The 60,948-nt window shown below is 45.0% G+C and overlaps 3 protein-coding genes across 3 annotated transcripts; all 3 read right to left on the reverse strand.

Annotated features, from left to right (window-relative positions):
* Positions 1–33,510: 33,510 nt before the first annotated feature.
* On the reverse strand, positions 33,511–50,221 carry cenpi (centromere protein I). Its single transcript, XM_076292957.1, has 20 exons — positions 49,963–50,221; positions 48,514–48,651; positions 47,814–47,932; positions 47,466–47,573; positions 46,647–46,695; positions 46,206–46,252; positions 45,685–45,774; positions 45,313–45,441; positions 44,398–44,529; positions 42,525–42,645; positions 40,880–40,974; positions 40,285–40,402; positions 39,938–40,002; positions 39,403–39,512; positions 37,626–37,761; positions 37,058–37,182; positions 36,114–36,165; positions 35,408–35,626; positions 34,173–34,214; positions 33,511–34,022 (listed from the first exon to the last, which is right to left on the reverse strand). Exons 1-20 carry the CDS (start codon positions 50,135–50,137, stop codon positions 33,822–33,824), a joined length of 2,271 nt encoding a protein of 756 aa, XP_076149072.1. The 5' UTR covers positions 50,138–50,221; the 3' UTR covers positions 33,511–33,821.
* Positions 50,222–50,903: 682 nt separating this feature from the next.
* Positions 50,904–53,537, reverse strand: tmem35 (transmembrane protein 35). Its single transcript, XM_076292959.1, has 2 exons — positions 53,334–53,537; positions 50,904–52,241 (listed from the first exon to the last, which is right to left on the reverse strand). The coding sequence occupies exons 1-2, from the start codon at positions 53,451–53,453 to the stop codon at positions 51,879–51,881; spliced, it is 483 nt and encodes a 160-aa protein (XP_076149074.1). The 5' UTR covers positions 53,454–53,537; the 3' UTR covers positions 50,904–51,878.
* A 1,313-nt stretch (positions 53,538–54,850) lies between these two features.
* Positions 54,851–59,880, reverse strand: arl13a (ADP-ribosylation factor-like 13A). The gene is made up of 10 exons (XM_076292768.1): positions 59,861–59,880; positions 58,308–58,415; positions 57,916–57,986; positions 57,392–57,641; positions 57,010–57,115; positions 56,361–56,560; positions 56,142–56,235; positions 55,700–55,976; positions 55,270–55,386; positions 54,851–54,948 (listed from the first exon to the last, which is right to left on the reverse strand). Exons 1-10 carry the CDS (start codon positions 59,878–59,880, stop codon positions 54,851–54,853), a joined length of 1,341 nt encoding a protein of 446 aa, XP_076148883.1.
* Between the last annotated feature and the right edge of the window lie 1,068 nt (positions 59,881–60,948).

Here is a 60,948-nt window from a genome sequence, read left to right on the forward strand (position 1 = left end):
TTTATTTACATCGAGATGAAAAACAGAAAGAAATAGTAAGTATATATACTCTTTTGATCCCGTGAGGGAAATTTGGCCTCTGCATTTATCCCAATCCGTGAATTAGTGAAACACACTCAGCACACAGTGAGGTGAAGCACACACTAATCCCGGCGCAGTGAGCTGCCTGCAACAACAGCGGCGCTCGGGGAGCAGTGAGGGGTTAGGTGCCTTGCTCAAGGGCACTTCAGCCGTGCCTACTGGTCAGGGTTCGAACTGGCAACCCTCCAGTTACAAGTCCGAAGCGCTAACCAGTAGGCCACGGCTGCCCCTCAATGGGCGAGCGAGTGTAAGTGCGGTGCGCGGTGACAGCTGAAGCGTGGTGGGCAGGCTGCTGCTGCTGCAGCACCATACATCACATCACACGGCTGACCCGCCGCCTCCCGCGGCCATGGCTCAGTGCACGCCTGTTAGCCGTTCACCAATACCAATCAAACTCCCCAACAACGCCGCCCAGGTTTGCACTCCACTTCACATCAAGTGCACCCTCCAGAGGGCCCAAGCACGCACGCAATGCCACAATCCACTTGAGCTACTCTACTGTAGGTCTTCATATTCAGGAGGAATTCATGCTTAGTGTTAGGTGATGTATGACTGTAAGAGTTTACCTGAGAAGTAAAATGAATGTATTTTAGAGAAATATACCTGAGGATACTTAAAATAGAGTGGGGTATGAGTAATAATGAATTTTATATGAAGTTATAAGCATACTCGCTGTTGCATGTGGCCTCCCATGCCTATTCCATCAAATTCCTCTTTCTCATCTAGCTTGTTTGCTTATAAAAAAAAAACAAAAAAACAAAAAAAAAAAACATGGTGTGTATTCCACAAACCCATCTATGAGTCACTACCCTGGGTCTCCTATCGGAATGCTTGATTAGAGTGCTAATAATATGCATGTTTGGCTCGGTGGCTGTCCGTGGTGCTGAAATGCCTGTAGTGGAGATTGCTGACACCCCTGTGGATATGGGGCAATATGAGCTTAGAGCTACTGGTGAGAATAGGAAGAAGGCAAGATGCGTTGCAATGCCTGAGTGAGTGACATATTGGACAAGTCAAGTAAGCAGGTTCTAGAAGGCGCAGGTGTGGTGGGTGAGAGCTATCAATCATGGGCTCCATCATAACTTTGTTTAGAAAAAAAATTATTACTACCGTGTGAAGAATAAAAGGGAAGCCAAAGAGAATCATAAGAAACAAGATAAAATGTTAGAAAGTCAAAAAATTAGCAATCTGACTCCATAAAGGTTCAGGCTGTCCATCGCAGGCACAGGAAATCAATGACTAAAAGTACCTCTCTGAACTCCAGGTGAACATGCTGGCTGGTGGATGATGTTTCTTCTCCCCTCACTGTCATGTGATGAGCCCTCACTCTCTCTGCTGGAAATCTCGCCGTGAGCCACAGGAAGGCAATGAAACGCATCCACAAAACTTTATGGACATTCATGAATAATTATGATGACACACCGTGTTACTGCTGGCTCTGGAGGCCCCATCGTTGATTCCAGAGACCATAAAGATGGCCATTAAATCTGGCATTAACTGCATTAAACACGGCTGAGTGCCACCAACGGTCCCCACGACATTTTCTTGTTTTTAAAAAAACAGGGTCGGCTGCATTACACCCTCAAACAAACAACGACGTCAGGAGAGAAGATCAAACAAACAGGAAAGATAAGCAAACAAAAATTGGTCAACCTTGGCATTTTTTAAATGCATTTCGTCCTTGGTGATTCAGTGCCAACAATTCCCAAAGAATACAAGCAAATTCATTCCGCCAAATTCTGGCCTCAATTCTACAACTGAACAAATACACATACTTGTCTATTTTTATATATGCAATGTTTGTATGAATGTTTATATGTATACAATATACATATATACTGAGTGTGTGGTGTCATACATACACAGAAGAGAATTAGAAAAGAAGAGAGAGGGGGGGGTCACAGGCATGATTCTAAAATTCCTTGTAATGTTTTCCTTTCTCTCCAACTCTTATCTAAAAAATGGCCTGCTTCACACATTCCTTACAGCAACAACAAAGGGGAAAACACAAAAAGACACACTCACACACACACACACACACACACACACACACACACACAATACTGTATTCTCTCACACCATTTCTAATGAAGTCCAGCTCTGAATTTGAAATTCTCTCTTTGAAGCTATCTCTCTAGCAGAAGAGCAGGGCTGGAGATGCTCTGGGCAGTACCTGAAGCTGATATCACTCCATCTCTCCATTCCCCAGAGGGAGAGTCTGGCTGTGTCCAGACAGCTCAGTGACCCCCACGGCCCCCCTAGTATCTCCAGCACCTGCCTGGTAAACAAGCTGTGTGCTCCGTTTATAGGGGAGCTATAGTGGAGTGGGATTGTTTTCGGTGCTCCCTCAGCTCACTAGTAAATGCATACGCAACATCTCAGGGAAATTATTGAATATCGCCTATCAACACTGTGGACTAAGGAGACAAAAAACCAAACACTTTTCGTCACATTCAGCAATGATCTCCTTACGACCCGCTAGCTGCCAATTCTGTGAGTACACTGTAAGACAGCCAAGGCTCCGAGAACTGGAAACAAACAAAGTGGGGGGCAGGCTGTCCCCCAAACAAAAATGAAACCCTGTGTGGAGTTTCTCTGGGAATACGGAAGGGAGGGATGCTGATACATTTATATATAAACATAAACAAACGCGTCTTCCTGCGCAATCGCTGACAGCACCTTTAAGGAAACGTGATGCCGTGTTCAGTCATCTCATCCAACTTACATTAGTGGCCGTTCTCTCAAAGTAGTGCTGATAGCACGAAGGACAAAAGGGTAATTTTTTGGTGGTGAGATATTAGGGAGTCCTTATTAGTCCTAAATAGTTCTTGTCAAACTATCGGGCTCCAGCAGGGAGCTCTGTTGGGCGTTAGTAACAAGCTTGTTTTGTTCCTGTAAATGGCCCCTAAGTATCACTGAGAATACTTTCGTCTCTATGAGACTGGCGTTAGAACAATAGTTCTGGAAATAGCCATGTATGTTTTAGAAAGAAACATATTCAGTCCTATGGACACAATCTGGAGCTTATAGGATTAAGCTTTTCAGGGTAGCCGGGGTTTTGGCCATTCCCCACTTTACGGCTACATTTGGGGGGACTGCTTGCCTAAGAATCTCTCACCTGAAAATGAAATTGCATAAGAGTGTTGCTGGTCATAACAGATGTATGAAACCATCTTTAGATTGCGTAACTAAGATCACAGTTTGAAGTAGCCTATAAAGATGTTGAACTGAAAGCGTAATATTAATAGTTGGGCGTCGAATTACGTTTTCCACCGTTTAAAGTGAAGACATTGGAGTTGGTATATGATACTGTGTTCTTCAAATTGATAAAAGTACAACTAGTTAGAAATTGGATTGATAATGTAACTTTAAATATGGTTTCTGTATAGTCAGAGAAGTCAGAGAATACTGAGAATCTGGTGAAATCCATGAAACATGTACAAACATGTACTTCTCTCCCTTGAGGGCCACTGGCCCCTCATTGAAAAGAATAAATGCCTGGATCCTGATCTTGCATCGTCCTGATTGAGTCTTAAGAGAAATATGGTAGTAAAAATATACTATCACTTACAAGCAGATCTGGCAGTGAAAAAAAACACTCTTCATGGTAAATAATGAAGTCCCTTTTAACATAGCCTACTCTACATCTATTTTTTACCACCAAGGATTAATTAGGGCTGCTGCTTCATGGAGATAGATAGTGAGGTCCATGTCTTCACTTCTCATCAGGCATATGACTGAGTTTATTAACTATTCCTCACACATGGTCATAGGATACAGTATAAGTGGATGGCCATTTAAGTTTCAACCAAGGCTTGTTCGATTCAGAGCATGGACAATCTTGCACCAGTGCTAGCTAGTTCATACAACCACTACTGGATGATATCAAAAGCTCTGATCCATCAATCTGAACTGAAAAGCCAAGATGTGTGGACTTGATCAATAGAAAAATAAAAGTTTCATATAACACACATTAATCCATTAATCCATACCAAATAAAACATATAACTGAATACTTTAAGTTTAATACTTTATCTGAGCATTTGTCAAATCATCCAAACATCTCACACAAAACTAAAAAAAAATCACTCTTCCTCAAAACACCTCACAACATGGGAGCACACATGGCATTCTGTGCCATTTTCTTCCCGACATAAATCATTTGTAATAATCACTGGCAGGGAGCAGAAATCTCTCGGCCATGTTCATTCTGACACGCATCTGTGCTGATGATTGGCTGTGCAAACACACACACGCGCACATCCCAGAATAATAACCTCGCACACGGTCTGCCGTGGTGACGGCTGGCAGCTGCATTCCTCACTTGGCCGGCGTCAGGGCCAGTAAGAGCGATGGCCTGTCAGCCTTCTATCTGAGCCCGCAGTGCAGGACTATTAGTGGGACTGAAGGGCCGCGTCCCAGGAAGACATAAATAATGGTACAAATGGAGCAGCAACATCCTTACATCCTCAAAGACACATTCGCCGCACCAGCAGCCAAAAAGGAGGGCAAAATAAATGTATAAAATGCGCATGTTCGAGGAAAAGATGACACACACAAAAACACACACTCTTCTAGGCTGCTGCAGACAAGATCCTCACACACACACACACTCACACACACACAAAACAGCGGTGTTGTATGTTTATGTGATCTTTTTATGATGAATGAGATCTCACTTAGATATGCTATGGTAGTCTCAGGTCAAGAAACGATTTGTGATAGACAGTTACACTCTAATAAAATCACTGTGGGGAAAAAAAAGATTACAGTAAAAGATCGATAACATTCCAAACATGACAAAGGTCAATTTGTTAACAGCAAAAGCAAGAGTTGTGTCTTGGTAATTCCTTATCCTTCACACACTCAGACTGCAGACTGATATCTGTTTCTGCCTTGGATGTCCTCCCTCATCAACCAGCCAAGTCTTCCTCTGTGTCTCTCATACACACACACACACACACACACAGACACACACACACACGCGCCTCAAAGCAAATTTGTCAGCCACTGTCTGTCTGAGCACCAAATGGATTCACCCAGCGCTTTGAAACAGTTGGAGAATCTTGTCAGCAGATGAGAGGGAGAGAGCGAAGCGACCTTGTCCTTGACGACCAAGAGAGAGAAAAAAGGCATAACTGATTAGGTGTTCAGCTGAAGCTTAATGCTCAGGCCAAAAAATCACCCTGCACATCACGGTTAAGATCAGCGCCTCCGACCATTTCATGTTAGCAGTGCCCAGACATGGGGGAAGTGGGGGATGTGTGGGTCCTTGAAAAATCCATGTTCTGTGCGGGGTTATGCTAGTGAGCAGGCTAGCTGTCACTTCAGTCTGCCCATCAAACACACACACACACACACACACACAAATGCTTACGCATGCTGATTCTCAGATAATAAGTGATACCCACATCATACCAACTGAACTACACATACAGAGTACAATCACAAACATACCCACACAAAACACATATCCATCCCACCCAAGTCCAACCAAACCCTCACACACATACACACAAAACACACCCATAACCACACAAAACACTTGCAGGCTCAGGCACACACACACACACACACACACACACATACACACACAGGTGCAAGCCCACGATGCCCTCAATCCGAGTTGCGAGTGACATTTCACAATGAATGATCTTTGGGTGGGGGACGGATGGAATTTAATTTGAGCAATGAAATTACCCAAGGTTAAAGGAAGAAAAACAAACCCAATCAGGCCATTGATTTTCAGACAAAAAGCTGCCTGGTGGTGATCCATTGAGGGCCATAACCAGAGCTCATAAATAAAGGGGCTCACACAGTGGCGAGGGGTCGGCCCCGTGATGCTCTCCCGCTAACGGTGAGAGGCTAACAGCAATTCTTCTGCCGTCTTCACCCCCATCAGCTAATATCTTTTCATGTGTTGAATGGGCGCTCTCATGAGTGCACTCATTACCAGGTTAACTTAAAGCTGCTACTGCAGCCTGCTAAATCACACATGTGGCAGAGTTAGATATTTTTTCCAGTTATTTTTTCCCCCTCTGCGCTCTAATTGGTCATTGAGAGTGACATGGGGGCTGGTGATATCGTGGTTTCAGTGCTGGTATCGGATGCTTATAACCGTAATGGGGTTGTGACAGCTGATTTAAAAAGGTAAATTGGAGTGTTTCTGGTGACTCAGGTACTTCTGATTGCAGTCCTTTCTCTCTCTCTCTCTCTCTCTCTCTCGCTCTCTCTCTCTTTCCCTCGACTGCTTAAGTCATCATTCTCTCTCCCAAGGCCTCGGCCTGCCGGTGCAGCGTGAGCCGTCAAACGCTACCTGCTTCAGAGTTAAATCTCCGCACACGATCACAAGCTCTCTCATAAGACATCCACTTCAGCAGTGCTGCCGCTACACATCGCAGCACCTGCAATCAAAAGAGACAGACGTACAAAGACATTTGAGCACCACCGACGTCTGATGACGCCACCAGCATGCTTGAGTGAGCAAGTGAGCGAGCATGGGCGCAAAGTTTCAGGTGAGACTGAGGGAAAAGGCAGACACCCATGTTTTTTTTTTTTTCCAGGGGAGACTGCATGAGAATAGCACTGCTCCAGCAGCATATCCCATAGAATAGCATATCCCTACAGCCCATTGGCACTAATGTGCCAAAATGGAAATTAGCCTACTTGAATTAAAACATGACTGAAGACATCACAATGTGGCACATAAAATTGTGTGTTTTTTAAAAAAAACTCCTGGGTATTGTTTCAAAGCCCCCTTTTATGTCAGTCAAGACACAGCATATGACAAATCTATGACTACCTGGAGTTAAAATGCTTCTTTTGTCCAAAGCCCATAAGATTCCCATGAATAGCTTCTCCTCCCCACCCCAACCACCCTTCTGAGTTCACCGCGCAACGTGCACAGCATGCAAACGAGGGAAGAGCGAAGAGCTACCTCAAAAAATTCTGCGCCCCCTGAGCGAGACGTTCCTGAGAAGAATGAGAAAGTTTCTCGGGGGCTGCTTGAATCCTGTATAGCGTTCGCCGAAAGAAATTTCACACGTCTGCTTCGCAGCCTTGCTGATAATTCTGTTTGAAAAAGCCCCCAGAATGCTGCTGCTGCTAAACAATGCCTTCAGATGAAGAGACGCAGAACATCACCCCTTGCTGAGCCTGTTAACCACACCAGCACCGCCATTACCATCCTTCTCACACACTCCCACCACAACCTCCACAAAGAACCACGTTTCTCATTTCAAAACCCAGAGCTACTCCTAAATCTCAAACGAACTAGGCAAAACAAAAATCCATTTACACTTTAAATTTTCAAAAGATTGTTATTTTCCCAGTGGGGGACCTCAAACCACAACTTGCCTGTGTGCTCGCATCCGAAAGAGAACAGTAGCTTCACTTTCAACCACAACAACAGCAACATGTAATAACATAGTAGTAGAACGTTAATAAGGTAGTAACAAAGCAACCATGGCACTGACTAACTGCAGGTCTCTACACTTGCTAGTCACAGGAGCTCAAAGCCAGGTGGATTCTTAACGACCACAAACTGCTTGGCTGCCTGTGCGCAGGCACTTTTAAAACCTAATGTGAAGGAAAATGAGATTGATCACCAAAACCATCTCGCTGCAAGACCAAGTGGCATCTGGCTTTTGGCTCATCGGCTTAATTCATCTCTGGAGATGGTGAGGCGAGCCGGGAGAAAGGCGCTCCACTAATGAAGACTTTTAGAATTCTCACTCCCGATGAAGCCTCCAATCTGTCTGAGGCAGCCCCCTCCACACGCCTCAGCAGAGCCTTCTCTCCACGAGCGAAAGCACCCCCCCCCCACCCCCCCACCCATGACCGAACAGCGGGATGCGGGGAAGGGGAGGCAGGGGGTCGACCTCTGGTCAAAGCCCAGATATAGGGAGGCTCCAGGGCAGGTCATTCAATTATAGAGCTGATCTCTCCCTGGAGGCTGGCCCTTGCTAGCCGGCTGCTTCCCATCCGAGGATGTAGGGATGCGTTTATAAGGGGGGGAAGCAATAACAAAAGGGAAAGCCTGCAGGAGTAAAAGCAGTAAATGAAGACCACGGCCTCATTCCAGTCTTTTTCTAGCACTTCTGTTTTTTTTGTTTTTTTTGGGATGTGATGGTGGTGGTGGTGGTGGGGGGGGGGGGGGGTGGGGGGTGGGCGAGTGTATTCTCTCTCAGTTTCTCTTTGAACCTAGGAGCCTCTGTGCTGAGCTCTCCTCATCTCACTCTCCCCGGCCTCAATAACCACCGTACAACAACAACCACAAAAAAAAAAAGCAGAATGGGACGACGCTCCCCAGGGCGCGCTCTATCTTTCTTCCTCTCTCTCCCTCTCATTTCCTCCATTTCTTTTTCTCTCCACAGCCCTCCTCCTCCTCCTCCTCTCCTTTCAAATAATCATCCCACAGTGCTTATCTCGTCCATTTTACACAGTCGCAGGCACCGCACTCCCTGTCATGTGTTATCAGCCGACCGGGGGCAGACGTATATGTTAGCGTGCGTTAGTGAACTAGCGCATTTATGCACCGAGCCATCAGTCCAGACATTCCGGCTAGGCCCAAAGTAGAGCCCTCCCTTTCTCCCTCTCTCTCTCTCTCTATCTATCTCTCCCTCACTCCTTCTCTTTCCATCTCTCTTCCTCCTCACCACTGAGGGAGGTGAGTAATACAGCAGGCTGGCAGCCCAGGAGGCCTCACTTAGTATGCTGCCCACATCTCACGGCAAACCAGCTTGGGTGTTTAAAGTCTGGACTCAGTGCATGCAGCGTGCATGTGTGTGTGTGTGTGGAGTTTGTGTGTGAATGTGAAAGTATTTAATTCCGTTTATGTGTGGGTGTATAATGACTGTGAGTGAATGGTGTGCATGTGGACAAAGATGATGGTGACAATCAGACCACAGCTTTGCTCTAATGCACTGCACGTGTCTGGATTTCCCTTCACCCCCCCCCTCTCTCTTTCCCTCTTTCTCCCCCCTTGAGGCAGCAGGGTCCCTCCAGGCAGCCATGACCATTCAAACACTTCTACGGCCCATTACAGCACCCGGCGGTCACTCACTTGACCACCTACAACGCCTCTGTTCTTACACAGAAAATAGCGTGTGCAAGCTCTTAACCAGCGAGAGAGCGAAGAAGAAGGAGGCGCACAGCACCGAGTCATGATCTGAGTGGACATCATGAGGAAAGCACAGTCCAGTGCCCCGGCCGGCGCCAGCGCCCGAGGGCCTCGGCATGTGGTGTGAGGAGCCAAAGTCGGAGGGGTCAGGGAGGTCGCAGCACTTCATTTTGGAACGCGGACGATTTATCACGGACGAGTGAGCGAATCAGGACTAGTGATCGGGAGGAGCAGGAAGAGGAGGAGAAGATAGAGGAGGAGGAGGAGGAGGAGGAGGAGAAGATGGAGAAGCAGGAAGAAGAGAAGATAGAGGAGGAGGAGGAGGAGGAGGAGGAGGGGAAGATGGAGAAGCAGGAAGAAGAGGAGAAGATAGAGGAGGAGGAGGAGGAGGAGGAGGGGGAGCATGGCGGTGAGGATGATGACAAGCCATCAGGCGCTCGGGGGTTTCCACTGATGCCCACTGATGGGCCGGACAGGGAGCCCATATTGCCTGATGGAGTCGGGGTCAAGCAGGTCAAGTGTGAGGGCATCGCGGCTGTCGAGCGTACGGCATGGCAGGGGAGTTTTACAACAGCAAGACAAAAGGATGAGAGAGAGAGAGAGCGAGGGAAGAAAGACAGAAAAGAAAGAAAAGAAAGAAAGGCAAAAAGAAAAAAGGAAGTAAGAAGAGGTGAAAAAGGAAGAGTGAGGAAGGAGTTAGAAAGAACATGAGATTAGAGCAGGCAAGAGAAGATATGAGACAGAAGCATGGAGGGCATGGGTGGAGTAAAGAGGGAAAGGCAGAGTGGATGGAAAAGATGTACAAAGACCAAAGAAGGCTGCACATATCCCTTCAAAACAGACTATCGTTTCAGACTGGCATTTAATAAACAAAGACACAGTGATCAGTGAGAAGATGTCATTCTTCTACAAATGTCTGACTGCATTTTCCACTCAAGCAAACATCCCAATACAGGAATTCAAACCACATAATTCATGGCCGACTGCACCCATCTGAAAAAGAAAGTCTACCACATATTGTGAAAAATCTCTCTATGTGATACTATAGTAAATAGGGCATAAAAAAAAATTCTTGGGTTCCGGTTTCCGACCGACCCTGTCAATTTATGTGCGACCCAAATTTATTTTATGAGCTTGGGGAAGAAATAACACTAAATATATTAAATAAATCCACAAATAAAAGGCGAACTATAATTACATTAATTACCCCTTGCGTTATGTATAGGGATGAGCGTATTCTCTCTTTTACAAAGTAGCCTATGCACAGCTGTTCACGAAGACGATTGTTTTCGTCACTTACCAAGGCACTCGCAATTTTGTCCAAACACCGCAACTTTTTCGCAAATTTGACCAATCATCGTAGTTTCACGTGAAATTTCACCTACCACAACAGTCCCTTGCGCAGAATATTGAGCCAGATGGCACACTTACTTCTGCACCTTTTGCATATGACACCAAAGACTGCCCTAACGTGTTCGTTCCTCTACAGTTTTGATGACAATAAATAGAAGGCTAACGTTAATGATCTGCTTACTTGCATCTCTCAACCTGGTGTTGCTAACCTACCTAGGCTATGCAAGTAAGTTAATTAAGGCCTACTTGGTTTTTGAGTAGGCTATGCCAGGGGTCCCCAACCTTTTATGTACCATGGACCGGTTTGATTCCTATTTTTTTTTCACGGACGGGGGGGGGTTCGGGGGTTCCATGTTCCATATGTGTTGTGTATGCATAACTTGAAAAGAACTAGCTCCAGTTATGTAGAAACAGTGAAGGTAAAGCTCTCTTGTGAAAAACGTGAACTTGAAGAAGTGAAAATTGAACAATATGAACTATGAATATTGAACAACTTGAAGCTACTTGAAGCATGTGAACATGCTTAACAAAATATGGGAACAAAACATGGGCTATGTGCGCCGCGGTGGGCTTTGCCGCGATTATGGACACGTACCAAACGAGTCATGTGAAACGCCTGTGGGCGCATTGGAGAAAGCCATGAGCGTCCCTCTCGCACGATAAAGGTGTTGAAAACGGCCAATAAACTCCTCTAAGCAGGCAATAGATGGCATGGGCATGTCACATATTATTGTCTTTTTGATTAGGCCTACCAAGCACATATTCACGTTTAAATGAAGGTGGATAATTTAAAACAAAAGCAAATTGTCCTGAAAGCATCTGATATGTCGCCCTTGGATTGAAAGTCAAAACTTTGAATGCGTCTTATGAAGCATTGGAGAAAGCCATGAGCGTCTCTCTCGCAAAATAAGTATAGGTATAAGTATATATGCTCTTTTGATCCCGTGAGGGAAATTTGGTCTCTGCATTTATCCCAATCCGTGAATTAGTGAAACACACTCAGCACATAGTGAGGTGAAGCACACACTACCTGCAACAACAGCGGGAAAAAGATGGGGACTAAACGTGCATTATGAATATAATCAGTGGGAGCCCTGTGCTTGTTTCCCTGCAACAAGAAGCTTCCATCTGGGGTGATAGAAGACAGTGACACCCTCAGTGTGTTTGAAATGTCCAGTCGATTGCGCAATTTGGTCTTAGTTGCAGTCATTGCCGAAAACCCGGCCTCGCATAGTGGTGGGAAACGTTTTCAGCGCTTTTACGGCTATCTCGGGATATTCTGCTTTGGTTTTGATCCAAAAACCCGCCAGAGAGGTTTCCTTATACACACTCTTAAGACCACCGTCATTTGCAATTTCGATCAACTGCTCTTCCTCCTGCGCTGCAAGTTAGGACTATTCGGGATATTGACATGGGTTGCGGACCCACTCATTGGTTTGACAAAACCCCCACTACTGTTTGGAACATATCAAATACACCCCGGTCCACTCGTCATCCCCACAAATCAAGCTTAACTTTAAATGCAGCGACTTTATCTGCCAGTTTAAAGACAGTCGTCATTTTCCCCTGGAGTGACAGGTTGAGGTCATTAAGCAACCCGAATATGTCACACAGGTAATCCTCATCACTAAAATGTGCAGCTAACGGTGACTTTTTTCTGTAAGAAATCTCTGCAGCGGCTCTCACAACTCTGGCCAGTGACCTGCTAAAGATGCTTGTTTTTTGTTGTTCATTCTAGCAGTTTAGCTAACTTCGTGTGACACTACCGTTCGCCAAGAACTGATCAAGTGAAGTGAGCTGACCTGAGGCTGCGCAGCGCTGAAGACAATTACTGTATGTAAAAGTGTTGAAGGCGGGACAGACAGACGTAAGAAAATAGATCTTGCATAATGCAAACATGCGTGCAATCAAACAACTGCATATAGGCCTATGCCATGTAAAAACGTGACATTATTGCATATGCCGCGGCCCGGTGGTTGGGGACCGCTGGGCTATGCAACCCATTGGCAAACGTTTACCTGGATATGTCCTTTTAGCTTATGTCATGTTTGCTACCTTGTGGGCTTAGTTTGAGTAGTGCTACCAAAATCATAGAAATTAATAAAATTGCGACATTTACCTCTTCTATGATCCAAGAATGATTTCATTCGAGTTGTTTTTTTAACATTTATTTTAACTAATGACATAGAAGACATTCCCAATTGCATCCACATATCGTAATGCACTATGCAAAAAGTGATTTACACTCGTAGCCGAACACAGTGAGATGCAAGCCTTCCAATCCACTCAGAAATGTACTTAGGCTACTCTCACGTCCTTAAAGGGGCAGGCAGTCAATTAGACGTACACCACCAATGTAATGACATTAAACAGAAGTGTAGTCAAATAGTTTAAATCAATATGAAATTACTAGATACTTACTTGTCTATTAGTAATTATGCAGGCCACAGACTATGAATTATTAAAAAGATATGAACTTAATATGAATTACAAAATATATGAATGTATTGAAACATATGACATGATGCCATCTCTTTAGGTGACTGTCTTTTTTGGACAGTTCTACTATAATGCTTTGTGAATGACCTCAGTCAAAGCATTTTCACAAATAAAGTAGGCCTACTTTGATTTTCTGTAATCCTTACTGTTTACCTTTGATTATCCTTTTTAATAAGCATCAAGATTATCAGTGTGATTTTGGTCTTACTAACCTTAATTGCCCTAAATGTAAACTATTTTTGCAATTTTCACTTCCTCCCGCAATTTCTCCACAAGAAACAGCTAAAATCACCGCAACTTCCATCCAGGCATTTTAGGTCGCAACAGTCTCAAAAAACCTCGCGAAATCCTGGTGGGATTGATTTTCTACCTATCCCTTACTGCCACTGGAAAAAAAAAAAAAAAAAAAAAAAAATTCCCTACCGACCCATGGTCTCAACTGACAACCAACAGGAACCAAAACTTTTTTTTTTTATGCCTAGTCTTAGAAATGTATAAACGTATAAATCCATGAATGAAGTCAGTCAGTAAGTTATTCAGTCAGTCGGTTATTTAGAGATGTTTAAGTTGAACGTTATGGCCCAGTGCACCTGGGTAACATACTGTATGAACCTGAAATAGAGTCAAATAAAAGAAAAATCCCAAGTGTTGCTCCAATTGTAGTTCGGTCAAACAACTAAGCACACTAGATAAGTGTTAGCTTTGCCACTGCATTCAAATATCACATATTTATACCCACATAGACTCCAAAGTAATTTCATGCTGTCAGTGTATTTGAAAGCAGTGTTACATTTAAACCTTGCCAATCAAATGAACACAAGCTGTGAACATATTGAGTTAATCGATTCTGAATTGTTCTTAAGACAAATCCTAATTGATTCCAGCATGAGACTCCGGTGCCCCCTCTAAAGATTAAAGCCATTTCTTTGAAGCTTGTTTGCTTTTCTGAACATGTGAAAAAGGCACAAAGGGAATGTATTTAAAATGCAGCAGATACACATGCTACCATTACATGGGAGGGAGGGAGGGAGGGGCAACTTGACATTGACACAATGACAGTCTAAGAAGCTGGCCACTCCAAAGGAAATGCAATAATTCTCTGAGTGGGAAGACTTAAAATGAAATCCTGCTCTGGTGTTTGTCCATTAATCATATCTGACCAAACATTGGAGTGTGTACGGCACGATGTGATCTGATATAGCAACAATACATTCTGGCCCATTGAGATGTAACGTTAATGGTCCAAGTTGTTACCAAACTATTTGATGTTCTATTCCACAAGCTGTCACTTGCACTGGACTATGAAAGCCAACAGCTTTGCACCATTTGTCGGCAGCAATTTGTTTTTGTCAAGAAATACTTATCACCAGCACAATAAACTGGCCTTAGGGCTGTAATCATGACTGACACTATAACCATGCCACAGCCACCTGAACCGTAATGAATTAATTGTAATCTTTGTCTGCCTAATTGCACTATGTGAGGCAGCAGTGGTGCTGAAAGAGTGGAGGAAGAAAACGTACATGTAAAGAAAAAAAGGCAAATGCAAGGTGAAAGAACAGGGAAACAAAGTCAAGCTAAAAATGACAAATGAACATCCATTATCTCACACTTGTGGAAATCTTGCTTTGGCCATCTTGCATAAAAACAGCTGCCTCATTCCCAGGATGAAAAAAAGGTAATACTGCCACGGAAGAATAAAACTAATTGGCACAGTAATGAGGTATAAATTTACTGCGCCGAGACCCACAGAGACACGGCGAGCACGAAAGAGCAACGCTCTGAGTTAATTACAGAACAATAACGCAGCGAGAAGCGACTCCTCTTACCTCTGTCTGCTCTGGCCTCTCACTATCCCTGCCAATTAATTCAGCCTCCAGATCAGTGGGCCCCCAATCACCGCTAACAGGAACTCTCTCTCTCTCTCTCTATCTATCTGCCTCTCTCTCTCTCTCTCTCTATCTTTAATGTCACTTTCAGGAGAGAAAATGAGCGGCTGTAAATTTGCTGCACATTCCCAATCACCATCCCCTCCTTGCGGCAGCATGGGGCTGTATTCATATTTGATGAGCAGCTATAGCTCAAATCAAAGACTAAAGCTACTAAGGCTGGCAATGAGCTTAGATCACAGTAGTACACAGGGAATGGGGTGGGGGAGGGGGGAGGGGGGAGCTGGGTTAGACAGGAGAGTTAATCAAATTGAAGGTAGAAAAAAAGGCTGTTTCGTGATAAGAGAAAGAGAAGAGGGAGAAAACGACGGAATGATAGATAAGAGACAAGCGGATGTGAAGAGGAGAAGAGGAGAGGATGAGAGGATGAGAGGCTAAAGCCAGGCAGAAAGAGGTAAAGGAAGATAGTGAAGCGCCTGAGAGTGGCTGGTGGCCACCACCACCACCACCACCACCACCACGCCCTCCATCCCGCCAGCCCCCTGCTTCATTCACATATCCGTGAAATGTCAGCCTTTTCAGCGGCAGCCGAAAATTGAGCAGCAAACTCGTCTTGACCTCAGGCTAGGAGCGAGCGACTCGGAGAGAGAAAAAGAGAGGGTGGGAGAGCGAGAAAGAGGGAGGAAGCGAGAGAACGGAGGAAAAAAGCCTTGTCATTTCCACACTGCAGAGAGCAAACTAATCTGAGAGGCTTGGCTGAGGTGGGGGTGGATAGGGTGTGTGGGTGTGTGTGTGTGTGTGTGTGTGTGTGTGGTGGCAGGGGGGTGCAGAGGCAGCAGCTGCCACAGATGAGCAGCTCCTCCTTATTATTTAAAAAAAAAAGGAAACGTCTCCAACATTTATTTCCGAACGTTAATTTCAGCGCGCTATCGGCCCTGTTTCAGGGGTGAGGGATGAAGGCAGCGCGGGAACAAATTGCTTTTATGTTCGGGAGCGCCTTTCCCACCGGACACCGCTGGAGCGGGGAGCGGCATCCGCTCTAATTAAATTCCCCTGTCGTATTTAAAATGATAAGATGTAATTAGAACATTTTAGTTCCATTTATATATATAAAAAAGACGCACCACTCTTGGGTTCCCCCCCCCCCCACCACCCGGTTCTTGCCATTGTGCTCTTTCCTGAGTTGCGTTTTTTTTTTTTTTTTTTGGTGCAGTGTTTGGGGTGTGCCGCAACGGTGGAGAAAGTTCCGCATGCAATTAGCTACAATTTGGTGAGTTGCTATAGAGATGACCGTCGTCTTCATTTGGCAGTTGGAAGCACGGGCAAACAAACGCACGTGACGCACACCTACCAGTCCACCTGCTGTGGGTTTTATATGCGATTCATGCTGCACGCGGATAGGAGGGAGCAATCACTCACACATACCTGCACACACACGCTCACATTCCACAACACCCCCCCCCCACACACACACACACACACACACACACACCTCAGCATCCATCCATCCATCACTTGTCCTGTTGCACGTTTTCAGAAAATTCATCTTCACAACACACTCACTCACTCACACACACACCTGTCACTCTACCACACACACTTTCCGCAGATGGCTGCCCCTATCTCTGCGAAAGCAGCCTGCTTCTCCATCACCTGTGGTGTGAAGTGAGAGAAGAGGGGGGGGGGGGAGACAAAAAAAATATATAGAACACAGCCATCTACCTCTCACTTTCTCCCTCCTGCCACACTTTCCCTGTCCTCCATCACACACTACCCAGCCCTCCAGCCCTCTCGGTGGGGCGCGGGGGGGGGGGGGGGGGGGGGGGGAGACGTGTGACTCCGCGGGGGAAAAGCTTCTCCAGTCACCTTCAGCCTTACCGTGCCGCCCTGACTCTCCAGAGAGAGAGAGAGAGAGAGAAAGAAAGAGAGAGCGGTAGAGGAGTGTGTCAGATGAGATCAATAGAAGTCCCAGACATTAAGGGGCCTCTCCTTTCATTCTCTCTGAATGGTGAACCGTCCCACCTTTAAAATGCCCACCTTCCACTGCCCCATCCCCACCCCCCTCTTTCACCTTCAGCCGGGGCAAAAAGGGAGGAAACCATTAGAGACGGCTTCCTTTCTTTTCATTTCTCCCCAGGTTCTGTTCTTTCAGCTTTTTTTCCTCTCTCTCTCTCTGACTCCCTTCATTTATTCCTTGTCCCACTTGCGAGATGAGAAACCAGCTGGTGGCTGTCTGGGTTTTTGTGAGCAAAGCGAGAAAGGTGAAGGTTCAGGTAAAATGGCCAGTTGAGCTCAGGATATGTCCTGGTGAAAGGATTATAATCGAAATGGCCAAAGTACGATAATTCCTCACACAGACCGTTTTCCCTTATTTAAATTCACAGCGTCATCCAGAAGGAGTGTGGGCAGGTCAGTAAATAAGGAAGTCGGCAAGCAATTAAGTGAACATATAAACAGACCATCTCAACAAGGACAAACTAAATTGTAGAGGCCTACCGGGTACCTTGAAAACAGGTGGGTGTGTGGAGAAATCAAAAAAAAAAAGATTGTGCTATGGACATGTTTTTTTTAGCTGTCGCTTCCTTACGAAGTAGGATTCATTAGCCAGCACTAGCTCATGAGTTTGTTTTTCAGTGGGCAGAGTAAAGTTATGAAAGTGGGGGAGGTGTGTGCGTGAGTGTGTGTGTGTGTGTGTGTGTCTGGAGTAGATACAGAAGGAAGAGTGGGAATGAAAGGTAGTATTATGAGATAGCCATACTGCCTAATGGCTCTAGAAATGCCTGCTAATAGATGGCATCTCAATACAGCCGTTTGCCTGGAGTCTAATGAGCACTCAGAGGGGGGTGGGGTTGGGGGTGGCGTGGGCTGTCTCCATTTGGTTGACATCTGTGTGTGTTTGCTTTGAATTTCCACAACGCAGGATGGGGAACAGACACACGCACACACACACATGGACACATAGAAATCTGCAATCAGCGCCTGTCATAAATCAGATACAATGTAGAGTGATAACGAGACACAGGGCTAGGTGAGTGGAATGCAAAACACTGGGCAGAGAATGCAGGTAATTACTGAATCCAATTACATGTGTGTGTGTGTGTGTGTGTGTGTGTGTGTGTGTGTGCAGCAAAGGGAAAGACGAAATGAGTTGGAGAAATTTGTGTGTGTGTGTGTGTGACAGCATGTTCTTTCACACACAAGCTCTTTACAGGAACACTGCTTCTACACTAACAGTCTGTTATGTGTGGGCGAGGCAATACAGATTCCAACAACAGAATCCCTCCCTCTCTTGCTATACTGTTATACTTTGCCACACACACACACACACACACACCACTCCCCATCACACTGCCAAGACAGTGGGCTGTAATATATGCCACCCGACCATTCAGTGATTCTCCTCCATGCGTACTGCTGAGCAGGCCAAATTGTCCCACATTGTTCCCAGCTTAAACAGGCCACAGGGTCTTAAGTCAAACCGGCAAGACAGATTGTTCTGCCTGTATAGTAATCGCTTCACTTCGTTATTTTTCACAGCAGAAATGAGAGCTTTTCCAATTTGGGGTGCCCATGTCGCACTGGGCAATGTGACAGGAGGCGCAAAGTTTGGGTCGTTTCACAGCGAGGCTGGCAACAACAGGTGGACCTCTAATGAGAGAGCGCCGTTGGTATGGGTAGCAACACTCAGCCGAGCCACGTCATCACAGTTTCTTATATTTCAGCAGAACTTATATTCAGGGGTCACAAGAACATAAAGGAAGCAAGGTAGGTAAGGATAGCAGTAGAAGAGTCAATACAGTACGATACAACACAATAGCCCTCTGCAGCAGCAAAATAAAGATCAGGATCAGCATTAAAGTTTAATATGTTCTCATTGAGTTATGGCAATCGCATTTTGCCACCTACTTCAAAATCTTGCAACAACTACTGAGTGAATCCATACTCCGGATACAGAATACTTACTCAGGAAAAGGATGTGTCCTGGGGTGATAAAAATCCTGGCTGGCTGGCTGGCTGGGAGTTCAAGACATGCTCAATCCATCCCTGTAATGACTTATGATATGATTTACACCATTCCTGTAACCTCTTACATCAGCGACTCAACAGCAACATCTATGCAGTTTATTCATATGTAGTAGGCATTGAGGTCTGGAGACAGGGGCTTCTCATGGACTGTGGACCTTGAATTATCCACCTCCAAAACGGGTCTGCTGATCCAGAGAACACTCAGAGAGCAGATGTAGGTGAGGATGAGACGTTGCGAAGCATTGGGTGAATATGGGGCCGGGGGGGAGGGAGGGGGGGTTGTATTCGTGACGGTGCAGATAGGTACAAGAGGTGAGGTAGCAGGCCTGCAGTGGGGTGGGGTGGCTGAGGGGTGGGAGGGTGGTGTCAGGTCTAATTAGCAAGCGGTGCTGGAGGATCATTACTCAGCCGGCGGGAGATGAAGGTCTGCGCCGGGAGCGGCGGCTTCACCTTAAAGAGATTTACACCCGCGCCGCCTTCCCCCTCCAGCACAGCGACAGGGCCTTTGATAAGGGCAAGCCTCCCCCTGTGATAGTCTCACGCACACACACACACACACACACACACACAATAGCACACAATAACACACAATAACAATTCTCGCTCTCACTCACACACAAATGTACAGAGATGTGTCTGCACAAAGGCACAACCACACATATGCATTCTAAAAAAACCTCCCTTCCAATTATCGGTTCCTATGCATCGTCTGGGAAAGCCGCGGGCCTAAATGTCAAGTTTTCCTTAAATGAACAAAAACTCTGTACAGTCTGTGCTCTCTCTCCCTCTCTCTCACCCTCCAGTTGACAAACCCTCCATCTTTTTCTCACATCAAAGACATCCACCACCTCCTCCACCCAATCCCACCCACATGTACACTAAACAAGATCCCCTCCTATCCCTGGGGGGCCCGATCGAAGCACCCTTCCAGTTAGCCATCGTGGTGGCTGACCTGCTTCCACCACAAGGCTCAGCATCGACAGCTCTCCGTCAATAACACCCCCACACCCCACCCAACCCCCCGCACTTGATAACTCGCAACTCCCATTCAGCAATTAAAGACCCACACTCTTCCACGGGCTTCTCCATGCCACATAATCATTCACAGGTCCTCTTTTTTTTTCATTAAAAATGGGCTCGTGGCCAACAATCTATGGCGTCGCCGGCAAAGCTGTGGTCTCTGTGGTCTGCATTAGGAGAGTCACGTTTGAGAATCCACCACAAAAAAAAAAAAATCAATGCTTGCTCTTATTACGTCTCACCACTTTGTCATGCTGTACAGTTGTCTGTTTTAAGCTGCAATGCTGTAATGAGTCGTCCTACGGATGCTTGGATCCTCCTCCTCTTCTTCTGCAGGTTATTATCAGGGAAGATGGTATATTGAGCCCCAATGTTTAATGTATGAAGGCCCAATCTCTGTTTTGACTGAGCATCAATATCCCAGCTTAGCATGACAGACTAAGACAGCTGTGTGATGTGAGCCTTGAAAAACTGTGCTTGTTGATGGCTGCCGCGGACGACAACTGCTGCTTTTTTTTACATCTGTGTTTGGGCTCCAAATAAGAAGCAAAGCCAACACATGTGCATGCACACACACACACACACACACACACACACACACACGGGTCAAGTGCAAGATGAAAATCCTGGTGCATAATTAGTGAGTAATGTGTTGGACGTGGGAGGCGGGTGGGCCGAGGGCTCAATGCAGTGAGGCTACTGGAGATTTGCGGATCTCACAGCTGGGCTGGAGTTTCCTATAGAGTGATACGAATGTCTAAACAATCTCATTGCAGACATCTTGATGGCTGTCTATAATGAGCTCACTGCAAATGAATTCAACCCCACAAGAAACACATGGCATTGTTATTGTCACCGTCACATTATGAAAGACAAACTAAATTGGCTACTACCCACCAAATTAAGCAGTGTCCTTAAATGCTCCATAGAGACTCCTATGCAAGGTGAAATGGGGGTGGAGGGGTGATCAGTTCAGGCCCTCCTATAGAGGAATTATATAGAACTGGAGAGAGGGAGGAAGCACCCCCCCCTCCATTCATTTCAATGGCCCATGCTTCAGCCAAAAGTGTTCGATATTTATCTTTACTTTATCTTTTTCAAAATGGTGCTTCACGGGGCTCCGACACCATCTCCATTTCCGACACCATCTAGACTTAGCTAATTAAGTGCCATCTTACAGATGTAGACAACGTAGAGTACAACGTATGTTGTCGATCAGATTAGCGGTTCCATAGACTCTATGAGTGGTTCAGATGGCAATTTCCTGCTGGGAGGATCAGTCAATCCATAGTCCAGATGACGATTTGAAGCCATTGGAAAAGTGGCACATAATTGGTTTGTTTGTGAACATGGTGCCCAAAGTAAGCACATGCCGGACGCCATTTTTAAAGAAGGTGGCGGCCAGCTGCGATGCTAACTGGCTGAAGCTATTCCCTCCACCCGTCTGCTGCGGAGACCACGGTAGGATGGGAAACGTAGTCCTCAGCCTGCTATGGCGCTTCTCATCAGCCACCACTTCCTGACCCATCTGCTGTGCTGCTGTCCAGCTCAGCCCCTGTGATCTATTTCTCCCCAACGCCCCCAACCCTGTCCCCAGTTCTCTGGCCCAAGCCCAGATCTTGTTTAATAATTCATGCTGCTCAGGCTCCCTGCAGAGGTGCAGGGGCGTCCCCTCAGCAGGCCATCCCCTCACCCTCTCTTGGCCTGGTTGTGGCTTTGCGTGCTGGAGCGCTCTGCCACGCACTGGGTCCCTTCGGCCCACACCTGCTCTGCCTCGCCCGACAGCCCATGGTGACGAGGCTGACACTGGCATGCCAGAACACGAACACGAACACACACACACAACACACACACACACAACACACACACAACACAACACAACACAACACAACACAACACAACACAACACACACACACACACACAACACAACACAACACAACACACAACACAACACAACACAACACAACACAACACAACACAACACAACACAACACAACACAACACACACACACACACACACATGGTGCCCTGAGCACGGTCAGGTCTTTAAGCCTGGCAAGACATGGCCTCGCCTCGCCCTCAAAGCTTCTCCATTTAAAAAGCGAGGCCTGGTCCACTTTAGGTCCATGGGCCCTGGGAGGCAAAGCCCTGCCAAATCTCTGTGTCCCGTATTAGCAGCATGAAAGGCTGTGGATACGGCCTGACAGCCCGAATTTGGGTGAGAACTTTTGATGTTCCAGAAAAAAAACTGGAGCGCACGCAGGCACGATCTGAGCCGAAAGAAAACAGAGGCGAGCGAGGGGGAGAAAAATAAGGGGGGGGGGGGGTTTCAGAAGAAGAAAGAGAGACAAAGCTCAAGGCACGCTCAAAGACCCAAAACCTGAAGGAGGAAAGCAACGCTACTCCAGCCGTATTGAGGTCATCATCTCTCTCTCTCTCTCTCTCTCTCTCTTTCTCTCTCTCTCTCTCTCTCTGCTTGCACCTCTTGCCTCCTATTATGGCACAGACGTCTGCTCTGATGATTGCGTCGTCAAGTCTTGACGGAGAGGCAAGCCGAGATTGTATCAGAGGCTCGTCATTTTCAGCGGGGTCCATTTGCATTTTAAATGTGACGCAAGGCATCTTTCATTCAGACGATTGGGACACACACACACACACACACACACACACACACACACACACACTATGCATAACATGAGGTCTTGTTTGAAAAGCACAAAAGCCACGCTCGCTAATGATGCCGGATGGCAATGAGAGGAAACGCTGAGGCCATCTTAAATCCAATCCGAGGTGGCTGCCGAAGCCGAACAAATTTTTTCCTACATCCCGCCGATCGTTCCAACCTCACACAACCCATCACACCTGTCAGGTGAGGGGCCCTCTGGGAACTGATCAAGGGAGCGACGGTGCAGCCGCTCCCTGTACAGTAAACACTGAATGTGCTCTCCATGTTTGCCTGGTGGCGGAATAATGAATCCGGCGCATACTAAACACTCGTTTAGCATCTCCAACAACTGCATGTAATTTCAATTAATAATGATGATGAACAGTCATTAACAAAGCAGCATGGCTAAATGAATCATCACCGTCTTGATCGAAAAAGAGCCCCATTTTGTTGGTGGCTAGTGGAGCTGTAGGGCAACCAAACACGCAAGCAGGCATGCACGCACGCACACACACTAATCCAGTCTGCAGGAGTTAAGAGGCCGAGAGCTGTGCAGGATTCCCATTTGCCAGCTATTTTATGCCAGCCCTGCTCCTGCTCTCCTGTCAAAGCCCTGAGATGGGTAGCGCTAACCTGGGGATAGGTTTAGGCTGCAATTCTCTCTGTAACACCCTGTTTAATTCAATCCCTCTTCTTTATTATCCATTAAATTTGACATTGAATGGAAATGTGCCTTTGGCTCAAATAGGCTTGCCGGGTGTTTTGCAAGAAAGACACATGCAGATACACCTTGGGGGACCATATAGTATTATACAACCAAACTGAAAAGGGAAACATTTTGTCAAACAAACAAATAGTGCCCTCCCTGTGAAAAAAAATGGAATGCTATTTATTTCCATGGAAATGGGGACATTAAACCTTGAAGAGATAACAAGAGAGAATTACTTAGGAAAGGTTAGACAATATTGGATAAGCAGAACGATGCGGACATTTCTGAGACTCGCCAGAAGCAGCCAAGGACATTTCCCTCGAAACATGCTCCAAAATAGTGCACACACGATAGAAGGTAATCTACGCCAGTAATTCAGAGTCCTGAGTGAGGATTCCACATAAGAATCATCTCTGAGAGATATCGGAGATGCCACTTGCACTTAGTGGACATTTTTTTTCTGCGAGCAGCACTAGGGAATTTTCCACCACTCTGCTTCCTTGGCACCCGCATGAGTCAGTGTATTTGTTTGGTATTTGGTATTTTCGACTGGCGAGATCGAGCGAGAGCTCGGCAGAGGCAGAGCGGAGGTCTTACGAGATGAGATTTAAATCCGCCATGAGGTTTGTGCCAGGTTCGCATTCATTCCTTTATTTCTCTCTCCGCCTCTCTCTTTTTTTTTACGTGACTCACCGCTTTTCTTCACCCAGACGTAGAACTCAGAGGAGCAGTGCTCTAAAAATAAAAGGCAGGGTGAGAAATGATTAGCATTTCCTCGCGGACCTTACAGTAGCACAGCTTGTAACCTGTAACCCGACCTAGGCATCTCACTGTATTTTGTGCTTTTTGAACAACAGGAAAGGGGGAAAAAAGCAGAGAATGAGAACAGATGTTAATCCAGAAGGGTCCGCCACAGCTTATCTCAGGTCATCTGTGGGTCTCTGGGACATTGAGGAGCTCAGCTGCACAGGAGAGAGAAGAGGACAGAGAGTGTGTAGCGGTACCCATGACCACGCTGCATTTCACATGCTTCTTCTGCACATCTGGAAGACAAGCTTGATTGCCTGTTAGTGTTCTAGAAAGGTCAATTTCTTTCCTCCCTCAAAAAAATGTGTAAAGATGAGAAGGTCAAGCCTGGGATATAATAACATGGCTGAACTACCCAAATAAGATTTAGTGGGTGGCTTCTGGCAACCATGAGTTAGTCTTGTATGCACTGCTGTGGTTTGGCAAAGAATATTGACAATTTAGCAAAAAAACAAAAAAATCCAACAAGAAAGTGAATCCGAAATGGAGTGAGGGGAGATACAAGAACCTAATTTCTCTCCTCTTGTCAACACTCCTCCTGCCTTGCAGGCCAGTGCGAATAATGATCACCCTGGACAGAGCAAGTTCCCACTGTTTCCATAGGAACAATCACTAACAACAAACCTACCGACACTATTCTCAAGTCAAGACAACCTAATGAGATAAACATCATCATCATCATCAACCAAATCTCAAAGGTAGAAGATGAAGAAACACTTTTGAGAGGGTAAAAGAGAGAGAGAGAGAGAGATAAACAGACTAAGGGAGAGAGGGAGAGAGGGGGGGAGAGAGAGAGGGAGAGGGAGAGAGAGAGAGAGAGAGAGAGTAAGAAAATAAGCTTCGGAATTACAGCATTTCCTCCTCCACCTTCCTCATCAGCCCTCACAGTCAAGACAAAAGACAAAAGACAAAGATCGGCTCACGCTTCAGACGCACACACAAGATCCGCGCAATTATGAATGGTGAGGAGTCAAAAGGAGAATGAGCAGGTCTTCGCTTCAATAACTCTCCGGGGCCGCGTGTTATAAATGGGCCGCATTAGAGTTAAATTGCTGTTTGAAAAAAGGGCTAGACTACAGAAAAAGCGATTAATATGCGGGCCTCCGTTTTAATAAGAAAGGAATTATGAGTGTAATGATAAAAAATCAAGACAGTAGCCCCGGAGACCGGGAGGCAATGGATCTGACGGATGCTGGAATACAGGGTAATCACCTACCCTTCTCAATTACTACAGAACATCTACATGCTGTTCTCCATCCCCCTGAAGATTTCAATGCATGCTGGCCAGCCCACCGTTAAGAACTGACAAAACAGCTATATATATACATATTTCTCAGGGTCCCTGGCAGTTCAGTCATAATTAAAGGAGAAATATGCAGTATCGAGAGCGCTCAACAGGTTCAATACATCCTAATTAAAACTGCCTCCATCCACTCTACACTCGTCTTCTTTCACAAGGGATAGAGAGAGAGAGTGTGTGAGAGAGAAAGGGGGATGGAGAAAGCGAAAGCAATGTATATCCTTCTGCCCATGTGAATAAACGTCATCCATCCATCGTGCGTACGGTGACACCAATCCAAACGGAGCATCTCTGCTCTTAATGAATGCCCCCCCCCCCCGCCTCCCTCCACCTCTCTCCCCGTCCAATACACTGCATTCCGGCAGCCTGACAAACAGCATGGGAAGCGCAGCCACTAATGGAGCAAGCACTCGCACGTCCCCAAATAAAAGCAGACAGAATTCATTACCGCGCCGGCGGAGTGACCTTTTCAGTTTGATAAATCATAAAGAGCCAGTCAGAGCGGGGGTCCAAGCGCCGCTAGGCCCCGCCGGATGTGTGGGGAAGGCCGAGGCCCTGTGATAAACGATCTCTTTCCCCAGGTCTGGAGCGGTTATCGACCAGGCCAGCACACCGGCACACACACAAATACACACGCACGCAGAGATACGCTCGCACTCTCTCTCTCTCACACACACACACACACACACACACACACACGCACACACACACACACGCACACACACGCTCGCATGCAGACAACCTCACACACAGACATGCTCTCTCTCTTTTTCACATACTCTCATTCACTCACTCTCTCACACACACACACACACACACACACACACACACACACACACACACACACACACACACACACACAGAGAGAGACATTAGTAAAGCTGAATCCAGGCCTGAGAGAGTCCTCCTGTCCATCTTCTCTCCTCCCTGCATATGGCCAGTGGCAAGGGTCCGCTGCAACCGCTGCTCGAATGTCAGCCACCACTGACAAAAGCACAACACTAAGAGACAGCCCCTACCCTGCCATTTAGACATAGAGCCCCTCCAATTGCTACACATCAACCTGAAACCTGTCATGCTCATTCGCTCTCTCTCTCTTCCCTTTTCTTTCCCTCCCTCTAACTTTCTCTCTCTCCTTCATTCTACCTCATTCATTCTGACTATAAATCTCCTTTGGGTAAGCATTAAAAAAGAGCTCCCGAAAAGCTCTTCCCTTTTTTTTCTTGGAGAAAGCAGAAAATGGGCTTTTTTTTCCCCCTCCACTCCCCCATCGCCCCCCAACCACCACCACCACCACCACCACCATTGTTCAGATGCTGAGTGGCCTGTTGCAGTTAATTTGATCCAGTCAGCCTCTGAATGGAATATTTCAATCACCACCCAAGTAGAACACTGAACTAATGACATAGACCACCAACGGGTGGGGAGGAGAGCTTCTTCACTCCGCGCAGCCTAATGGATGTTTAAAAATAAACAACAAACCAAGGCTACAAAAACCTGGATTCCTTAGAAGGCAAAGACCGACACATGCCACGCTATTCATGCCGTGCCGCCAAAAACGTCAGCTGGGGTAGCGCAGATGAATTAATCACAACGTGTAATATCTCAATCCGCGCATGTGATTCGAAGATGGAGAATGTATTACTTTGTCACATCACGCCAGTCAATGAGCTTTAATCATTTGTCTGACAGATGGGCTTTTGAAGACATTTCCCGTAGTCTTGTCTGACATCCAAAAGCACACTCTGCCTGATCTTCCCCTCATACACATACAAAAACTTTCAACCAAGAGTGCACAGAATTTGAACCCTGTTTACATAAAGGGCCTTTGTCAAATTGCCATAAAAATACCCCTTTCTGCCTTGACAGATCAAAATGAAATTGAAGAGAGTAACATAGGAATGAAAAGCAATTACCCTTCATGAGCACCTCAAGTCATCCATCTCAGAGCCTTGCGGAATTGCCAGGGCTTTTACAAGAACAGAACATGAGCCAGAATACATACACACAGGCACACACATACTACGAACAGTGTAGTCTACTGTGAATATCAAAGACAAGAGCTGGGGGTGGCTTATTTCATAGAGATAGATGGTGGAAAGGTTGGCAGGACAGAGAAGCTAATCAGAGGCAGCTCCAGGCAACAAAAATGCCAATCAACTACAAAATAGTTAGTGAGGTAATATATGTGTGTGTGTGTGTGTGTGTGTGTTTGTCTGTGTGTCTGTGTATTTAACAGAGATAGAGAGCAAGGACGGGAGTCTGTACACCTAAAGCTACAATGCATTGGCGCAAAATACAACACGAATAGAAAGAGACTTAATTTATTAAATACCAATCATTCCTCACCACAAAACGCACTCAAATAATTTAGCTTTGTTTAATCTTTAATTTGCACCAATCACACTGTTTAAATATTCATCTGTGTTTGCAGACTAATAGGTTGCTGGCAATGCTTCCCGTGAAAGCCATTAGCAAGGCTAAGGCAGGGGCGTCTCCTGCTAAATCCAGAGGCCATTAAGACAAATTAAAAGCAGGCCACTGCGGCAGCCAGCTACCGTACCCTCGACTCTCTGCAACCCCAATAGCGCAACTGGAGTGACCGAAACCAGTCAAATCAAGGCCCTCGCATCTCCACAGAGGCAAAGCTGTGCTCCACTTGAAGTTCTCTCTGAACTGCAGTTCCCACATAAACTGCATTTAGCATCTGTGGCCTAATCTGTTATGATAGAATTAGGGGGATTCGCTTTACTGTGTTTCTGCCTATTACTGACTAATTATTACAATCTGGAGAGAAGGCCAGAGAGACCCTTAGCCTGTGTTAGTGCGAGTGCCAAAAAATTAGAAACTGTCTATTTCTGTGATGCTTTTATTCTGCATTCTGCATTAGATGTTAGGGGATAATTTCCGTCTGAATTGACACAGTTTTGTGGGAAAAGTGGTGGCGGAGGACGTACTCGCTGGAGAGAGCAGAGGGAGAGCGAGGCTAAATAAATATATTTACTCGGCGAGCCGAAGCATTATTCAACCCCCACCGTGTTTGAAAGGCTGACAAAACGCCAGACGAGAAAGGCGCATACGTCAACACGCTCCAGGGTGGCAGGAGGGGGGGGGGGGTGCGGTGCCTTACCGCAACTCAAGAGTGCTGCTGTCGCCTGACAGACAACAGAGCGAATGCCTGCCCTGTTCCGCCACGCACGTCAGTAGGAAGGGGCAGATGGGATATCTCACTCAAAGCACAACAACTCCAAAAAATAATACACAGGCAACAAAAAAAAAAAATAACATTCAGGGCAATCGGGGAGAAGGCAGTGTATGCATCATGGTTTCTCTGCGAAATACAGAGAATACGTTGAATTACGGTGCTATTGCTATTGTCATACAGTATGTCAGGGTTGGCCAACCCACTGGCGGGTGAAGAAACTTCTATATTTATGCATAAGAAACTCCAAAATATACTTAAAAACAGTAGACAGGGGGAGCCATACCACAATCAGGTCTAGTTTCCTGAGCCCACTGCATCTCTCTCCTACTCATTTCCTGTCTGATCTTCATTATCCCGTCATAATTGACTAAGGCTAAGGGTCATCTTGAATTTCCCCTTGGGGATCAATAAAGTATCTATCTATCTATCTATCTATCTATCTATCATAAAGGCTAAACAAAAAAAACACTAGGAAATTCTCGGCTGGTCCTCTTTTTTTTCCTGTCACTCTTCCAAATTATCCAACCAACCCTCTTGCTTGCTTGCTTTCCATTTCCCCCTTATCTATAACAATCTCCCGGCCTGTCTCGCTGGCTCACCCAGTTTACCTCTGTACCACCTCTTCCATCTCCTGTGGTCGGGAGGGGCAGCAGAGCGCCGTCTATGCCAGCCAGCCTTGCTCCCTCTCTCTCACTCTCTCTCCAGCTCCTTTGCAACGAGGCAGCCTCTGGCCAGCCTCCGTAAATAAGCCACATAAACGTGTCACCACAGACAACTGGCACACACAGCAGCACCATTCAGAGCTAACGGGGGGTGGAGTGAACATGGTGGAGGTGGTGGTGAGTAAAGGGGGCAGGGGACGTCGGTTAGCAGATTTTAAATGATGGCACCTGCGGTCGCCGCAGACCCGGGTCACCAGCCCCACAGGCGTGTGGATTTATAGAGTTAGCAAATTGCTTTTCTATCCCCATTCCTTCCCCCTCTTTCTTTCTTTCGCCCTCTTTCTGACTCCATCCATCCTCCCCCTATCACACACTGGGAGGCAATGACAGAGGGTTAAAGGGCGCGTGGACAGGATTGTTTTATGCATTCGCTTGTTCCTCTCCACAGCCTGAGTGAAGGCTTTACACACACCAAGGCCGGAGAGACGGAGGCATGAAGGGAAAAGGGAGACAGTTCGATGCTCAATGCATGCTCCGCCACCTCGTCGTAGCGTGCAGTGGCCACTCCGTGCATCCATCCTTCTGATGCGCCTCTGTCCACTCCAGAGGACACAGTCGAGGAGCGGCGCGAGACACTACTGTTGACTGCCTGCCCGCCGTCAGCCACTGTGACTCTGATGACTAAAGACATGGCTCTGTCTCGCATCTCCTGAGGGGGAAACTTCAGTCTGTTTTGACATCTTTTTTTTCCCCTCTTTTGAATTCTTCCAGAGTATCCACTCACTCTCCACTGAAAGGCAGGGAGGCAGAAGAAAAATCTTTAAGGTGAAGGGGTTCATTTTCACTGCATGGCGGGTGCGTTCCATCACTGCTGCGGTGTAGCTGCGTGTGTGTATTTACACCTGGTATCTCTCTAATGCGGGGCTGCCGCTCTGCCACTACCAACTTTCATTGTATCTTCACAAAACCACTTCCGACACGCTTGACTTTTGTGTGAGAAACAAGCGTCAGTTCTATTTTCTAGATGGCTCACGGTTGCAGCACAGTTCGGGCCACGTGTCTCACGGCAGCAGCGTGAACACTCTAACCTGGACCAACACTGTGGAGTTGGAGTGTGAAGATCAGGAGTGGGCAAACTTTTTTGCGGGCTGACTCATGACATTAAGAGCCGCACAGGTGTCTGGAACATTCCGACACAGTGGGTCGTCTACCTGTTCATCTGATGGTGAGTAAAATTAGTAAAAGTGCCTGACAAGATTGGATTCCAGCAGAGTAAGCAGGAAGCCAAGAAAATATGTAATGGGCTCCGGAGTGCTTTCAGCCTGCTGGCGAACGCCCACCTCTAGGCACTCATTCAAGAACCTTACCTGAGCAATATCACACAGGAAATGACATTTTCAAAGATTAGGCTACAACACGGGCATTGGAAAAGTAACAAAATGTAGCCACCTCCTACTCAGACACATAAACAAACCACCCACACACTCACAACAGACACACCACACACATCTTTCATACAGCCATAATGAATAATACAGATCTTAAACTACAGCTTAGAGTCAGTTTGAGAGACGGGAAAGAAAAGTGTGCACAGCAAGAGCTGAGCTCCATTTCTGGGCCACTGAAGCTCCCTGTTCGACATTTCACACGCTCTCCGTCCTGTCAAAACAGGCAAGCTCTCCAAATAACAAAAAAGGCTGCCATTTATCATTAGATGGCATTGACAGTGTGGCTGCTTTCTCTTAGCTGAGGGCTTTTACAGTAATGAGATTAAGTGGTTGTAAAATATTCATAGCGCATATCTGAGCTGTCTCGGCTAGCTGAGAGTGAGTAAAGGACTTTTGTGGGTATGCTGAATCTAGGAGTGTGAGTGACAACTGCACACGCCCTCTTGATGCCTGACACATGTTACATGACGGATATGAACAATTAAAAGAATCTCATGCTATGTTAACTGCACTAACACTAATAGAACAAAATTATGTATTTCATATTTTAGACACAGTACTTGATGCAACAGTCTTTATAGAGAATCACCATGACCTGAGTCCAATTCCAACTAATAAGAAAAATGAATATCATACCCAGTTCCCAGTCCATGGACCCACTTTTCCAACGGTCATGAGATTCCCTTTTCCAGACAGATCTGTATGCTCACCGGCTGCTGGAGCCGAGCCACCAGCACCGAGAGGCTGTCGAGGGCTTTAACGAAGATCAAAGGATGTGTCGCACAATGGAGTTTTAAAGAACCTTCAAACCTGTATTTAAATGCATTGTCAGTCTATAGACGTGGCAAATCCTTAAGCGTAAGAAAAGATAAATGTATCACCCTTTCAAAGGAATTTACGTTATGTCAACTTATGTTTCTTAATCTCATTTTACCCCCTGCGCCCGCACGTGAGGTACGACTGTGTAGACGGAGGTGCCAATACATTGGAAGGGATGATGGAAGAAAAGTCTTCAAATCTAACCGAGTATTGTAGTCCTATCAGTGGTCCAATTCGCACTTCGGCTGAACTTGGAATTTTGTCTCTGCCCATTTCTAAATAAATAGCCTATATTGCTGTTAAGAGTCTACCCAAAAAAGCTTGCGTTAGCAGCAAAGACTGTCTTTACGACGCATCCGGAAATTATAGCTTGCTGGACAGCTCCGGAGCAGAGACCTGTGACAAAAAATCTGGGGAAAAGCCAGTAGTCATATATTCCCATGTCATACCTCTCTGGAGTGCATGCAGAAATCAGTGGCAAATGAAGTGGTGAGTCTTGAATTTACGCCAAAACATACCCTACTCCTCTGGTTTCATTAGGCTAAATGTAAAGGTGTTCCGCCACGACAGCCTGGTTTATGCAATTACGTTTAGTACATCGCACGACATTCTGTGGTAAAATTAAAAGGGAAGACCAAACCGGTGAACTGCCATCAACGGTCATGTATGTAGGCTACCTCATTTTAAGAATGTAACAAATTGCTCTCAAGTATAATTAGAAACAACATATGACGTGACTAAATCATGATATAGTTTTCATCAAACATCACGACCACTTGACACTTTTACCACAAAGTCTTACCTTGTTCTTCTCAGACGGAGTATCTCTCCTTTGTGAAACCTCGAAGTGCCATGGAAAATAACTGCTCGCACGACTGAAATAATCTCGAACGAGGAAGGCAAATAAGCGGAAAGTGAGGGGAGACTTGCTCGTTGACGAACATTTCAAACAGCGGCACACTTCTATTCAGGTCTCCAGAGCGCTGCTACGTCGGAGGGTCTCTCACATCAACGTTGACATCAGAGAGGTTTAAGGTGGATCTTCGTGCCATAAGAGATGTTCTTCGGTGGGATGTTCTTAATATTCTTCATCGGCAATGTACAACGGGCAGAGCCTATCTTTGTCAATAGAGAGATCCTTTGCAATTGCGCAGTTACCTTTAACGACGATTCAATACCCACCGTTTCTGTAGTTTTGGAGATATGTGCCAATCCTTTGCTGCGTAAACTTAAGAACTCGCCACTCTGCGTGCCCATCCAGGGTTTGATAGTTATGCAGGTTGCACCCTAAATAGCTTACCACCAGGCAACGCCATCTCATTTAGACACATTTAAAAGGTCTATATTTACATGTAGCATACCGTTTTAATTAGTACATATATTTTGTAATTATTTTAGATGACAGAGGGCTATGAAAAAAACATCGCACGCTAATGTAAGCATTTGTTTACATACATCTAAAAAAAAACACCCGTTGTTGGCTAGTAGTACAGACGAAATAACTCAACCAATACAAATAAACCATATGTGCGTCCGAGGGAAGTAGATGTGCAAACTCCACAGATCATCCCTCCTGCACTAGAGTCGTTCTGTTATCTGTTACATTTTTGCACACAGGCAGCACCTTTTCAAGATGGTGTGTTCCTATGAGCCAAGTAATAGTCCAGATGGATCTGTCAATTAGGGTAAAATGCTGTTTTCCAGATGGTTGAGTCAGTGAGTGCAATAGATATTGATGTTTTTCCCCAAAATTGAATTTCAGCACATACATTTTTCAGTAGAACACAAATCCACAATTCACTGAAAGGTTGCAGGGACCCAAGAGGCAAAAGAAAGGAACACAAAAAACATTTTGTTATGGAAAAGTTTATTGTTATGATACAAAAAGCTTTGAATTAATTTTTTTTAATTAATGCAAAAAGTTGTTAAGTAGACAAAAGTTTTGGCACAAACATGAGTATGACCGAGTAAAGCAGTGATGAAAAATAATTACACAAACAAAATGCAATATACAAAGCTATTTACACAGACATCTCCTTAAAGAGTCTTTTTATGTCAATGGCATCCCAAAGACACTTGAAATAAATTATGTACAGTTTCATAAAGACGGGTAATGTGTTTTAAGCAGGTGTGGTCATGTTCCATTTATACTTATGACTATGGTGGTTTAAAAAAAAAAAACAAGTTGAGAGTTGTAAGGTGAGTCAAGGCAACTCTTAAGACAGCGCCGTCGATGATGACGCCACCGCTGTCGGCTGGCTGGGCTGCGAGGGTTGGCTGAGAGGCTGGCCACTGCTCGGCCGCCCATCGCTGTGCCGGGCCGCTGTCGGGTTGATGTTAACCTTAATGAAGTCCCTCAGGCCGTCGAAGCCCTGCGTGAAGAGGAACTCCACATACCACTCCCAGTACTTCCCAGCCTGGAGCGAGGGAGAGGGAAGAGAGGCGAGAGACGCAAAATCAGCACTGGTGACTCTGGGACACTGGGAATGCTGCGGATTTGAGTGCGGAAAAAAAAGCGTTTTACATAATGTTTTAAACGAACGCTAGCGATAATAGAAGAGGGTTACCTTGATGGAGTTCAGGTCGATGTCTGCGCGCTCCGGCCAACACTGATGAAGAGAACATATAAATATTCATCCACTGTCTCCCTCCCACCAGTCCCTCTCTCTCTCTGTCCGCCCCCCTTCTTCTAAATCTCAGTTGAACACTGCTGGATGTTGCAGCAGCAGGACCAAAAAAAGGTGCCTGTATTATTAAACATGACGAAAAAACTGCAGGGCTCATACGGCGGCATGAATAATAAAATGTGATTCTGTATTAATGGAGCCTTCTATGAAAGATACATGAATACCGCATTCATCTCCATGTCCGGCCTTAAACTTATTAACCAAACGGGCCTCCACCGTGTCTCCTCAGGCACAGAGCACCTCCGGAGATCAAAGCCCCCGTTACCAACTGGGCCACATCATGTCTGAGTGGACTCTGCCGTGAAGAGGCTCCCAGACAGCTGCCATTTATGAAGCGAGACTTCAAATGTTTACCCTTTCATCTTAAATTCATCACAGACCGTGATTACGATACGTAGGACAAGCAAAACTCCCATAATAAAATACACAGACTGTTAACAAGTTAGTACTTGTGCACTACACCGTGGTGTTGTGTGTGTAGTAGTGACTTCTACCTGTGCGGTACCCTTTATGAGGACAATATCACAAACATTGTGTACAAACAATCAAACAATATACACAAACGTTATGTACAATGCAATACAATAACAATTCTTATTACACGGCTCTTCACAATGCAAGTAGAACGCTCCATTGACTTGAATAGGATTTCCCAAAGTTCTAGCGGTCATTATTTTCGAAAAAATGACCGCTGTCAATGGCAACGGAGTTTGTGCTTCTAATTCAGGTCTTTTATATCACTCCGCAACTACTGGAACTTCATTCAAAAGTGAAAAGCAGACGGTTGATCAGCTGTGTTCTAAAGGATGTTTGATTCAAGCTCAGCATGTGCGAACTATGTTTCTCAGCAAAAGCCACGATGAACGGTAACAAATAGGCTATAGCCTAGGCTATGTAGGCTAAAGAGTTATATCTTGGGGAGTTTATTGTTTCGTTTTGGCAAGTAGCCGTGTAATAAGCGCGATAATGTATAGAACGCCGGTCATTATTGTGAAAATAAATCCCGACAGGGCGAACCGGACTCCTGAAGGGACTTATTTTCACAATAATGACCGGCGTTCTATACATTATCCCTTACATATATATTGCATGCATGTGGTGTTTTCCTTTCTGACCTGTTGGTGGAAGTCTATTGCGTAGTTGAGGAAAGCTGGATGGTGGATGAGGTCGAAGCAGTTAGAGTGGTCACCCACTTTGGTTCGCTCCAGCAGCGCTTCGCTGACCTGGATGCCCGACCTCGGGCTGAAGCTCCTGGAGTTCCACAGGTGGGCCACCATGGCAACCAGATAGGAATTAAACTCCTGGTAGACACTCCGGTTGATGTGGATGGACAGCTGCGGAGCAGGGGACAGGGGTCTCCATGAGAGAATGCATAAACGAGTAGAGCTGCTCACTCCTCATTGAAATACATGCAAATCTGTACATGTAGTAGGACACGGGCCATAAAGCCAAAGAGACACTCCTCCCCTTAATCCCTGCTATTACAGCAACCAGAGCAGATGTAAAACACAGCACATAATTCATGGACAGCAGGGCCCTGGACTCAGTGGGTGGCCGGCATCCTGCCTGATCAGAGATAGAGCAGAGCCTCCCCATGTCAGAATTTTTTATGGAAGTGCGCCTTCATCTAGAATGGGAAAAGTAAGGGACTATAGCAGACGCCCGAGGGGCTTTCATTATGGATTCCTAATGCGCAGCTGGAGGGTTCTTTACAAATGCATCCTTTATTAGTAAATTATGCAGCAGCTAAACTAAAAATGAAAATGGAGGGGTAAGGGGAGATAACCTCTGATTTCTGTGTGAAAAGCTCTGGGATTATACCTCTTTTTGCTTCTTCTGTTCTTCCTTGGCAGATGTCAGATTTTGCCTATACCTGCGAAAACATACAAAAATCGATTACCACTTTTTAAAATCCTAAAGCAACTTTTAATACCAGGCTAAGACTGATGCTATAACTGCTATTTTCAGAAATGTTGTTCCCAAAACCAGTTGTCGGTACACTGGATGGTGTCTGGCATTTGTTTCTTTAACTAAAGTTAGTATAACACAGCAAGCAAGACATTTAAAGAAAATGTCCTAAGGTTTTTATTATAAATTTAATAAGGACAGAATATAGGCATAGCACAACAGTCTCTGCATTTGCTTGCGTTAAGCACACTATAATAATTAAGGTCTGCACTGTGCACTCTATGGCTTAAATGGCAACCGAAGAGCAAAACAATGTGTCATTCAGGTCGGTGCTAATGGGCCTTTTAGCAGGGAATATACAATAATTAGTTATGCTTAGTATTCAGTGATACCCTGCCACTTGTAACCCCCATTTCGATCGAGGCGGATTAAAATCATTTTTTGCTTTTCAACTTTGCGATAATGCCGGAGACACAATTTCTCGGCTGGCTTCCGGTGTCAAGTCAAATTAGTGGGACGAGCTAATGAGCCTGCAAATGAGTGTGCGCCATGCTCTGACTGGACGTGCCTGACAGACTACTTCCGCCACGACGGTGAACCCTGGGGGCAGCGCGTCAGCCCACCGATTTTGTTCGCCCGACTAGTTTGCTCAAAAATCCCCCCCTGGTCCAGCAGTGAGAGCGAGACGGACGCACTCAGGGGTTATCCGATTTTCGAGCGCACGCTCATCACACAGAGAGGCAAAACTGAAACTGGAAGAGGTGCACAGTTAAACCATGCATATTGCAACAGAAAAGAATCGAGTGGGGGGGTCTGTGTGTGTGTGTGTGTGTGTGTGTGTGTTGTCCGATCGCTACCTGAACATGATGTACCCAAGCCGATCAACGGAGACTGGGTCAGTGGCCAGGAGCGCTGGGTAGAAGACGCCGGGGGGCAACATGACAAACAGGGGCAAGCTGTACTTAAGGAACATGTCGGACACCTGCAGTGAACACAGTTCAGTGACAACAGAGAGGATATGGAGTGGATTTACAGAGACATACAGACTCACACACAGACATGTGTAGTAGTGCAGTGGTAGGCATCGCCGCTTTGAATGCAGTCAGTCAGGGTTCAATTCCTGAAAGTCTTTGTTCGTACATTTGGATAGACGTCCGGCTAAATACTCTTGACATACATAAATACATAGTACAAACATTAAATACAAAATAAATATAAATCAATTAATATAAACTTAAACAACAACTATATAGTCTATATAAATTAATATTCCATCTCGAAGTATAGCTAAGCCGATTTAACACTTACGTCAGAAAGGAATAGATAATATCAATAATCATATCTAAATAGAGGATCTCATTGGAAAGTAACGAAGGATGCCAATAAGGAAGTGGAATGAGAGAGGTGGGGGTTTGTGTGCTCTACCGTCTCGTAGAAGCCCAGGGCATGGTGGAGCAGCAGGGTGTGTCCACGCTCCAACTGCAGACCCGCTGAGGTCAGGCGGCCCACAAACTGCACCAGCTTCAGCACAGAGTCCAGGAACCCCGACAGACTTAGGCTCCTGGGAGAGGATGGAGACACACGGAGACACACACACACACACACACACACACACACACACACACACACACACACACACACACACACACACACACACACACACACACACACACACACACACACACACACACACACACACACACACACACACACACACACACACACACACACACACACACACACAGATTTAGGTCGGTACAATTTGAATACCAATGAACTCAACCCGTGCCAACTTTTGTACAAAAGGAGAGCGCATCTGGGTAAGACTAGTGCAAAATCATTGCAGGCCAATGTTATCTAGTTAAAAACCACTTAGCCTGGTTGGTAAGAAAAAACAATGGTGGACTGTGGTGAAATGACACATTAAATACTGAATAAACATGTTCATCCTATTATATTCATGCGCAGGCTATAGTTTAGGCAACAGGTCCTGACGTTGTTGTGTGCAGAGAAGCATGTGCAGACTATAGTTGGCCTCTTTCACGTCATGAGCATAATTGTAGCCTAGTTGTCTTAATTCAGCTCTCTGTCTAAGCTTCAGCTGTTCGAGCGGTAGAAAGAACCGCATATCAATAGATGGCAGCGTGAATTGGCAATGGTGCTTTGGTCCTGGATGAAATTACAGTCTTTTTGCCCATGTCTTAATTGTAACCCTGCATTTGAGAAACACCTGGTGAAAATAAGCATTCTACATAGCATTCTATTGAGCAGCGCATTAAAAAGGCATATTGTAAAATATAACATTTTACATTACATTACATTTAACAGTTTTTGTTGAGCTAAACTTGGCAGCTCCACCTATTACTTTAATCACCAACTCGTGATGAACGTGGTTGAGAAAGATGGAGCAGCAACAGTGGAAAACACACTTTACAGATGTGCAAGCAAGTTAGAACATAAACTGTTAATGTTTTGACACAGTACAACCATGTCACTATCAAATAGAGGACACCAATAAAGTTAATTTAAATGTTGCGATCATCATTACCGTTGCCGTACCGTTACCAGTGCACGGTGTTCGATTTGAGACAACACTATTCAGTTTAAATTTATGCACGAGTCCATGAGTATCCATGAGTAAGCACACAGTGCTCACAGGGCGCTGAATTAAAGTGTACTGACAGAAATATGCTATTTGAGACAGAGTGATTAGCCGCGTGCGTGTACACACGTAGGCGGAGCATTGAGACCTGTGCTCAATAACATGGGGTTAACTGGGGGGGAAAAACACGGTCACCAAAACAACTCTGCAGCCGAAAACAAAGTGGCCCTGTGGGGCAGAGGTGTAAATCACCCACTACATCAGCCCTGCTGCATCACTGCTGCCTTGAACCCGTGGGCTCTTACTGCTAAACACAACGCTAGAGAGACAGAGGCAGAGAGAGAAAGAGAGAGAGAGAGAGAGAGAGAGAGAGGCAGGCATTTGGGAAGACGGCCGTGGCATCCCACGCACTGATCTGCTGACCCGGGCCCGTCACGCCTTTCAGCAGAGATATTAATTTCTCCACAAGGAAATCGAAAAAGAGAGAGCGATAGAGACAGGGGGGGCAGATAGGAGGACAGAGTGAGGATGGAAGGGGGGTCCAGGGAGGGAGAGAGGGGGAGAGAGAGAGAGAGAGAGAGAGAGAAAGGAGTGACTTACATGTTGCTGCGGTTGTTGAGACTGATGTCCAGCCCCTCCTCCTGGGCACAGACGGAATGCCAGGTCAGCCACTTCCGCAGCATGCTGGTCAGACACTCAATGACACTGCACTGCAAGTGGGAGAGAGAAACAAGACAAATGGGATGGAAAGAAGATGGAGTGATAGAGATAGCGAGAGAAAGAGAGAGTGAGAGAGAGAGAGAGTGAGAGAGAGAGAAATAAGGTGTAGTAGGGATGGATGAGTTAGTACAGGTTGAGAGATATTTGGTACCAAACTGAATGTGTAGACAACGGCAAACAACAGCGTGCAGAGGGGGGCAAAAGTTCCTCAGACTGTGTTATGACTGGACTCCAGCTAAGAGGTCCCTAACAGGGCCGGCGCTATGCACAAGTGCTCTGCATGAGAATGAATGGCGGGGCCGGGCCAGCCAAGGTTACCCACGGTGTGGAAGGAAGAGAACTGGAGCGGAGGGGGTGAAGAGAAGGCGAAAGAGAAAGAGACAGATTAAAGAATGGAGGAAGAAAATGAACTCACCTTGAAGAACACGGAGGAGGTGAAGTACAGCTGCATCAAAGGCTCGAAGAGAGCGTCCTTAATGTCTGCAGAGAAATGTCAAATAATTAAACAAATAACTAACCACAGACAGACAGACAGACAGACAGGTGTGTGTATGTGTCAACATGACTTGTGATGGGGGATGTTGCGCAACACCTGTTTCATTCCAGCTTTATCTGATGACTAGGACCATGTTTTTGAACTCTTAAGCATAAACAGAAATGTGCACAAACATGTACACAGACATGTTAACTAGTATGTATACTCTCGCTCTCTCTCTCTCTCTCTCTTTCTCACACACACACACACACACACACAGTACTCACAGGAGCTGGGCACCAGTGGAATGTCGCTGAGCAGCTCCAGTATCTGCGGCCGGTGGAGGAAGCCATCCCACACTTGCAGGAACTTGAAGAGGAAGCCCTCGGTGCTGGAGAAGCCCTCCTGTCAGGACACACACAGACAGACACAAGCATGGATGAGCGGCAGCCTGCCTAACTGCCTAATCAGTTATTCACTAATGTGGCCGCGGATGACGTGCAGGGTGATTCAGACTGACAGGGCTGGTCCATGGGGAGGAGGGGGTCTCAGGTGAGGAGACACAGAGATAAACCCACAGAGATAGAGAGAGGGGGAGTGAGAGAGAGAAAAGAGAGAGAAAGAGAGAGAGAGAGAGAGGGAGAGAGAAGAGCCAAGAGTTCTGCCAAGCACACTTTTTCTAGGGCACTTGGCTTGCACAACAACTTCTTGTAAAGAGAGAGAGAAGGCCAAAAGTGCGCTACGGGTCAGTCCCTCTCCGCCGGGGCTATGGCTTGGAGGTAGGTGTTCATGTCGCTGAGATTTGGGGGATGGCTGTCAGGGGACGTGGCTGTCAGACGTGTGAGACGTGGGGACAGGAGGGGGGGCGCAGGGGTCACTGACCTGGAGGAAGTGTTGTGTGGAGACGAGCATGCTGAGGAAGTGCGAGGCTTCGGCCATACTCTCCGGGCTACCGTCCGCAGGACCAAACAGGAACTCTGGATCACAAACACAAAAGTATGGAAACGTGTAGATGACTAAAACACGCTAAAAAAAACGCTGGCGTCCACATTGTATTTCCTGTCGTGAAACTGGTTCCTAAATACAGCAGGGTAGACCGATCGCTGTGCTTCTCACCAACATTCCGAAAGGTGACTTTGGACAAGAATTTCTTCAAGGCATTTTCAGCAAGTGTTCTACACTCAATAGACCTGAAACTCAATTAAAAAGTGATTTAGGGGAGCTGGCCACTGGCTACAGAGTGTTAGTGAACTGCTTCCACTTCCCTTTATAATAGAGCTTTGCCTCCTGAGGCCAGGTCACCTGCTGCCAGGGACTGAAAACTTTCCGATTTTCATTTTGGTTCGTTTTGAGCAAAAACATTATTTTTTTTGTTCCTGTTCCAGTGTTCCAAGGCCTCTCCTCTAAATGGTTACCGGCTAGAACATTATAGAAGAACGGTTAATAACGTTCCTTTAAAAATGACATTGTTTTCACAAATCGATTTATGGTCAGTGGCACAATACTATAGACTTTTTTTTGCCCAGCAGCCTTAAAGCTTAAATCAAAGCACATTCAATATCAAGGCTAACTGATAAACACTTACTGTGCTTGAATTCAGGCATGGGGCGAGATTTGAAAGTAGGCAAGTAGGCCTATATAATATTAAATCTTAAAAAAATGTCTGATAGCCTAACTTAAGGCACAGAAAATGTCTTGCTTTAAGCCCTGTAATACAGTGGTTCTTAAACTGGGGGTCAGGACCCCCGGGAGGGGTCGACAAAAATATTGGAGGGGTCGCAAAATGATTTGCAGTCTGAATTTAAAGACATATTTAGTCAAAGGCTGCCATTGACATAATGCCTTTGGTGTCGACATAGCCAACCTATGAGAGAAGACATTTTCTGACTCTGCTTCCAATGCCCATCTCGCAAGAGGGTCGCAAGACTTGGCCCATGTTTTTTTTGGGGGGGGGGGTCGCCAGACAAAAAGTTTAAGAACTTCTGCTGTAATAGACTTACCTATGTGTGGTGCCACCAACTGCATGACAGGCCTATAGATATTTTCCTAGTGTCTCTGGTAGTCATTTCACAAAATGTTTCAGTAATTAAGGCTACATACTGTACTTGGAAAAAATAGTTAGATAATGTTGGATATGAAAATCCTTTTTATCAACAGTGTCTACAGGGGAGACTAAATCTGACTAAATTCATCCTAGGGGTCTGGGGAACATTGTGTGGGCAGGTCACTTTCCAAGCCTATAGACTTTTGAATAATATTCAAACAAAGGTTGCTATAAGCGATGCCACATGTTTTTTAGGCTAAAACATTTGTCATTTACAGTAAAAAACACGATCTCTGTGGACAGCACAGGCTCCGAAAAGGGCACCTTTAATCGGAACGATAAATACCGTTATTAACCGGTTATCTAAAATTTTAAATAAAGTTTTCACTCCGGAACAAGTGAAATTGGCTTTGTTCCTGTTTTCGGTTACGTTCATTCAAAAACTGTAGGTTTTCATAAAGTGAGTGAATTAAGAGACCGTACCTTCGTGCAGCGCGTGGCCCAGCCAGAAGTTGAGGCGGAGGAAGGCCGACTCGTCCTGCACACAGTCCAGGTAGTGCAGAGCCAGAGCGGAGCTGAGCAGAGAGCCCATTTGAGCTGGGAGCTGCAATCCCAAACAAACAAACAAACAAACAAACAAACAAACAAACAAAGCCAAAGTAAACAAACATGAGTCACAATAGAATTAGAAATCTCGCACGAGCCAATCAGAGAGCCGGGAGAGTGTGTGAAAAAAGGTGAGAGAAGTCAGTCCACTGAGAGTAAGCGTGGGGTTTATGGGTTAGGCTTGGTGGGGACCGCCGGTGGCTGCAGAGCTCTGGGTTTCGAGGCGCACGCTGCACGACAGCTCCTCTTCTGCTCATTACACCGAGAAAAAGAGTGGAACTAAAGTGGTCGGCGAGCGCCACGCGGCCCAGAACCAACCCAGAGAGACAGCTCTGCCGGGGAGACGAGCCCGGCGCTCAGCCAAAGTGAAAAACAGCGGCGCGTGTACATGATCTCACATTCCACCACAACTCACTGAGCATTGTGTTACACCCATTTATTCAGCACTATGCCATCACAATTCATCATCCTGATGACCACCACACACCCACACACACACACACCCACACACACACACGCATGATTTGAATCATTTTTTTTCTGGCGGGTCTCTAACCATTCGCCAGCCTCTCACTGCTCAAACAGCTGCCTAACAATATGGGTGACGTGTGTTCCGAAATATAAATAAATAATTGTGTGCGGGTGGCAGATTGTCATTGGACATGGGCGAGCCTGCTCATAATTAAGGAGCAAATGCATCAGTCATTACCACAGGAACAGCGACTGGGGAACTGGAGGGGATGCGGAGTGTGACGGCTAAGAGTGCCTGGGCGCGCGCGTGTGTGTGTGTGTGTGTGTGAGAGAGTAAGTGAGTGTGTGAGAGTAAGTGTGTGTGTGAGTGTGTGAGTGCGTGCATGCATGCGGGATGGGGGTAGTGGCAGAGGGGATGAGAATCAATGATGCTTTTGCTGGGGCACTGTGACGGATTTGTTTTCTGCGCCGTGATTGAGTGCTGTGTGCTTGACTGCTCTGCGTCACCTCTCCGCCAGTGAGGGCCGCCTACAGCTGCACCGCACACACAGGCTCGGGTGTGAGTGTGTTGTGTGCTATATGTTGCGTGTGTGTGGGGGGGAGGGGGGGGGGGGTTTGATAGGAGAGCGAGCCTGTCGCAGAGGCTTGTGGCGAGCACTGCCTGAGCCCAAGCTCCAAGGCTGGACTGAAGGAGGGTCGAGGCTGCGGCAGCTGAGTTGGTGGGGATGGTTTATGTGGCGTGAAGCGGAAAGCGTCCCGAAAGCTTTTTAAAAAGAGATTCGTCAGCGCTGCTGCCCGGGTCAGCTAAGCGGGTGCCGGGGTCACTGTTGGAACGAGGCCCTCTGATCGTCGTTTGTGTTGTTTCATTTTCCCAAGACGTGTCACGCGCTTGTTCTAATCACATTTCTAATTAGTCTACTCGGTGATGCATCGCCACATGGCGTAATTGATGTGAGGCCGGATATTAGCTGCCGCTGATGGACTGCGGCTAAATACACGCATCAATTTTACATGAACAAAGTGACGAGATGGGAGTCTCTCGCAGAATCTTTTTTTAGCCACTGGTATGCTCGGAAGCGTCAGACGCACGGCACGCAAGCTGAAGTGAGGCAACGGTCCCAGCCTTGAAACAGTGACACAGCTCCACCTTGTGTTAATGAGAAAATATTACAACAACATAGAGGCATCATGTCATGAAGTCATAAATATGTGACTCACTCAGACTGTGTGTGTGTGTGTGTGTGTGTGTGTGTGTGTGTGTGTGTGTGTGTGCGTTTACCTCAATACTGTTCAGGTTGTCTAGCAGCTCGTTGAAGGAGCTCAGCTGCTGCAGGCACACCCCTCTCCTGGTGTTGGGACCCGAGCCCTCCATTGCTGGAGTCAAGGCCGGCACCTCCAGGTGATGGAATTTCTATGCAAGAGACATTGAGTGAATGAGTGTGTGTGAGTGTGTGTGAGCGTGTGTGTGTACACACATAAAAGAGGTGAAAGGAAGAGATGAAGAAGGAAATGAAGGCGTCAGCAACTCTCATTCTCCTCCATCTCTCGCCCTGGTCCCCTGGATCTTTCCCTTCAGCTTTCCTTCACAGGTCAGAGCCCATCAGCTCCAGGTACTTGGAATTTACACCGCATTCAAGAGACATTAGATGAGCCGCTGAGTTGCAAAACGACTCGCTGCAGCTTTTATCAAAATTGCGCTCGAGCTCAATGCCATGCTTGACTGGCCCCGAAAATGACTTTCGCCTGGCCAAAAAAAGTTATCATTGAAATTACCACAGGACATAAACACGAGATACTCCTGGCTCATCTTGTTTTTTAAAGCGATATCGTATTTGACTCGTTTATCAAGCGACTTCGGAGGGCCCATCCACACACTGACGCGAGGATAAACTTAAAACCCTTGTGGTTACCTGAGACATAGTAGGCAGCAAAGCAGCAGTCTGAATTATTCCATTCCTTTAACACACACGCACACACACACACGCACACACACACACACACCTTAAAGGACATTTTTTGTGCCTGAAGTTATCGAACATTTTTGAAGACATTTTGTATAATCTACTTTCAAATCTTAAACGGTCCTGCCCACTTCTGAATACCAGTGTCTGAGAACATTAAGCACGCACGCACGCACACACACAGAATATACTACACTTAAGAAGCTGTGAAAGTGCCTGCCATCTCCACATACCCTTTTTCTTGTGTTGGACTTCCGCACACCTAGTGTGAGTTCCATGCTGGGAGCCTCTTTTCCGGCATTCCTCTTCTTCAGCGCAGCTAGCGCAACCTTCCAAGTGGTGCTGTGGTTCTTGAAGCCAGCCTGCATGAGCACACACAACAGGGGGTCAACAGGATGCACAGCTACCATACCGTTTCTATTACCATCTTAAACCTTTTGGATATATCCTGAACATAAACGCTACAACAGTTAAAAAAGAAGATTCTCATTTTCATTAAGAGTAGTGCAACAAATAAAATCAACTTGACTGTATTGACACAGTAGGCATTGTCTGTGTGTGTTAAGTTAAGTTGAGGAAATGAATGCATGGCAAAGATGACAGACCCTCATCCTGGACGGCATAGTGAGCGTGACCATCTCTGGACAGAAGACTTTGTAGAGGGCCAGTAATTGCATTAGGTACGGCTGTTTGCCCTGTTGAGGAAGTAGACAAAACAATTAAATTCTCTATCCAGAAAAATAAAGTATTTTGCTGAAATAACATAGAACGAAGCCTGTTATGTTTCTGAAACACATAGAAACTGTTATTTATGTCTAACTCATAATAACACATGGTTTGTTTGGAAAAGCGCAAGCATCTCTCCCTTGATTTTCTCCCAGAATGCACCTTGTGTGCTAAATTCTTTTATTTATTTTTTTACAAACATTGTTATGTTCCTTTCTTCCTGTGGTTGAAAAAAAAAAAAAAAAAACTCATTCCACTTTAACAACTACAAAAGTACTGCTAACCTAAATTGCACCATGAAAAATCTCTTCATTCAGAAAAATCAATAATAAAAAAAACACACAATTTAAAAACCAATCTACACCAAAATGCTGGAATAGATCATTTCAGATTTATTTACCATCCTGCCTTGAATGTCCAACAGCTTTCGAACTCGGAAGGGCTTCACTGGGAGAGACAAAAACAGACACAGGGTGATGAAGTTTGGAGGTGAGTGCCAACACCATTCAAGAGAAAAGGAATGTATAGATTTATGCCATGCTGCCTAGCAAGGCTCGAGTTCACACCAGCTTAATAACGCCAACTCTTACGAAATGCCTCATATACTTTGCTGATGACATTATGTGAGGCTGGAGGCCACAGTGCTTTCAGATCACATCTATCCAGACCAGTCTCCAAGAGTAATATGTGGCATGTAGTGAGTGCAAAACTAATCTTAACAAGAAGTTAACACACTGGGAAACAATACGAGGAAAAAGGGACCAAGTCACAATAAATCCATTACTGGGCCGAAAGTGCAAACATGGCTAGGGTAACAAAAAACCTTAGCAATCTTTCTTACCATGTCCTTTTATGGTTAGAAGGTATAACAGGTGGCAGATGAAGGGACACTGTGGGCAAATAAGGGAAAAAAGACACACAATCAAGAATGGCTGTGGACTGGGGTACAAAGCAATTTCCTAAAGGTTTGCTTCAGTGAAACATCCCAGTAAAAGCTATTTGAAATTACTTCCATAGAACACCAGTTCACATGAAATCACTTATGAAAGTCTGTGTGCATTTCAATGAAAAATCCTGAGGATAATGCTTCATGGAAATGTGAAATCAGAACAAAAAGCTGAGATATTTCTAGGCCTGTCACTTTCACAAAAAATAACAAAAATGTTTCTCCTCTGCTCTCTCTTATGTCATTTCAACACATGTTGGCGGATAAAATTCAGATTCAATTTCAATATTCAATTTTGAAGCGACAGACCCAGATATCATACACAGGGATGGCCTTTCTGCCCTGTCATCTTACAAGCTAAATTTGATTAGCTTATTAGCCAATCTGTATCCACAACTACCGTCCAAACCCTCCCCCATCCCATTGAGTGGCCTTCTAGAGGGAATCTCATTAGGGATATGAAATTTCCTCATCACTGAACAACCAGAGGTGCATTCAAACTAGCAAAATAGGTGAACGTTTTACGTTTGCCTCGAGTTCTCCACGAAACATTTGCAATCAGTCGCAAACAGTTCAAGGAGGTTGTTCTCTGTGGAAGCTGGGTGTGAGAACCACGTGAGAAATGTAAACATATTCGCCACGAACATTTGCCATTGTTTGCTGAATTTGAATGCACCTCAGTTGTGGGCCACTTATAACTGCCACCGGACTCACCAAACTTTCATCAATCACAAAGCTGAAGATGAAGCCATAGATGGCCCTTAGGTTGTCTTTACAGTCAATCATGTCAAACATCGTCAGCACCCAGCGCAGGAAAAGGATCTGGAACACATCAAAACACCAGCTAAGTCACCAACCACCACTAAATTATCTCTTCAAACAAATGTTGGGGGAGTAAATAACAACATGCAAAGGTAATGAATTACAAGTGATCAAAAAATTAAGTCATGCTCGAGAATAATTATTAAAATACAGGCATAATATATTGTCACTATCTGTCAAAAGTTAAAAACATTGCAAGATTTACAATCATTTTGCAAACCGTTTTAGGATGTTCTTTACCTGCATGGATTGGGGCATTTTCTGTGTGCAGAGCCATGAGAATCCTCTGACCACAGCTTCCTGGGGCACTACTGAAGCCGGAATCAGGAACCGCAGCACCCGCGACGATATCGAGCTCCCTGCGTAGGGAACACAGTTGGCTTAACAGACTGCTACTGCAATTATCCATTAATAATCAATAAACAACATGACCATCTGTTAACTTCTTTGTGTTTCATACCAACTGGACTGTCCTTTCTGTTCAACGGTTCTGAACACAATGTTTGGAATTGGGAACAGTTCAGTCTTCTCAAAGAAAGAGATAGAAAAAGATTTCCGAATTCCTGTAGCATAGCACTAGCAGCTCTTTTCCATTTCAATTTCGGAGGGGGGATGGAGGAGGGTCAGTTTCCTACCCGAATCGAGAAAGATGCTAGGTCGGTAATCGCCTACAGAGGGCTGCTCAGACTATAGCAGATGTGCCGTTTGTAATGTTACGAAGTTATGTGCCATCAAAATGATTTTGGAAATGCTATGTTAAGGTCAAAAAACTGTTAAGGGTGCCTTTAACTTTGTGTTCTTCATGTGTCCTTCAGAGACCCTTGCTTAAATAGTTACGTCCACTAATCAAAAACAGGACTATGTACTTTTAACGACACATAAGAATAGTTAATAGCAAAGATGTAAGAAGAGTAATTGACATACAACAGCAAATACTTACTGCAGCGCAGACTCATGGCGAACTCCAGCATGGTGGAGACGGCGTCTGGGGGAAGCCCCTGAGCCAGGGCCATCCTCTCCACCTGGTCTAGGTGCCTTAACAACTCATCATTCCCATTCACAGGCGTGCCTGCTTTAACTGAGACCAATATCAGACAACAAATTATGCCATCAGCAAATGCCAGCAGAATTTATATTCTAAAAGACTAAGCATATTGGGTCATTTAATGGTGGATATGTGATTACGATAGTATGTACTGTGACCTACCCTACAGCAACTGTAGTTAAAGACTATGTCACTCAAAACAGTTTATGTGGTGCAATCCGATCTAATACCTACTATAAGTATGTATAAGTATAAGTATAAGTAGGCAGTAACCATAACCAAGCCCTTAAGTTGACAATATTTGTGTCATAACTGAATAATTTCCTGCACATTAATTTCTAAATATAAGATTTTAACAAATTGCATCTTCCGGCCCCCTGTGATATACCGAAGAACCAGGGATCATCTCTGCCTTCCTTCATGCCAATTAGGAACACTGTCTGGACTCACTGTTATGAGTGATATGATGTTAATAAAATTTCCTATGTGACCCATAATACATTAAAAAATGTTAACTCTATTAAGACTGCATAATACTGAGGAGGATGCATTGTACAGTAGCCTAGTCTGTCTAACAAGTAAGAACACTTTGAAGCTATGTTCTCTAGTCTCTAGTACAACAGAAATCATGACCAGGATTTTTGACACTAGCGTAATTTCTGCTCTTACTCCCTGTTATAGAGGTTTGACTTGGATATTGCATACAGGGCATCAAATCATACCTCACGCATGTAAACACAACAAAAGTGTACATCACATCACAATGCACACTACTTGGCACATAGGCTATACGACACACTATCATATATCATATAAATATGGCACAAAAATGTGTGTAAAAATGGAAATGAATCTTAAACATGCCACTCAACCACTATGCCATAATGTTATATAACTAGTTCGTCCCGTATAGTTGATAACATTAATGTAATTGTTGTGATACGTTGACACAGTGAAACATCACAAGATAACTTGACAGATGGCCAATGTTGACGTTAGCCCTAGACAATGCTATACCGTCGAATACACTGTATTTAAATTTCAAAACAGGGCATCTATGTACTGATTATATAAACATTATCGCAAACGACACTAGTCCGTCTAATATTTGGGACTGTTTCATACGGGTTCCTGAGAGTTTGCTAATCTGTTTGTTAGCTATCATAGTTAGCTACCGTTGGGTAACTTTAGCTTTAACTAACTATCATAAGATTTAGTAGTTAACGTTACATCAAACAAGTTGTGTAGTTCAGTATGCAACTCTTAAGTAGCTCAATAGCAATAACAGTCTCCGCGGAACGTAAAAAACAAATGTGATATAGAAACATTAACGTTAAATGTTACCTTGGGAGAAGTACTTAAACGCCACCAAAAAGGGAGCCTCCGCCTCACTTTTCCTCTTCGCATTTTCTGCTAGACGCAAACTTCTGTTGCTTGAACTAACGTTACAAGAAGAATCGTGTTCATCTGAACAATTTGTCGCTCCACCTAACTCAGACAGACTAGATGACCTCGTCATTGTTGATGAACATTCAAGGTAAACATTCAGTTCTTCTTGCTACATTTTCCCATTTTCGACCGAATGAATTCAAACAAATATCAAATCCTTCCCGCGACCGTTTGCGCAGGCGCACTTTGGCTCCTAATGGTCACGTGGTTATGTGACGTCAGCATGCGTTGGTTCAGAACCTTTTGAAGGCAGGATAATTCACATTTACTTACAATCAATGCACAAAATTATGACTTCATCAGTTAAACCCGAGATACATACTTACATATGGGCATATGGGGAAATGTCGCCAAAATGGCTTTATTTACATTATAAAATCAGATGTTTCTGTGCATGTCTGTCCTCCCTCCACCAGGGGATGTAGTCTAGCCTAGGCTAGACTGTCAGAAGCAGGTCATGTCAGGAGCCACTGGCTGTGTCTCAAACCGCATACTTCCGTCAGTACACTGCTAGTGTGCACTGAGCACTTATTTCTGTAGTGCCTACTTTTCGATGGTTAGTACTGTCCCAAAAGGAACACTTATGATAAAACACTTACCGGAAGTGACATCCATTGGCGCCCATTTAGTGAGAGTAGTGTCCATATATCCACACTGAACTTTTTGACTGTTATTAGAGCATCAACCTGGTACTTTTTTGTTTTTGCGTTATCTGCACTATATACTTAAACTAAGTACTTTTTGAGGTTTGAGACACAGCCACACACTTTGGTCTACTACCAAAATATGACTTACCTGACTTTAAATAAAGCAGAACTCATTTTGGTGGGATAAGTCTTTATTAGGTGCTCATTTCCAAATGGCAATTGATTTACTGAATGTGGTACAGCAGAAGCATACAATTCTTTACCTATTTCCCAGCATGATATGTTATATGCTGACCTTTTTTAAAAAATAAACATTTTGGGAAATAAATCTGGGGATGAAAAGGGTTCTTAGCTCAACTTAACATACATTAACATTTTCCATTTAAAAACAAATTATCGGCATGTTTCCTCCTCTTTACGAGTCTGTGGAATGAGAAGGCATTGTTTCTTCATGCATACAAAATAGTATCTCTTACGGAGAGTCATTTTTTAAAACACAACATAAAAAAGGAGCAAAAAACATGGGACTAAAATCACTACCATTATACAACAACATTATGATAAATTCAACCAATTTAATCAACTTTAATGATTCAACAACTAAATAAAAAATAAATAGCCTACTTAAACCTTGGGGAATTAACTAAACTAAAAAAAACACAGTTTCTTATAGTATCAGATCATTTATAAAAGCATCAAGTGTAGTCTTTACTGTAAAATTAGTCCTTTCAGCATAACATTACTTATTCTTCAACAGTAGGAGTTATTTCAACTGCATGGCTGTTATGTATCATGACCTTTGATGTGGAACCTACGTAAACAGAAAACATAGAAAAGGAATAACAGATTGATGGTTGCAACGCGTGTCTTCCTTCCTCTTCACAGAGCTACATATCAAACAGTTGCCACAAGGGTGAATAGAGACAACACAGAGGCTATGAGCAGTGTTACTGCCTCTTTGATGACCATGGTTGGACAGAACATAAGAGAGCTGATGAGTGTGATAACCGGTCAGTCAGGTTGGCCAGGACGGGGCTTTGGTGAATGGAGATCACTCTGTGGCGACTGTCTTTTGTCTGGACACCAATCTCTTTCATCCAGCATAAAATGTCCTCTCTCTGGCCCTGGCCTGTCCTCCGGCCAAGCCAGGGGGGAGAGGCAGGACTAGGAGAGCTTGACTTTGTTCTTTTCCTGGGCGCCAACTTGCGCTTCCCGGCTCTCCTCCCGCTCTGGCCGGTCGTCGCTCTGGCGGGCGATGAGCAGGCGACACGTGAGCAGGATGCCGAACACCAGGGCGTGGGCATAGCGTTTGAGGGGATCCCCCACCAGCTGGTGGAAGAACAGCACGGCCAGCATGACCAGCAGGAGCAGGAAGTTGGCCACGTCTTTGGGTTTTCCTGGAACCAGGGTGAGGACCACACCACAGCTCACTTCCAAGGTGCCGATGATCTTACGCAAAAGCACTGAGCTCACACCAATCTTTTTCAGTCCTGGCAAGGCCTTGGCATAACTCTTGTAGGCCCTTTTCTGAAAATCAAACATTGAAAACGTTAACAATCAGTCAAAACAAGTAAGCAAGAACAGGAAATAATCTATAATGACACATATGCCTTCTAGAGGTTGGCTGAGGCCTTTTCTCCTTATTAAGGCTTTCTATTCACAAGTGTCACTTTAAGAAAGTACTGCAAAATCTAAACAGGCTACAGTAGCGCCATAATTAGGCATGCCTGGTAGGGAGTTTAAACTGGGGGATGGGCAGCCCTATCGTTCAAATCAGCCTTTTCAATTTAGTTTAAACCTTACAGGTCAGGGAAAACTCATGAGACTTTCACAATTTATGGGTCCAAATATGCATACTTATGCTAATGCAAAAGTGTACCGCTCAGATGGTTTCAGTGTTGGATCAAACTAGTAAATGACATGAGGCAGATAGGCTACTCCACCAGCAAAGAAAGGCTAGTTAGTACATACCTAAGCTGAAGCATGGCATGCACATATTACCGGTCTAGCTCAACAGCCGACAGTTCAGCATCAGCGTCAGCATCAGCACCAGACGGCGCAGATAGAATTTGCTCGAAAGCGCCGCCATTACCGAAGTAAGAAATTATTAACATAGCTAAAGAAATGTAACAATCCTATCTTTTCCATGTAAATGTGGTAACATGACCACATGTGAAAGTCCATTTTAACCAAATTACAAGAGAAAATACAATGTCTCCATATAGCATGACCAATTGCTGACACCATTTAGCTTCACGTGTGATTGATCTAACTTTCATTAAATATATTAAGGTTGGTAACTCATAAACACGCCTCTATGCCGAATCTGAAAACGAATCATTTATCCGTGTATTTGTATTTTCAAAACGAATTTCACGTTGTGCTGCGGGCTATGCAGAAAAGAGCACCATATGGCAATAATGCTCTGGATGAGCGCATATGGGTAATTATGCTATGGAAATAAAAATGAATGAATGAACAACAATTGTGTGTGATGAAAATCGGAAAATAAAAACGTTACCGTCAATACAGTAAATCTACCAACAATACTGCTGTGACCCAGGTGCACCAGATGCCCTCGATGTGGCTATCGCAGGATGCAGCGCGACGACCACTTACCATTTCATTGTACGCATCTTTGCTCAGTCTTGGCGTGAGTTTAATAGTGCCCATGAAAACAAAAAATAGACCCAGTGCAAAAGAGAGGGCAACAATGGTTATTGTCCTTGGTGAGGCCATCTTCGGTTAATTTCCCTGCAGAGTCCTACGATCCGAAAATAGGCTATCCGTTGCTGTGTTCGCCTACTGTAGCCTAACACTAGGTTACCCACAGTGGCCTGTGCAGAAGATACATGTAGGGGGATGGGCTCGCAGCGAATCAAAAATGGCGACGTGCCACTTTGTTACAGGGTCCAAGTGTCCTTTGTTTTGAATGCCACAATCAAGTTATTTTTCAACACATGCACGTGGAATATCGTGCAGACTATTATTCAAGACATTTTTCTTATTTTCAAAGTGATGTACAGGCTGCTTATTGTCTTTGAGTATTATTTCTGCAATGTATTATGGCAAGAGAAACCTAATAGCCTCCCATTGTTTACATTAGCATTTCATCAGGTCATTCTTAGTGACCTAAATGTTGCCACTGTGACCCACTGATGTAGTATGGATGAATAGATTTCCATATCTAACCAAAACAAATGAGTAACAATTCAAGGCAACCAGTCAAATCAGTGCCATGGTATACAAAGTTTCACATTGAAAGAGTGTCAATGGAAATTCCAGTTAGAAGTATTTGTTTAGGCTATCAACAAAAAACAAGATGGTAGAAAATATGTATCTTGTTTTATTTAAATGGGAAACATCTGTGAAGTCTGTAGTCAGATAACATCAGTTCTACACACATCCACCTCTGAAAATGCAGACAACGTCCTGCCATACATGGTCACAGTATGTGATTAAAAAAAAAATTGGCAACATTCTTCATCTGGCAACTAAAACAATTTCAACATCAGTTCTTTTGAAAAGTGTCCCCCTTTTTTACAAGAGGAATTATAAAAAAGAAATTCACACCAGCATAAAGAACAGAGAAAAACATAAATAAATATCAGATCTTATCATCAAATGGACTGTCGAATGCCACTACATACGTTTACATACAAATATAAATAATCATGTACAGCAAAATCACAATGTTTGGTCTTACCATAGTACATGTATAACATTTGAAATACATTATACTGACACATTCAAAACACAGCAGTCTTTAGAGTTTCCATTTCCTTTTTTCAGCGTTGAACTAGCCTACATTTTTATTGGTTTCAGGTAGAACATCAGTTGACTGTGAGAATGGATGCAGACATCCTAGAAGCCATTGACATGAGATGGACTTATCCAGGGTTAGGTCGCTGCTCGTCTCTGGAATGCGCCGTTTCTGCTGCCTCTGGGAACAAGTCTCAGATAGGCCTCGTGTCCTGAAAAGTAGGTTTGGCTGGCGCTCCTCAGAGAAGCGGCTACACAAGGATAAGTCACCAAGGAGGAGCCACGGCAAGCTCATAAACCCCTGGACAGCTGTGCGGAGGCCAGCTTACGGGGGTCATCACATGGCCGAGACTTCTGCCAGAGCGGTCGGGTGGTCACCGCTCCAGACCCTGGTCTTGCTCTCTCTCCTGCTCCTGCTCCCGTTCCTGCTCCTGTCGGGCTTTTAGAGCCAAAATTGCTTTTCTGTAAAGATCTATCAGGAAACAGGGAAAATTGGACACATTTGGATTTACAGGTCCTACAGTATGCACATGGGCTGCCCCCATCTGGTCAAGGAGGGAACTGCACCTCTTGGTCTCTTCTTGTTCCTCTCTCTCGGTGTGTGGTTTTTTCACACTAATGTGTCTCTGGCTGTAAATTTAGGCTTACATTGGCCAATAAATACGCCTTATCGATGAAAGAGGCTGCTGAAGTTCTGGGTCATGACATCCTGCTGGACCAGACTTTGGGTGCCCACTACTTCTACCACAGTTGGCACAGTTCACAGGATCACGGCTACAACACTTGTACTTACCAAAAGTGGCCGAGAGATCCACAGGCTGAGTGTATGCTGCTGGCACTTCAGTGTTGATCTTGTTTTTCCGTTTGACCTTGATTGTCTTTTTCTTCTTTTTCTTCTCCCCCTTCCCTCCTGAAACGCATGTCACCAGACAAGAAATGATGGAGTGCTTTGCAGTCAGTAGGTGCAGGGGCGCAGCTAGAAAATGTGGGCCCCGTTCCGGGCCCCCTAATATTATGTAGTATTATGGGGGGGGGGGGGTGCTCTCTGGGGGCCCCCTGTCAGTGCTCGGCCCAACTTTCCCCGCCCTAGCGCCAGTAGGTGACTTACACAATAAATGCAAGAAGCCACTAATGTAGATTTTCTGTTAATATGGTAGGTAACCTTAGTGTGTTTTGCACTCAATAATGCTAAAAGACATTGTCAGCAGCACTTCACTGTATACCTTTGGAGGGTTTGGAGTCATCGGTGTCGAGTGATTCAGGCAGATCCAAGGTCTCCTCTTTCACTTTTACTTTTCGCTTGAGTTTGCTTCGTTTCCCTGGCAACAGGGCGCTGCTGGCTTTCTCCTTCTCGCTGTTGTGCTCCTGTTCGGCCTCGGCAGCCTCACCTTCATCAACCTCCTCTTCACCGTTCTCATTCTCCCTACTGTTTTTGGCATTCTCCTTCTTCATTTTCCCCTTTACCTTTTTTTTCTTTAGCTTCTTTTTCAGGGAGTCCTCCTAGAAGATTTCAAATTAAATTTCAGACATTGAGCTCTTCAACCATTCCATTGATCCATTCAATCCATTGATGACTGCCCTCCATGACTAACCACAAAACAAGGATAACCTGCAATGGAAGGGTGTCATGAAGAGTGAAGGGCAAGGAAGAAAGAATTGATTTACCCTGTTCAGAATATCTCGGATAGGCTGCAGTGAGCTGCCTCCTTTCGATTTCTTGGTCTTTTCCTTGCGCAAGTCACTTTTGCTTCCAGGATGCCTGAACAAGAATGACAAAATACAAACCAGTATTGTTAAATTTGTTTTGTGGTAAGAGAACATCTTTACTGAACACAAGGTGGCAGTTTTGAGCCATAGGCTACTGCAGAGAAGCGACGCTCTAACCTCTGTTCTTTGGTCTTGCGGCGACCTTTCTCTCTTTTCTTTTCCCTCTCGTCCTGCCCATAGGGCTTCCGCGCGTCACGTATGATGCGCGCACAGAGCTCGGAGTAGTCAAGGCTCACGGCCCGAAGTAGCCAGCGCAAACCCCTCAGCGTCTTCCTGTCTGACCACCTCCTCAGGTCCAGTAAGGCTGAGCACGGCTCCTGTGAGACAATACAGAAGGGACGGGATGGGCCTTCACATCAGTTCACTGTCCAGACTTCGGTATAGTATTCATAGATACTGTATAACAGACATGTATCTATTTTTAGATATAACATAAAAGTAATGCATGGTCATAGCTAATCAGTCACCAGTTCATAAACATACAGTAAGTATGGCTTCCAGATCTCCATGTTTGAGTTAGTGTTGAAGCTGATGCTCATCACTGGCACTGAGGTCAAAAACAGCTGACAAACTGTTTTTATACCATGTGTAGGTGTAGATGGATTGTTGTGGTGAAGATGGATGGATTGTAGGTGAAGATGGATGGATTAACAGGTGAAGATGGATTGTTGTGGCTGGGGTGTATAGAAGCATCGCTTTGGACAAAAGCGTCTGCTAAATACAATGACCATAATAATAACCATAGAAGTAGTTTTTTTTAACTCACGATGTGACACAAAGACCGGCTTTTGTTGACAAGCTGCTCCAGTGAGAGAATTTCAATCAGCTCACTCCCAAGCATGGAATTCACTTTGTCTTGCTTGTTGGCTAACCTAAAGATTGGTACATGGAAAAAAGAATACTGTGAGAGAGAGGAATGAACAAAATCTGTGTCTGTGTGAAACCTACAACGCAACATATACATTTAGATAGTATATACTGCATACATTTACCTTTACAACAGGGGTGAGATGCATCATGTCACACACAAAATACTTCTACTTTCATTTTCACTGCTTAACTGCATTATATGTACTATACAGACTGGGTTGTATTTACAGTGCACACAAGCAGGTGCATTTGTATATGTCTTGTGTGAGTTGGCTTACACCAGGAAAGGTTTCCCAGCCACCCTGGGCTGCCTCAGGATGTCCACCATCTCCTCCTTGACCTCCTTGATCCGGGCCCGGTCACTGGAGTCCACCACGAAAATGAAGCCATGAGCCTCTCCGTAGTGCGCTGTCCAGGCCTCCCGTTCCTCTGAAGCTCCTCCCATGTCCAGCACGGTCACCAGGAAGTTCTCCACTCGCAGCTCAGTGCGCACGCAGCCCTGGGTGGGACCCACCTCACCTGGGGGCACTGCAGCAAGAGAGCGGTCATCAGTCAAGTACAAAAGCCAGCGCAGCGCAGAAACAAGACCATCTTTTGAATTTCAAGACATTAGTTCAATATTTGACTTTTTTTTTAGCTGATTTGGTTACCGCCTACTAGATTATCTCTGCTAAAATATGCACCTAATTATAAATAATAAGTTCTTAACATGGTAAGGACGTCTACTGTACACTGTCATTTTAATATGAATAATATGAATACTAATCACAAAAAGAAGACTTGAAGTGCAATAATTCCTTACCTCCCAACATTCCTCTGATTGAGGAGGTTTTCCCTGCATTGTCAAGACCAACCACGAGCACTGTGGCTTTCCTGTTAAAAGGAAATAAAAACAGTAGGCTTATAATATCAGTGTGCCCACTGGCAGCATTGAGAGGCTGCTCGTACACTCTCAAGGGAATCCTGTGTTCAAGACCGTCATAGTATTAATGAGTCATGGGGATTACTGCCATCTAATCCTTCTAATAATAACAAATGGTGACTAAACACTGAAGGTATTGCCACACTGTGAGGTAATATTCAGCATATGGTGGTCCTGATTATGTTACTGAGCAAGCACAGAGAATCATTATGTAAACAGGATGAGAATAATGTGATGGTAAGATGACATTACAGCTACAAACGGACGAGTACCTCATGGGTTGCTGGAATTTGGAGACCCAGCTGCAGCAGTTGCCAATCAGGTTGAACATGTTGAGCTGCGGGGAGCAGAGTGGCAACCATCTTCTCCTCAGATCATACCTACAACACCACACATGCACAGCATCTCTCAGGAGGGCTGCACGCCAACTCTGTTCACAGGAGCCAGTAAGACATCGTCACTACTGGCCAACTAAGCTCATGTTGTCAAGCGTCTAAAAGAGGAGGTAGAGGATTATCAATGTTTTCACAAGCAACCAGGTTAAAATACAGATTCTTCCTATGCATACATTACAAAGATTTTTGAATAATGCTAAAATAATAGATATATTTTTGAATTTGCTATCCTGTTGTCGTATGGATACATAGGTCGGAAAAATAAAATCACATGGCATGAGGAATGTACAACACGGCACATGGCGGCACAACATACAGTAGCAAATGGTGAGAGTATCATATTATGTTGAGATGAACTAGTCTTTAAGATAATTCACATCTTATATTTTCAGTACATTACTAATACTAATTTAAAACAACATCTGAATTCGTCAAGAAAATAGTTCTTCAAAACTTTTTCCCACAACATTTTTCCACTTCACCAAAGAACTGTAAGGAACCACAACTGCCACATATCTCATTATCTCCATCGATTCCATTGTTCGTTCTACAAGTGTTCTACCCACTTGAATCCCAACCCACACCAACAGCAGCCTCTCTTACCAGTAGAAATTATACAGCCTGGGCTCCATAGCTTGCAATTGTTCTTCAAACCTAGTACAACTGACAGATACGGTTCTTGACATTTTCTATCACCCATCCACACTTAAGATAGCTGTTGTTCTAAGAGAGTATCCCCCTCTACCTTCTGAATCATGGCTTCATTTGGGTTTCCTGGCACAGCCTTCGGATTTGTCTGGGTAGGATAATGGCGTCTACACCTGTACCACACAAAAGCCCATAGCTACGTGTGACGTTAACAGGTGTGTTTGGGTATGAGGGGAGGCTTTAGGCTACGGAGATCACTCAGTCTGCCTCAGCCTTCTGTTCTCAGCATCTGTTTGAGGTAAGCTCCTCTAGGCTGGTCTGAGAACATTAAAAGGTCTCTTTTTTTCCCGACCTCAAAATAGAATGACCCATTTTTAAGTGTTGTCCATGTTCTCAGGCCTGCAGTAATGTAATTACATGTACTCACTGCATGTGTGAGTTTTGGAGTGTTGCCTCCTCGCCATATCTGAGACCGAGGCCGACATAACCATACAATACTCCTTAGTTAGTAAAACCTAAGGTTATTTTGTTTACTGTAGATTTATTGAACATTTAAACAAGCATATTGGGAGTTCTTTGCAGTATAGATAATCTGTATGTAGCTCGCATATAAGTGAGTTGCCAAAAGTGGTTGCCTGTAAACACAGTAAAGCCTGTGTTAATCCTCCAAGAGAAACTACTTGGCAAGTAAGTCTGTGCATATGAGATTGCAATCGAACATTGCACCTCTACATGTGGGTATAATGACGAAAGTAATATGAAGTAATCTCTGAAGTACTTACAGCAATATGTCTGTCTCCATGTGGTTGTTTGTTTTCTCCACTGTAACATCTTGACCCTCCAGTAAAGAAAACTCCTCAGGCTCCAATTATGTCAGTAATCCCCTGGTCACCCCATATGGGAGGTGCCAGGCATGACATGTCAATCACAGCCTGTCAGCCAATCTGTGATCTGTCTATTTATACTGGCCAGTGCTCAGAGCACAGCATAGTGATTATTTGGGTGAGATGAGATCTATTTCCTGCCGCAGGTTAGCTGACCTGTGACATCGGGTGAGTCACCTGGGTTGAGAGGGCAGAGAGGTGTGGGCCTCTGGTCAGAAGATCTGATTGCGATGTGACGAAAAGCCAACACGACACATGTCAACACGACTCTGTAGTTGCTAGTCAGTGTTGCTGAGAAAGGCAAGAGATTACTCTGCAAGGGAACAGTGGGTTCCAACGATTGCTACACGCAATAACTATGTTCTTTATATGCTTCACACACACTCCAGACTGCATGCACTGGTGAATTGTAGATTCATTTTCAACCACATTTTGACATTTGTACATGACTTTTCAATATTTGTTTAAGGTCCAAAAGAAAACAAGCGGAATATGAATCATCTCCTGAATTATTTCATGAATGTATAAACTACAGTATATAGTAGAAGGGAGGTCACCCCAGTGCAAAATCAGTTGAATGTCAAATGATTCAGAATGGCATGACCTTTCAATATTTGTATTACGTTGACAAATAAAGATGCCTATTTCATCTTTTGAACAATCAAAAACCATTTAGAAAGACCATACCAAAAGCACAGGCCTGAAAGTAGTAAAAAACTAAATTCAACAACCTGTGACTACTGACACAAGTCAGAAAACCTGTGATCACTAATGCAAAATAGCATACCCTAATTGCACTAAAAAGAACTGTGGAACTTTCCCAGGTTTGGACTGATGGGCTGTTATTACATGTGTGCCTGCATTACTGCATTACATATGTGCCTATCTGCATGTTTTGGGTCAGTTGAGACTATGATGTGTTCTGTTCAGATGGGGGTCCAGCATGTTTGGCAGGAACCGGGCCTGGACAACCACAGTAATTGGTT

Source organism: Alosa pseudoharengus, unplaced genomic scaffold (genome assembly GCF_046254945.1).
Source record: "Alosa pseudoharengus isolate Yale_2024_CS ecotype anadromous, Long Island Sound unplaced genomic scaffold, YU_APseudo_1.1 YU_APseudo_1.1_scf_19, whole genome shotgun sequence".
In the NCBI taxonomy this organism is placed as follows: domain Eukaryota; kingdom Metazoa; phylum Chordata; class Actinopteri; order Clupeiformes; family Clupeidae; genus Alosa; species Alosa pseudoharengus.

What these genes read in the sequence shown, in the direction of transcription:
- cenpi (XM_076292957.1), bottom strand. Translation starts at nt 50,137, where the DNA reads ATGACGAGGTCATCTAGTCTGTCTGAGTTAGGTGGAGCGACAAATTGT. An exon ending in TTGTGATTGATGAAAGTTTG is followed by an intron (nt 46,696 to 47,465) that starts GTGAGTCCGGTG and finishes ATTTGCCCACAG; the next exon opens with TGTCCCTTCATCTGCCACCT. An exon ending in TGGACATTCAAGGCAGGATG is followed by an intron (nt 45,775 to 46,205) that starts GTAAATAAATCT and finishes CTTCCTCAACAG; the next exon opens with GGCAAACAGCCGTACCTAAT.
- arl13a (XM_076292768.1), bottom strand. Translation starts at nt 59,880, where the DNA reads ATGGAGACAGACATATTGCT. An exon ending in CGCAAGACCAAAGAACAGAG is followed by an intron (nt 56,236 to 56,360) that starts GTTAGAGCGTCG and finishes ATTCTTGTTCAG; the next exon opens with GCATCCTGGAAGCAAAAGTG. An exon ending in GGATCTCTCGGCCACTTTTG is followed by an intron (nt 54,949 to 55,269) that starts GTAAGTACAAGT and finishes GTTTCCTGATAG; the next exon opens with ATCTTTACAGAAAAGCAATT.
- tmem35 (XM_076292959.1), bottom strand. Translation starts at nt 53,453, where the DNA reads ATGGCCTCACCAAGGACAATAACCATTGTTGCCCTCTCTTTTGCACTG. An exon ending in AAGATGCGTACAATGAAATG is followed by an intron (nt 52,242 to 53,333) that starts GTAAGTGGTCGT and finishes TTTGATTTTCAG; the next exon opens with AAAAGGGCCTACAAGAGTTA.